The following is a 72089-nucleotide window of genomic DNA, read 5'->3' as shown; positions in this document are numbered from 1 at the left end:
GCACTAAATGCAGCTTCACCTGCAGCTTCAGCCAAGTGCTGAGTCTCCAAGGGACCTCATGTGCACCAAGTGACCTCATGTAGCAACTGTGCAAACAGCCCCAGGGCACAAGGCAGGCCAATGGGATGGCAGAGGAGGTGGGAGCTGCTGCCACCAATCCCTGAAGAGTTCAGTTGGTTGGGGTTTGAATAAGGATTAGAGAGGTTGCTGGGCTGCACCTGTTTGTCTGTCTGCAGGCTGGAGAAGGTGGCAGGGAAGGCTGGGACTTGTGGTTCCTGGATTTCTAGAGAAGATACAGTTTTAAGTCATTGTTGTGACTGTAGCTTTAATATTTTGTCTGATGCATTTATGCCTTTATTTTTATTTTTTTTAGTCTCAATTTAGTAAATTTCTTTGTATAAAGCAGGGAAGTTAGATAAATGGATAGACAGCCTGCTGAGATTAGAACTGATAAATGGCCACAGAATCTGATGTTTTTAAGTAGTTGGAATAGATTTGCACTGATGTGCTGGCAGAACTTCATCAACATCTCTACTAAGGAGCAAGTAATGAATATATGCGATAAGCAAAAAAAAAAAAAAAAAAAAAGCGTGTGTGTGTGTATATATATATATATATATATATATATATATATATTTATATACATATATATATATATTTATATATATATATATATATATATATATATATATATATATATATTTCAATTTATATATAAAATAACATTATGTAAAAAAAATATATATATATAAAAAAGAATATTTATTACAATTTTATATATATATTATAAATAAAAAAATAGAATATTTGCTAATATATATTAGCAAATATTCCATTTCTTTATATATATATATATATATATATATATATATATATATATATATGTATAAAGAAATAGAATATTTGCTAATATATATTAGCAAATATTCTATTTTTTTATTTATAATATATATATAAAATTGTAATAAATATTCTTTTTTATATTATAATTATATAATATTGCAATAAATATTATTTTTTATATTATTATACATTTATAAAAAGAATAAATATATATATATATATATATATATATATATATATATATATATATATTATTTATTTATTTATTTATTTATTTTTTTACATAATGTTATTTTATATATAAATTGATATACAATATAATACATATAATTTAATATCTTTTTTTTTACAAGCAGTTTAAAGAGGAACTGCAGTCTGTTCACATCATTTGTCATAAAAACATCTTTGCCATTCTGAAGCTTCCCTCAACCACTTTGCAAATTATTTTAATATATACTGTGATTCTGTACTTGCCCAATATGCTGCAAAAATTTCCTTCTACTGAGTCTGGCTGCAGCCATTTTAACTGTGGGCAGCTGAAGCTGCTGCCTGTTCACTTCCTGAATTTACACATAGGCACGCCTCCAGCTCTGCAGCTCTCATTGTCCCTCTTATGGCTCCCTTCCTGGCAAACTCACGAGAGTGGGGGAGAGCTGTGCATGAGGTCATAAGCCTAGGCTGATGACCAGACAAGAAACAGGAAGTGGGCTGTATAAGGGATTTACTGGCAGAAAAAAAAAATGTTTTACTATCCAAAGTTAAAACAACAACAACAAGGGCAGAAGATTTAATAGATGGAAAGATGAAAAAATGACTGAAGTTCCGCTTTAAGTATCTGGTATCAGCCTCTTGCAGTCCCTGTACAGCAAGGCTCAGACTGGTGTAGAAGAAGTAACCAATTCGTTGTACTGCATTGCCCATATGCCAACAAGGTACATGCTGATTGGAGGAGAGAGCAGAGTGACAGGGGAATGAGCGCATCAGTCAGCTGCAGGTATCAGCCTCTTGCAGCTTCTGCACAGCAGAGCTAAGCCTGGGGGGGGGGGGGGAACCAAAAGCAACCAATCAGTTGTGCTGCACTGCCCAAATGCTAACAAGGAGCTTGTTGATTGGAGGAGAGAGCAGATTTGCAGGGAGATGCGCTCTTCAGTCAGCTGCTGGTATCAGCCTCTTGCAATTCCTGTACAGCAGAGCTCAGAATGGGGTAGAAGAAGCAACACAAGCAACCGTTCACTTGTACTGCAGTGCTCAAATGTCAACAAGGTACATGCTGATTGTGGGAGAGAGAAGAGTGACAGAGGAATGAGAGCACCAGTCAGCTGCTGGAATCAGCCTCTTGCAGTTTCTGTACAGCAGAGCTCAGACTGGAGTGGAAGAAACTGTGCAAGCATCCAATCAGTTGTACCGCAGTGCCCAAATGCTAACAAGGAACTTGCAGATTGGAGGAGAGAGCAGAGTGACAAAGAGATGCACGTTATCAGTCAGCTGCTGGTATCAGCTTCTTGCAATTCCTGTGCAGCAGAGCTCAGAACAGGTAGAAGAAACAGCACAAGTAATCAATCAGTTGTTACAAGAAGGACAGAAATGGAAGGGCGCGCACACCTAGTGCATTACCAAAGATAATTTAATAATAAAAATGTTTTATATAAAAGTGGGTACTCACAAAATGCAACTGACAAAAGGCCATAAAAACAATGCATGGACATGCACAGAACACGGGGTACAGCTAACGCGTTTCGGGGGCGCACCCCCCTTCCTCAGAGCTAGGCTAGCAAGTAGCAAATGTAGCAAGGCCTCCGGCCTTGTCCAGTCTAATGAGGACCTCCAAGGCCAAAGATAGCTGACATCCTTCAATATGTGGTGGGTTGTGAAGCATAGTGGGTGCAAAGTTGGTGAAAGTCATTGGGCGCCAGACACTTCTTGGATGTAAAAGATGTTTTATTTCTTTTGACAGTCCTTTTTGTATTTTTTGGGGCAAAGAGGGTTAGGGCCAGGACACCCTTAAGTGGTTATAGATTCAATTGGCAGACTGCGAGACTTCAATAGGAGGACAGCCGTGCAGGGAAAGGCCTCGGCAAGGCGCCACTTCTGCACATGCAGGAACGCTGTCTCCTATGGCGATAGTCCTTTAACAGTTCCTAAACTCAAACGTGACAGTTCTTTCAGCTCCACTACAACTGGCTCTTGTAGTTCTTCAACACTGAGCTCCCGGTCTCTCACTAGACCCTCTGATTCCCTGACTCTGAATCCCTGGAGCTCCTCCAGAGTTGGCGGTGGTATCTCCCCCAAGCGTCACCCACGCTTCCCTGCTGGGTCCCTGGCTTGGCACTCCAGGTACTTCTCAAGCTTCACCCCTGGTGACCGGCGAGGTCCCTGGCTTGACTTACAAGGCCTCTCTGTAAGCGTCTCCTCCATGGGTTGGGTCCCTGACTTAATCACCGCCTGAAGTTTCCCGATTCTCCACCGTGCCCGTTCGGTGAGAATATGGTCCCGGTACTTTCTTCAGTTACTCACTGTGGTCCCTGGTAAAGGCGGTCGGCCCCTTCGTGGCGACAGCTTCCCTTCTACCTCCGACCACTGACAGGTTCTCCGGCCGACAGAACCGTCACTTTCGGTGGGACTGCAAGCCGCAATCCTAACCCTGTGCTGCCCTCTTACTTCTGGATAGGCCTTCACACAGCCTGGCAGCCAAATGCCCCCCCCAGGGATAGGCCCAATCTCCGGCCTAGAAGCCCAGGGCATACAAGACACGTCCACCCAGACAGCCGTCCAGGTGGCACAGAACACAGATCACCTGACCTCATCCAAATATATAGGTTCTCCCAGCAGGCCAAGGGATTCAAGAAAACCCCTGCCCATTGGCTGAGATACCCCATATACCCATAACCTGACCTTGGGCTGCCCTTCTCATATCTAGTACCACCAAGTACCTGGCCACCTGGTGGTAGAAGAGAAAAGTGCAACAAGGACTAAGGCTCCATTCACACTAGCGCGTTTTTTGATGCATTTTGCATTTTGCAGAAATGCATGGGAATTTTTTAACATGGGTTCCTATGGAACATGTTCACATCAATGCTTTTTTGTATCTCTGCGTTTTTGGAAAGGGTCGGGGACTTTTTTTCATGCAAAAAGCAGCGTTTTGCATGTAATGGATTTCAATGGACAAGCATCAAAAACGCAAGTGCACCGTTTTTGGTGCGTTTTTGGTGCGTTTTTGCCGTTTTTTTTTTTTTTTTTTTTTTTTTGTAATTTTTTTTAAGACTGTAAAAAAAAAATGAAAAAAAAAAAAAAAAAAACGCAAAACGCAAATTGCGGCAAAAACGCCGCAAAAACGCCGCAAAAACGCTACAAAAACGCTGCTCAAAAACGTGCCAAGCATGAAAAAAAAACCTCCAAAAACGCTCAAAAGCAACATGCATAGGTGTGAATGGAGCCTAAGGCTCCATTCACACTAGCGCGTTTTTTGATGCATTTTGCATTTTGCAGAAATGCATGGGAATTTTTTAACATGGGTTCCTATGGAACATGTTCACATCAATGCCTTTTTGTACCTCTGCATTTTTGGAAAGGGTCAGGGACTTTTTTTCATGCAAAATGCAGCGTTTTGCATGTAATAGAATTCAATGGACCAGCATCAAAAATGCAAGTGCAGAGTTTTTACAGCGTTTTTGCAGCTTTTTTGATGCGTTTTTGGCGTTTTTTTTTAAATTTTTTTTTTAGACTGTATACAGTCTAAAAAAAACTGTAAAAAAAAAAAAAACGCAAAACGCGGCAAAAATGCTACAAAAACGCTTCTCAAAAAGGTGGCAAGCATCACAAAAAAAACTCCAAAAACGCTCAAAAGCAACATGCATAGATGTGAATCGAGCCTTAGGGAGGAATCAATAGATCTCTATCAATCAACCAAGATGACTATTCTTGGCGAGTAAATTTGTGAGGAGTTCCCTGACTAAACCCCGGGGTGCTACATATATATATAAATATAAAATGTTTGGGGGTTATAAGTAATTTTCTAGCAAAAAATACTGATTAAGGCCGAGTTCACACCAGCTGCGTCCGCGGCTCGCAGCAAGGGGACTTGTTGCCTGAATTCGGACCTGAAATGGAGCCAAAGACTCACACGAGACCCTTTTCCAGTGCGGTCCGCAGGCCGCCCCCCCCCCCCCCCTCCCCCGGAGATGTGTGAACCGGCTCCATTGAGAGCCGGTCAGTCTCCTGTCATGCGAATTGAATGCGGAGAAACTCGCATCCAATTCACAATCAGTGTGCACCCAGCCTCAAACTTGTAAACAAGAAGTGTCAGAAAAGACCTCGTCTTCAAGTGGTCATAAGCTTCAGCAAAGCTTGCTGGAAGCTCCGGAAATGCTTTGTGAAAGCTTGCTGTTCACACGGCTCTTCTACAAGATGAAGCCCGTGTGAAACAGACCTACACTGGGCTATTTTTATCTTAACCGCTTTCGGACCGCCGCACGCCGATATACGTTCTAACTTTGAAGAGGAATATCGCTGTTATGGCAGCAGCTAGCTGCCATAACCCCAGTATCCTCTTCTTTGGCTGGCGGTCTGCTTTCCGATAAAGGTGGTCTCTGTGGCGGATTTGCCGTGAGATCACTTTTATCGGCGGCGGGAGAGGGCCACCCCCCCCTCCCGACGTGCTCCGGTACCCTCCGCCGCTTACAGGGGCCGTCGGTAGCAGCGGAGGCGATCGGATCTTCACCCTTGCTGGGTATGGAGATGAGTGAGGGGGAAGATGGCCCCCACCCGTCTCCATGACATTGCAGGGAGGAAGCGACGTCAAAACGTCACTTCCGCCCATAGCTCTTAAAGGGCCATTTTGTTTTTTTGTTTTTTTTATGACAAATTTTTTTTTTTTTTTTATTGCATTTTAGTGTAAATATGAAATCTGAGGTCTTTCTGACCCCAGATCTCATATTTAAGAGGTCCTGTCATGCTATTACAAGGGAAGTTTACATTCCTTGTAATAGGAATAAAAGTGACACAATTTTTTTTTTTTTTTTAAAAACAGTGTAAAACTAAAAGGTAAAATAAATAAGAAAAAAATTTTTTTTTTTAAACACGCCCCGTCTCAACGAGCTCGCGTGCAGAAGCGAACGCATACGTGAGTAGCGCCCGCATATGAAAACTCTGTTCAAACCACACATGTGAGGTTATCGCCGCGATCGGTAGAGCGAGAGCAATAATTCTAGCCCTAGACCTCCTCTGTAACTTAAAACATGCAACCTGTAGAATTTTTTAAACGTCGCCTATGGAGATTTTTAAGGGTAAAAGTTTGTCGCCGTTCCACAAGCGGGCGCTATTTTTGAAGCGTGACATGTTGGGTATCAATTTACTCGGCGTAACATTATCTTTCACAATATAAAAGAGAAACAATTGGGCTAACTTGTCTTATTTTTTAATTCAAAAAAGTGTATTTTTTCCAAAAAAAAAGTGTGCTTGTAAGACGGCTGCGCAAATACGGCGTGACAGAAAGTATTGCAACGACCGCCATTTTATTCTCTAGGGTGTTAGAAAAAAAAATGTATAATGTTTGGGGGTTCTAAGTAATTTTCTAGCAAAAAAAAATGTTTTTAACTTGTAAACAACACATCTAAAAAAAGAGGCTCGGTCCTTATGTGGTTATAATGTTACTCATTGCTACATTGTTTTCATTAAAGTAATAATATTTTTTCTGGAACCCTGGTGTCTCTATAGAAGGTTAATGTGAGTTTTCTGCTATCCTTAACTTTTTTTCTATGCTGGACTAAGCCTGGCAAAAAAGGAGGCTCCACTACATGCAGGATATACTCCAGGTTTTCATGTTATCACTCACTGAGACCCTCAGCTGTTTGTTTTCTATGCCCCTGATGGGCTGAGCCTAATATAGGAGGTCACTGATCATGATGTTATGTCTCACATCGCGTGTCTGAAATGAATTGCACTTCTGTGGTTGGTGTTTACAGCTTTGGAAAGGCCTGGCATGGCAGGACGGCGGCGGCGGGCAGCCTCGGGCCTGAACATAACCGACATATTTTTCTCCTGTACGGTAAACAGTGATTAGCGGTGAGATGGGAAAACTGGTAATTAAGAGACTGGAGTGCTGAGGCTGAATGGGGCAGAGTCGGCGAGGCGGAGAACTGCTGAAAGGAGGATCTACAGGCACCAACCATGTGTGACCGCATTATTATATCCAGGAAAGAGATGAGACCAAAGTACATGTTGGTGCGATGGGGAGGGGGAGGGGGTGGGGGAGGTATGCAAACATCCCCGGGGACGCGGGGAGGGCTTCACCTTTTCTGTGAAAATAATAGCTAGCCTCATCGGCGAATGTAAGCTGAAATCTAGCCGCAGCAAACCAGAGCGAATTTCATGCGTTTCTGCCCCTAAAAACGCCCCAATAACTGCCGCGTTTCGAGAATGGCAACGCAGAAAAATGCTTAACACCGCCTCCATTAAGAACGCATTAAGACGCCTCTGAACGGCTTTGGTGTGAACATTTTTTTTTGTTTCCTGGCGTACCGTCCCAACCCGAGGAGGGTAATGCCACCCACAAAAAAGGCAAAATTTCACTTTAAAAATGACATGTGAATATGAAGCGCATTTTCAAAGCGATAGGTAGTGATGGGAAATATAAAATGTTAGAGTTGTCCCCAGGAACAAGAGGAAGAGGAAGAGGAAGAGGAAATCTACCAATGGGGACACCTGTTCCAGAGATGACTGTCTAAGGGTCACCACACACAGTACAATTTGACTGTACAATCTTTGTGCAGGGGTCAGGAGCGCATAACATACTGAGTGCAGGGGTCAGGAGTATGTAACATAATGGGTACATAGCGCCAGAGTGCAGGGGTCAGGAATGTGTAACATAATGTGTGAAAGGGTCATAAATGTGTAATGTACTAAAGGCAGGAGTCAGGAGTGTGCAACATACTGAGTGCAGGGCTTGGGAGAGTGTAATGTACTGAGTGCAGGGGTCAGGAGTGTGTATTGTACTAGGAGCAGGGGATCAGGAGTGTGTAATGTACTGAGTGCAGGGGTCGCGTGTGTAACATACTGAGTGCAGGGGTCAGGAGTGTGTATTGTACTAGGAGCAGGTATCAGGAGTGTGTAATGTACTGAGTGCAGGGGTCAAGAGCATGTAACATACTGAGTGCAGGGGTCAGAAGCGTGTAACATACTGAGTGCAGGGGTCAGAAGCGTGTAACATACTGAGTGCAGGGGTCAGAAGCGTGTAACATACTGAGTGCAGGGGTCAGGAGCCTGTAACATACTGAGTGCAGGGGTCAGGAGCGTGTAACATACTGAGTGCAGCGGTCAGGAGCGTGAAACATACTGATTGCAGGGGTCAGGAGCGTGAAACATACTGAGTGCAGGGGTCAGGAGCGTGAAACATACTGAGTACAGGGGTCAGGAGTATGTAACGTACTGAGTGCTGGGATCAGGAGTGTGTAACATACTAAGTCCAGGGGTCAGGAGTGGGAAACATACTGAGTGCAGGGGGTCAGCAGTGTGCAACCTACTGAGTGCAGGGGTCAGGAGTGTGCAACTTACTAAGTGCAGGGGTCAGGAGTGTGCAACCTACTGAGTGCAGGGGTCAGGAGTGTGCAACCTACTGAGTGCAGGGGTCGGTAGAGTGTAACATACTGAGTGCAGACTTGGGATAGTTTAACGTACTGACTGCAGGGGTCAGGAGTGTGTAAAAACTGAGTGCAGGGATGAGGACTGTGTAACATACTAAGTGCAGGGGTAGAGAGTGTGTAACCCACTGAGTGCAGGAGTCAAGAATGTGTAATATACTGAGTGCAGGGGTCAGGAGTGGGTAACCTACTGAGCGCAGGAGTCAGGAGTTTGTAACATACTGAGTGCAGGGGTTGGTAGTGTGTAATCTACTGAGTGCAGGGTTTAGGAGTGTGTAACGTACTGAGTGCAGGTGTCAGGATTGTGTAACATACTGAGTGCAGGGGTCGAGCGTGTGTAACCTGCTAAGTGCAGGGGTTGGGAATGTGTAACATACTGAGTGCAAGGGTCAGGAGTGGGTATTGGTTTAGGAGCAGGGGGTCAGGAGTGTGCAACCACATTGCGTGCAGGGGTCATGAGTGTGTAATGTTCTGAGTGCATAGCACCAGAGCGTAGAGATTGGGAGGGTTTAACATACTGAGTGCAGAGGTTAGGATTGTGTAATATACTGAGTACAGGGGGTCAAGAGTGTGTAACGTACAGAGTGCTATAATCATAACTGTGTGCTGGGGTCGGGAGTAGGTAACATACAGAGTGCAGGGGTCAGGAGTGTATTTATATATCTTCCTCCACCACTCATTCAATGTACCCGGCTGATTTTCATGCAAACGTTCTGCTGTCATTGTGGGTTTATGTGGTGGCAGCACAAAACCGAATAAAACTGTCTCTGCACATTTTAGTCTAAATGACCATCTTGTTGTTATAGATGCTCCGCAGGGAATCATTTCAGACGCACAATACACGTCTATATTCCCGTGAAGCAGACATATAATATTGTTTTGCTGTCCTCTAGTTCTGTCGGTGATTCGGTGAAAAGCCCCGGCTCAGCAGAAAGTATCCATTAAAAGTCATGTAAAATATTAGGAAGTATGACATTGGGTGTTATGTGTCAGTAATAAATCAGGACTTTCATTTCCATCCAAACAGTGACAGCAGATTGCTGACAGACAGATCTCACATTAGCCGGAGTTTCCATGAGGTCACCTCCGGTCTGTATTCCATGCCGAAAAAACGTAACATCTATCGGATTTTTAAGGCTGATTGTGAATGTGAATAATTATTAATAATGGATGTTTAACAAAAAATGAATGTTTAATAAAGAATTACAGCCCAAACTTTTCAGTCATCCTAACCTAGTGTATAGACTTAGGTGGTAACCAGTGTCACAGGCTGGGTTGAGACAGGCACAGCGTGGATCGTCTGTTAAGTTGTATTTCCCGGGTATCAGTGACGCTGGGGGCGTGCACGCGTTCGGAGCATGCGTGCTCCTTCATCGGCCCACTAATCTACATGCAGGGCGAAGGACGCATGAATTCCAATAGGTTTTTGAAGCACATGATTAGAGCCAGAGGCTTTAATTGGCTTACTGCACTGCGCTCTGAACCCACACAGTTGTGTGACTCTCCTCCCGGTCAATCAGGAGGCGGGTCCTGAGGCCAGATTGACCAGGGAGTCTTAGGACCCACTTCTTGTTCGACAGGGATGAGAAGCCCTGGCTCTTCCCTCGGCAAGCTCATCTTACATCTCATCTCTTCATCTCACCCCGGATCCCACCTGCCTCCTTACGGTAAGGCCTCCGATCGCCGCCTTTCCGTCTGGCTCCCACGGGGGTGGGGGTGGGGGGGATCGCTGCCTTCCCGTCCGTCTCCCACAGGGGTGGGCGGGAGTGGGGGGGTAGAGGCTTAAGTGCAAGTGAGGGGGGCAAGTTTATTCCCCCCCCAAAACATTGAGCACCAGACAGGCAGTTTGTTTCCATCCGACCATCCCATAGAGAACAGCGGGCTGTGTTCGTGTCCGGACACGGACCTGTCATCCGCCTGCTCAGCGGGGTTCAGAGGAGAGATCCTCCGCTGAGCAGGCGGATCCACTCGACGGAGTTCACCCCGTCTGAAAGGGGCCTTACACTGAGAGTGAAGAACAGTTAAAAAGAGTCCCTGTGTAGCAGTACTGATCATGTAGCAAAGTCTGCACAGGCAGGGCTGGTGCTACCACTAGGCAAACTAGGCAGCCGCTTAAGGTGCACTGCTGCCTAGGGCGCCTGGCCACCGGTGTTCCTACTCGCTTCTCTCTGCGGCAAGCAACTAAGTCTTAGCATCAGCAGGCAGCTCCATTCGCACATAGGGTCAGAGGCGCAGCGGCGGTGGAGGACTGTGTCTGTGTCCTGACTCCCGAATGAATGGAAGCAAGCAAACATTCATTGATGGGCACTGGTAGGCTGCATTGGTGGGCGCTGGTGAGGCTGCATTTGATGGGCGTTGGTGAGACTGCATTGATGGACCTGGTAGGCTGCATTTGATGGGCGTTGGTGAGGCTACATTTGATGGGCGTTGGTGAGGCTGCATTGATGGACCTGGTAGGCTGCATTTGATGGGCGTTGGTGAGGCTGCATTGATGGACCTATTAGGCTGCATTTGATGGGCATTGGTGAGGCTGCATTGATGGACCTGGTAGGCTGCATTGATGGGCGTTGGTGAGGCTGCATTTGATGGGCGCTGGTGAGGCTGCATTGATGGGCCCTGGTGAGGCTGCATTGATGGACCTGGTAGGCTGCATTTGATGGGTGCTGGTGAGGCTCCATTTGATGGGCGTTAATGAGGCTGCATTTGATGGGCGTTGGTGAGGCTGCATTGATGGACATGGTAGGCTGCATTTGATGGGCGCTGGTGAGGCTGCATTGATGGGCCCTGGTGAGGCTGCATTGATGGACCTGGTAGGCTGCATTTGATGGGCGTTGGTGAGGCTGCATTTTATGGGCGTTGGTGAGGCTGCATTTGATGGGCGTTGGTGAGAATGCATTTGATGGGCGTTGGTGAGGCTGCATTTGATGGGCGTTGGTGAGAATGCATTTGATGGGCATTGGTGAGGCTGCATTGATGGGTGCTGGTGAGGCTGCATTTGATGGGCGCTGGTGAGGCTGCATTGATGGACCTGGTAGGCTGCATTTGATGGGCGCTGGTGAGGCTGCATTTGTTGGGCACTTCATTAAAAAGGTAGGGTATACATGGGCAGGGCAAAGGGGGTGGAGTCAGGGGTGGAGCGGCAAAATGATGTCTCGTCTAGGGTGTCAAAAATCCTTGCACCAGACCTGTGCACAGGCAATGAACAAATACGATGCACTAATTGGATTTTTCAAGCCAACAGCGGGAACAGTTATTGGTGCACTGCATCACAAAAAGATAACCAAATCTCTTTTTAGCTTTTGAAACCAGAGCTTGCATCAAATATATTCTTCAGGTTAATTACATCATGTGTCAGTGTAACACTTCCAGGTATTTATTAGAGTTGTCTGCAGCACACCTCCTCCATAGGCCAAATATAAGAAGGTGGCCCAGAGGGTGGCAGAAGGTGGCATATTCCTCAGCCTCCTGGTTTTTACAGGTACCATAAACTTCTACAAAGCACCCAGCAATGCAATCACAGCCTGGGCAGTGATTGATCTTACTACAAATAGGCATTGTATTGGGTGATCTTGCACGGTTCTCCTACAGAGGAGGGAGAGCGAGCACTGCAGGTGCCAGGCTGTCTGAGAGTAACAATAATGAAGTTCCATCTCAACTGATAAACTTTCCCTACAGCAGGCTTGGCCAAGGAACATCAACCAGAATGGAAAGACCTATACAAGTGTCCTCAAATATCTGTATCCTGTTTAATATGGTTCTCTGTTATAGGGGGTCTCTGCAATACTTAATTTGCAAGATATATGGCACCATCTAGTGGCCGTATGTGGAAATACATGGATGGAAAGGGTCAGCTCAATTTAAGGAGAATTGAAAAAGCATTTATGAATGCTGAAATTTTACAGTGTGCATATATACAGTGTGTGTGTGTGTAAAAATGGAGTTCTCCAGAAGCGTATAGTACTTCAGGAGAGGAGAGTTAGATAGGAGGAAGGAGCAGAGTCCTCCAGCAGAGCAGAGTATTTCAGGAAAGGAGAGTTAGATGGAGGAAGGAGCAGAGTTCTTCGGCAGTGCAGAGTATTTTAGGAGAGGAGAGTTAGATAGAGGAAGGAGCAGAGTCCTCCAGCAGTGCAGAGTATTTCAGGAGAGGAGAGTCGGATAGAGGAAGGAGCAGAGTTCTTCGGCAGGGCAGAGTATTTTAGGAGAGGAGAGTTGGGAAGGTGGTCGGTGTCAAGTAATATCCACATGAATGGCAGGATCCAAGGTTTCCCAGCAGAACATTGTCCAAAGCATCACACTGCCTCCGCCGGCTTGCCTTCTTCCCATACTGCATCCTGGTGCCATCTCTTCCCCCGGTAAGTGACATGCACACCCACACACCTGGCCATCCACATCATGTAAAAGAAAACGGGGTACATCAGAAGAGGCCACCTTCTTCCATTGCTCTGTGATCCACTTCTGATGCTCACCTGCCCACTGTAGGCTTTTGGCTATGGACACGGGTCATCATGGGCACCCTGACTGGTCTGCAGCTACACAGCCCCGTACACAACAAACTGCAATGCCCATTTTTCTGCTTTCAATGCATCAACTTCAGGGACAACATGTTCACTTACTGCCTAACATATCCCACCAAACTTTAGATGTCATTGTAACAAGATAATAAATTATTCACTTAAAGTGGTTCTAAAGGTAGTTTATTTTTACCTTCATGCATTCAGTGCATGAAGGTCAAAAAAAACTTCTGGGTGCAGCTCTCTCCCCCTTATACTTACCTAAGCATTATCTTGATCCAGCGATGTGCAGGAGACCAGAGGCTCTCCCAGGTCTCTCTCTCCTCATTGGCTCACACAGCAGCAGGGGGCCATTGTCTCCTGCTGCTTTCAATCACAGCCATTAAGCAAATGAGGAGAGAGCAGAGGGCAGGGCCAAACAGCACCCTGTGTGTGATTGGACACTAAGGAGTGCGTTTCGAGAGGAGGCCTGATTGAGTGCCCCCATAGCAAGAGGCTTGCTATTGGGGGGCACTCACCAGGGGTCCCAAAAAGAAGAGGATTGGGGCGGCTCTGTGCAAAACCATTACACAGAGCAGGCAAGTATAACAGATTTGTTATTTAAAGTAGTACAGCCAAAGCTCGTTTGTCTGTACTTCTGTGGATCATTGGTGTGCACTCCTGTGACCCGTTTTCAGCCAACAGCAGGCTTAAGTTACGTGATGTCACAGAGCCGGTCCAGGCTCAGGCAAGATCCCGACAGGGGAGTCGGGATCCGCCCGCATGCCTGGACCGGCATCAGGCTCAGTCTCCCAGTGAGCCGCTGAGAGCCCTAGCCTGCCACTCACAGCCCAATGCTCCAGTAAGCGAGGAGGGATAGAGAAGAGAGCTGCTGACAGTCACCAGCTTTCTGCTCGGGGAGCTGTGAGAACCAAGCGTTGGGCAGTGTTTGATCGCTCGGTTCTCAGCGTTAGAGGCACTGGGGGACTGATGCTGCATCCACCTAGGTATGATTCTTAAATTAAAAAAAAAACATACTGTCAGGGCCGGGCTCAGCCCTTACTTCTCAAAGCTGGCCGCTCAGCTGTCGGCTAATTGCCAGCTCCTTTCTCTCCACAGTGACAGTAACAGTCACCTGTTGATGATATTCTGCTCGTCAGTCCTGCTTACTTAAGCGGTCCAGCCCAGATGATCTCTGCCTTTGACTTGGTCACATCTCTAGAGACCCTTTCCTGTGTTCCTGTTAAAGACTTTCTTGGATTGACGTTCCTTCTGGCTCCAGATCCTGCTTGCTGTTCTACTACGCTCATCTCTGGCTCCCTGACGTTTTGGCTTGTCTGACTATCCGTTCCGGTTCCTGAACTCTGGCTATGTTTTGGCTACGTTTACTTTGTCTACCTTTTTATTATTATTATTAAACAAGTGTGATTTAACTGTAATTCTGTCTCAGTATGGTTTCTGACACATACTTCTCTTTTACAAAAAAAAAAAAAATAGCAACCTTTACAATCACTTTAACCGTTTGCCGACCAGCCGCCGTCATTATATTGCAGCAGGTTGGCACGGCAGCACAAATTCCTGTAGGTGTACGTCGGCCGCTTTAAAAGCAACTGCAGGCGTGCGCGCACCCGTGGTGCATCACCGGTGCCGATGCATGTGGCCGGCAGCAGCCGCGATTTCCACCGGCCACCGCTCCACAGAGAACCAGGGCAGGGATCTGTCAATGTAAACAAACAGATCCCCGTTCTGACAGGAGTAAAGAGAGATTGTTTCTAAAGATCAGGAACAGCGATCTCTCTCCTCCTCCAGTCAGTCCCCTCCCCCCAGTTAGAAACACCTCCCAGGGAACACTTAACCCCTTGATTGCCCCCTAGCGTTAACCCCTTTCCTGCCAGTGTCATTTATACAGTAATCCATGGCTATTTTTAGCACTGATCGCTGTATAAATGTCACTGGTCCCAAAAAGTGACAAAAGTGTCCGATCTGTCTGCCACAAAGTTGCAGTCCCGCTAAAAATCGCAAATTATAATAAAAAATGCCATAAAACTATCCCCTATTTTGTAGACGCTATAACTTTTGCACAAACCAATCAATATACACTTATTGCGTTTTTTTTAACCAAAATATGAAGAATACATATTGGCCTAAACTGATGAAGAAATTTGTTTTTCTATTTATCTTTTTGGATATTGATTATAGTTTTATAGCGCAAAAAATAAAAACCAAAGAGGTGATCAAATACCACCAAAAGAAAGCTCTATTTGTAGGGAAAAAAAGTACATAAACTTTGTTTGGGTACAGTGTCGCACGACTGCACAATTGTCAGTTAAAGCGACGCAGTGCCGTATCGCAAAAAATGGCCTCGTCATTAAGGGGGTAAATCCTTCCGGGGCTGAAGTGGTTAACCTGTCAGTGGTCATAAAGTAATGGCCGATCGGTGTACGTGGATTCTCATCTCTGGATCCTTCCCCTGTTCCCAAGGGAAGTCCCTATTTTGTGGAGTGCTGTCAAACCAGAGCCAGTGTGCCCAATGACAATTTTAGTGCCACTAAGGGCTCATTTGCAACAAAGGGGCAGTAAAAAAAAAACCAGGAGGATGAGCCATGGTTTTACCACCCTTGGCCACCCACTAGAATTCTGACAAAGCGGCTTTCTGTGGAGGGAATTGGTGGAGGTACCCCAGGCGAGGGACTCGAGAAGAGGAGGTTTGGGGGTGCTCTGTGCAACAAAGAGCAGGCAAGTAGAAACCCGTTTTTTACATTTTTTATTTACAGCCACTTTAAAAGCGGAGTTCCACCCGTTTTTTTAGTTTATTAAAAGTCAGCAGCTACAAAAAGCATAGCTGCTGACTTTTAATAAACCGACACTTACCTGCCCCACGGTCCAGCGATGTGGCCTCCCGGAGGCTATCTCCTCTCCCCCTCCTCTCCTCGGCGCCATCATGGTAACTGTGGGCGCCCGGCCGTGACAGCTTACGTCTTCACGGCCGGGCGCTCACTGCGCTGCGATCTCCTATTGGCCAGCCGATCTTCTGGGACCTGAGTTGTGTCCCAGAAGATTGCTGGCAGGGAGGGGCCGCCTAGGGCAAGAGGAGGAGTCGCCTAAGCGGCCGATAGGAAGCAAGAAGTGGGACAGGAAGTCCCACAAAAAAAGGGTACACACTCCCCCCCCCAAAAAAAAAATGATATGCCAAATGTGGCACATCAGGGGGCAAGGAGTGCTTAAAGTGGAAGTTCCACTTTTGGGTGGAACTCCGCTTTAAGGCTTTAGAACCACTTTAAACTAGGCACCTCCATCTGTTGAATGGTAGGATCTACTGTTGCTGCAGATCTCAAAAACTCCTCAAAACTCCAGGGCACGTAAAGTATGCAGCTTCCTGGTTTCAGCAATGGTAGCTCCAAGGCCTACTTCCATCACATCCCAAACTGCAATGTGGGTCGGTTTTCAGTAGGTTGCTGAGGCTCAGTAATGCATTGTGGGAAACGCCAAGGTTGTTCCTGAGCACCTACTAGAGGATGGACACAAAACCAACGTTCTTCGTTACAGACAACAGAGCACGATACTGTGTACAATCCTTTTTTACATCTCGATTTGAAAAAAAAACTATTTTGTAATTTTCACAATTTTTTTTTTTCTTCTCGCGTCATTCCCTTTTAAGATGAGTATTTATTGTTGCAGTTGTGAAATTGAACAAGGAAGCTGAACAATGAGTGAGGTCCAGAGGAGAGAGAGGAGTGCTTTGTGGACGTGGTATGCACATAGTTTAGCTTTCTCAGCAGGCTCCTAGCAACGCAAACAAGCGCCCGACGGTCATTCATGACTCCAGTAGAGAAAGCAATCACAATGCAGTGACCTGGGGGAAAAAAAATGGCAGCCCTTCAGACCCAGGAAACTACAGATCCCAGCATGCTAAATTGCTGGTTAGATGTACTTCATTTGCAGCAGACATTAATGGGGAACCCCATTCTCCACATCTTCCCCTATGTATTGTTGTGGAAGGACAACATTTTGTTCACACTTTGTAGCGTGGAAGCTCCCTCACACTGGAACTCCAAGTTTAAGGCTGGGTTCACACTATTGCGAATTGGATGCGGCTTTCTCCGCATAGCAGGAGATTGTGACCGGCTCTCTATGGAGCCGGTTCACACATCTCCGCAGCGGCTCCTGTGCATCTTTTGGTCCGTTTCAGGTCCGAATTCCACTAAAAAATTTGGGCTGAAATCTGACCCAATACGGTAAATGGAGATTCACCGGATTTCTGCTGTGAGCCGCTGTGTTCTGTAGTGTGAAGCCAGCCTTAACCACTTCAATACCGGGCATGTTCCTGCCCAGGCCAATTTTCAGCTTTCAGCGCTGTCACTTTTTAAATGACAATTGCGCGGTCATGCTACACTGTACCAAAACTAAATTTTTAGCATTTTCTTTCCACAAATAGAGCTTTCTTTTGGTGGTATTTGATCACCTCTGCGGGTTTTATTTTTTGCTAAACGAATAAAAAAAGACCAAAAATTTTGAAAAATAAAAAAGTTATTCTTTGTTTTTGTTATAAAATTTTGTAAATAAGTAAGTTTTCTCCTTCACTGATAAGCTGCACTGATGGGCACCGATGAGGTGGCACTGACTATGAGCACTGATAAGCGGCACTGAGGGGCGTGGCACTGACTATGAGCACTGATAAGCGGCACTGAGGGGCGCTCATAGGTGCACTGATGGGTACTTATGGGTGGCACTGATAGACGACACTGCTGGGTACTGAAAGGCGGCATTGATGGGCACTGATGGCTGGCACTGGATTTCACTAATAGGCATCACTGGCAGGCATTTTTCAATGGCACCGATTGGCAGCTGCCATACCTGGTGGTCCAGTGTGGTGGCCATCCCTGGTGGTCCTGGCAGCATCCTGGTGGTCCTGGGCGGGGATCCGAGGGGGGGCTGTGCTGATAAACAATCAGCACAGACCCCCCCCCCCCCGTCAGGAGAGCAGCCGATCGGCTCTCCTCTATTCGCGTCTTTCAGACGCGAGTGAGGAAAACCCGATCAACGACTCTTCCTGTTTACATCGTGATCAGCCGTGATTGGACATGGCTGATCACGTGGTAAAGAATCTCTGTCAGAGACTCTTTACCTGGATCGGAGTTGTGGTGTGTCAGACTGACAAACCGCCACAACGATCACCGTGATGCGCACCCCCGGGGGGGGGAGGGGGCATCGATATCCTGGCGACGTCATATGACGTCCGGTCTGGATACTGAAACCACTTTGCTGACGTCATATTGCTATATGGCGGGCGGCAAGTGGTTAAGCTACATAAGACAATCCTATCTCTGGCCAAACAAATACAGCCCTATAGATTTGTATGAGTTTCCCATAAGGCTCCATTCACATCATGGCGTTCCGTTTTGCAGGCAGAATCGCTGCCTGTGCCTACGATTCGGAGACGCAGCAAAAAAAAAAAAAAAAAAAAAAACGCTGTGAGGCTGAGACGGCCGCTCCCCGCCCTTCCACAGCTCAGCGCTCCAGTGATCATGGAGCAGGAGAGTTGCTGATCGACAGGCAGCAGCTCTCTGCTTCAGGAGCTGAGAAAACCGAGCCATCAGCGATGTTCGATGGCTCGGTTCTCAGTGCAGAGACACCGGGGGACAGATGCTGTATCCACCTAGGCAAGTATGATTATGGGAAAAACCAGATTCCCATACTTCTCTTTTAATGCTGGTATATCTCTATGCTGAGATACAGTGCATCCAGAAAGTATTCACAGCGCTTCACTTTTTTCACATTTTATGTTATGTTACAGCCTTATTCCAAAATTGATTAAATTCATTATTTTCCTTAAAATTCTACAAATAATACCCCATAATGACAACGTGAAGGAAGTTGGTTTGAAATCTTTGAAAATGTATTAAAAATAAAAAACAAAAAAAATCCCATGTACATAGGTGTTCACAGCCTTTGCCATGACATTTAAAATTGAGCTCAGGTGCTTTCTGTTTCCACTGATCATCCTTGAGATGTTTCTACAACTTGATTGGAGACCACCAGTGGCAAATCCAGTTGATTTGACATGATTTGGAAAGGCACACACCTGTCTATATAAGGTCCCACAGTTAACAGTGCATGTCAGAGCACAAACCAAGCCATGAAGTCTAAAAGGAATTGTCTGTAGACCTCCAAGACAGGATTGTATGGAGGCACGGATCTGGCGAAGTGTACAGAAAAATGTCTGCATCATCTGCAACTCATCATCCATAAATGGTAGACGTTTGGAACCACCAGGACTCTTCCAAGAGCGGGCCACCCAGCCAAACTGAGCGATCGGGAGAGAAGGGCCTTAGTCAGGGAGGTGACCAAGAACCCAATGGTCACTCTGGCAGAGCTCCAGCATTTCTCTATGGAGAGAAGAGAACCTTTCAGAAGAACAACCATCTCTGCAGCACTCCACTCATCTGGCCTGTATGGTAGAGTGGCCAGACAGAAGCCACTCCTTAGTAAAAGGTACATGACAGCCACCTGGAGTTTGCCAAAAGGACTCTGACCATGAGAAACAAAATCCTCTGGTCTGATGAAACTGAGATTGGACTCTTTGGCCTGAATGGCAAGCGTCATGTCTGGGGAGAAATCAGGCACTGTTCATCACCTGACCAATACCATCCCTACGGTGAAGCATGGTGGTGGCAGCATCATGCTGTGGGGATGTTTTTCAGCGGCAGGAACTGGGAGACTAGTCAGGATCGAGGGAAAGGTGAATGCAGCAATGTAAGACTTTCTTGATGAAAACCTGCTCCAGAGTGCTCTGGACCTCAGATTGGGACGAAGGTTCATCTTCCAACAGGACAAGAACCCTAAGCACACAGCCAAGATAACAAAGGAGTGGATACGGGACAACTCTGTGAATGTCCTTTAGTAGCCCAGCCAGAGCCCAGACTTGAACCTGATTAAAAATCTCTAGAGATCTGAAAATGACCGTGCACTGACGCTCCCCATCCAACCTGATGGAGCTTGAGAGGTCCTGCAAAGAAGAATGGGAGAAACTGCCCAAAAATAGGTGAGCCAAGTTTATAGCATCATACTCAAAAAGATTTGAGACTGTAATTGGTGCCAAAGGTGCTTGAACAAAGTGTTGAGCAAAGGCTGTGAATACTTATGTACATGGGATTTTTTTTCATTTTTTATTTTTAATAAAGTAGCAAATATTTCAAACAAACTTCTTTCATGTTGTCGTTTGTAGAATTTTGAGGAAAATAATGAATTTAATCCAATTTGGAATAAGGCTGCAACATAAAAAAATGTGGAAAAAGTGGAGCGCTGTGAATACTTTTGATGGAGAACATCGGCTCTTGTGAAGCGGTCAGATTGGATGTTAGGAACTGAGGAGAGGCAAAGATGGAAAATCTCTTTTGTAGACCCTGTAAACAACAGATTGGACCTAGATGTTTGGGAGGTCACTGATCCATACTGGTGCAGCAAATGCCAACAGACCTCTCCCCACTCCGGAGAGTGTGGGCACCTCTTGATTGTTAAGAGGGCTTCTAGGTAAGCTAGGAAGGTTTTGTCTTGCGACAAAATGATTAACAATGCTTTTGACTTAGAGGGGGATGCCTGGGTGAAATGGAAGGCCCACTTTTGGTCGAAAGAGGTAGTAGTCGGTTTTTTGTGTGGTAGAAGCATCTATACTGGATAAGGCTACCCAGCTCTGACACTTGCCTCACAGAGGTAATAGCAAGGAGGAATGCAACCTTGTGAGCGTGAGTATACAGAACATCTCTGATTTGTTCAAGCAGTTTATAGGTGCCCCATCTCTCTGAGAACCTGGGTTCCAAGAGCCACGCCATTAAAGTCTGCTCCTGTGAAGCAGGGTGGCAAACTGATCCTTGAACCAGACAATCTGCAAGAGCCTGAGCATCCACCAGGAGTCAGATCAGGTTGGACATCAACCTGAGCCTCTCCAGAGCTATGAGGATGACTTTAATGCCTTCCATCTTGATCCTGAAAAGCAGGCGAGGAAGGAGTTTTACGGGGAGGAAAGATGTAGATAAGATTTTCCCAGGGAACCATCAGAGTATCCACTGCTTCCACCAGAGGATCCTTGTACCTGGAGACAAACCCGTCCAATTTATTGTTGAATCTGGAGGCCACGAGATCTACATCTGGCATCCCCCACCTATGACACAGGTCCTGGGAACAGCTCCAGGTGTAGAGACCATTCCCTCTGGTCCAGGCACACCGGTTGAGGGTGTCGGTCTACAAAATTGTCCACACCTAAAAAGCATATGGAGGACAAGGTTACAAAGTGAAGTTCTGCTCAAGACAGGATCCTTTCTAGCTCATTCGCCATGGTGAGACTTCTGGTTCCTCCTTGATTGATGCACGCCACTGTTGTGGTGTTGTCCGTCAGAATCCTGCTCAGAAGACCAGTGTTCAGCATTGTAGGGACAGCCAGATTGCTAGAGTTGAAGATTTCTCATACTCTGAAATCTCTTGCACTGACAAGGTATCCAGGACTCCTCCCCAGCTTGTCAGGCTGGCATTTGTCATGGGGATCTTCCAAAAGATCAGAAGGGTTCACGACCCAGCCACACATCTACAAGGTCCGGATGGTCTGGGTTACATCAGAACCTGTGCCAAATGTCATCTATGTATCACACAATGGGGTTGCCCTGGAAACTCAGGCCGAATGGCAGGGCCACAAACTGGAAGTGCAAGGGACCCACAGCAAAAGAAAGGAATCAATGTGCTACAAAATTTGACATGCGGGTACAAGTCCTTAACGTCCACAGACGCCAGAAAGTCTCCCCAAAAAAGGGAGGCTATGACCAGCCTGGTGTGATGTATATGAAATTTCTGAGCCCAAACAAAGACATTCAAAGAGGAAGTAAACCCTGACTGAGCATGCCGCAGTTAGCAGCGGCATGCTCAGTGCGCCGCTGTCTACGGCGCCTGTCTTTTTGCAAATATCTCCTAAACTGTGTAGGTTTAGGAAATATTTCTTGGACCTACAGTACAGGTAAGCCTTAATCTAGGCTTGCCTGTAGGTAAAAGTGGTCTGTAAGGGTTTACAACCCCTTTAAGGCCGTAAAGTACACCTCCCCATTGTTTTTGGCCCTGCTTACCTGAAGGTGGGATGTGCACATTTCAGATCCTCACCCATCCAGTGAATCCAGCATTGTCCTGCTGAGATTCCCTCATGCCCTGCCATCGCTTTGTCCCACACCATGTTCTTTGACATCGAGGGGCCTGCCAGCTCTTCCAGGTTCAGCAGGTGGGCCTCTCGATGACGCACCAATAGGCCCACCCCCCCCTCTTCCTTTCCTTGAATGAAAAGGCAATGCCAGTGCATATCCTGGGTGGCACAGCAGGAAGTGTGCATGACATTCGCCTAAGGCAAGTGACGTGCATGAGGTGGCGGGGCCAGGCATTTTTGCACAACCGCGCAATAGTTCTGTAGGATGGGTGGAATTGAAGGAACGTGTGGAAGAGGGTGACGGTCTGCTTTAAGATCCAAAATAGGGCAGAACCTGCTGGTTTGGAAACTGAACAGGTTAGACTAGAAACCCCTGGAACTGTTCCACCCATAGGGACTGGGGCAAAGACATCCTACTCTAGATCAGTTAAGGCCATAAGGAGATCTGCTAGTCTGTGCTAATCAGTGCAGTGAAATATGGGGCTGGTTGCAAAAATTCCAGGTTGTAGCCCTTGTTAACTATCTCTGCACCCAAGCATCAAGTACCTGCAAAGTACTGTGTATAAAATGTGATGTGCTAATGTTTTTATACACAATATTACACACACTTAGCCTCGGTTCACACCAGAGGCGGCACGACTTGCAGGTCGCCTCACTGAGGCGACCTGCACACGACTGCCCGGGCGACTTGCAAAACGACTTCTGTATAGAAGTCTATGCAAGTCGCCCCCAAAGTCGTACAGGAACCTTTTTCTAAGTCGGAGCGACTTGCGTCGCTCCGATTAGAACGGTTCCATTGTACTGAACGGGACGCTACTTGTCAGGCGACCTAGGTCGCCTGACAAGTCGTCCCTATGTGAACCGAGCCTAAGTGTGCTTGGAGCTTATTATTCTTGATGTGCAAACGTTTCATTTATGTAAGTGTCACCAAAGGCTAACAGACACCTCTATTCAAAAAGTGGGAGCACCACCTCATGTAGAAGTTGATGCATCTGAAGGTTTGAGGGACTTGGAAGTCCAGGGTTTGTGGGTGAACTGGGAGCTGGACTTGGGTTTGGCTTTAAAAAAATTATGCCTGGGAGTAATGAAAAGGACCCGTTTGGGCCTCTTATGAGTAGTAAGTCTTCCCAGAATGAGCCTTAGGCTTTTTCGGTTATGGAAGATGTGTACTCTTGCCCCCAGGAATATACTTGAAGGTATCCAGGGAATCACCAAAGAGATGTCCCTCTAAAAAGGTATGCAACGTGCTTTTTGAATGCAGGTTCTACAGCCCAGTTTCATTTTTTTACAGATAGGAGGCCCATCTGGGAAATGAGACCGGAGACTGCCAACAACCCATCCACACTGCACTTCAAGGCTGTGGGCATAAACTGATGCATTATGATTGAGGGATCAAGTTGGGTATTCTGGGTGCAGGAGGGGGTATACGGGGCTGGCCCACACATTTGCTATAGAAAAATAAATATTGATAAAGCCCCCCCCCCCCCCAATGACAGCAAACAATAAAAGCTGACCCAGATAAAAGTGGACACTTTTTCATCTTTTAGAGCCCCATTGGAGCCAGGATATCTAGCTGATTATTGTTGGCCTCACCAATGCTCTCCATAGAATGAGCTAAGCTTCTTCAAACAGCAGAATTAATAGCATGGCAATTCAGAACTAGAGAAAAATATTTATTGAGCGCCTTAGGTTTAACAGGCTCTGTGGGCACTCCATTGTATGAATGAAGGTATAGGTGCAGGAACCTCCTGATGTCTTCAGTATTAATGAATCCCAGGAATTCAACCACTTTGTAAAAGTGAAGGCACACTATGAATAAGTCCAAGGAGGTGCATTACATCTCCTGAACGTATCTATTATTTCAATGTCTGTTTTATGGCTCTTTCGGAGCATACACTGACACTCAGGGCTGAGAGAGAGGAGAGAGAGGCACACAGAGCAGTTTATGCCTACCCATTCAGAGAAGCCTTTGCATTTTGTTAATGAGTTCATATAATATAAAGGCTTCTGTGATTGGACAGGAGGGGGGAAGCGGCAGGCACAGCAGCTGCATCGACTCAAATGTTGAGGATTCTTAGACCTGAAGCATCAGCTTCAGGCTCCCGGAAATACGATAGCTGTCTTCCAGGAGTGCAATAAAACTGCCAGATGTAAACTACATGCACCTCCTTGGACTTAAAGCGGGGGTCCACCTACATCAACCTAAAAAAAAAAATATTAAAAGCCAGCAGCTACAAATACTGCAGCTGCTGACTTTTAATACATGGCCACTTACCTGTCCCAGGGTCCAGCGATGTCGGCAGGCGCTCGGTTCTCGGCAGCTGCCGCCGCCATCCTAGGTGAGGGAATCAGGAAGTGAAGCGTTGCGGCTTCACTTCCCGGTTCCCTACTGCGCATGCGCGAGTCGCGCTGCGCATCTTAACTGGTCCCCGCTCTCTCCTGGGACCTGTGTGTTTCCCAGGAGACAGTGCGGAGGGACAGGAAGAGGCATAGACTCCCATGGGAATCTATGCCGGAAGTGGGTGCAAATACCTGTCTTAGACAGGTATCTGCACCCCCCTCCCCCCTGAAAGGTGCCAAATGTGACACCGGAGGGGGGGAGGGTTCCGAAAAGCGGAAGTTCCATTTTTGTGTGGAACTCCGCTTTAACTCATAGTGAGCATTCACTTTTTACCAAGAAGCCGAATTCCTGGAATTAAGCTTTAACCGCAGTTTTTTTTTTCCGAGCCACCCCCAAATAACAGTTTTATTACCGGTTGATCCTACCAGTAGCTACGTTATTTATTTTTTTTTGCTTTTATGTAAGAGGGTAGACTAAGGCCCCTTTCACACTGGCAAATCTGTCTGCTTAGAAGGGAATCTCTCCGCTGATCCCCCGCTGAGCAGACGGATGACAGATCCGCGTTTGCTACGCTGATGCAGAGCGGACACGGCCCGCTGTCCTCTATGGGCTGTCAGATGGAAACGGACCACATGTCCGTTTTCATCCAACCCAATCTGCCAGACGGATGGGGAACAGATCTCCATCCATCTGTTTTTAGCAGATAGAATCACAAGTCGGCGGGTGTCAGCGGACACGTCTGTTGACATCCGCTGCTCCATAGAGAGCAATGAATGGGTCAGATCGGGTTCACCTAAGAAACTGACAGGTGGACCCGATTGGAATGTCTGCGTAAAAGGGGCCTTAGATGACATATAGTTTTAAATAAGGATTGAAGTAAGACAAACTGAAGTCCAGTGTTTAAGGGGGGGGGAGAAAAAAAAAAAAAGTTTAACCACTTCAGCCCCAGAAGATTTTACCCCCTTCCTGACCAGAGCATTTTTTTTACAATTTGGCACTGCGTCGTTTTAACTGACAACTGCACGGTCATGCGACGTTGTACCCAAACAAAATTTGCGTCCTTTTTTTCCCACGAATAGAGCTTTCATTTAGTTGTATTTGATCACTCTTGTGGTTTAAATTTTTTGCGCTATAAACAAAAAAAGAGCGACAAATTTGAAAAAAAAATAAAAATATTATTTTTGTCAGCGCCGGTCTTGGGGAGCTGCAGACAGGAGTTTTAAGGCGAGGCCGTGGCTTCGGCCTAGTCCGCGGCGTCCGGCTTCGCGGACTAGGCCAAAGCCGCGGCCTCACCTAAAAACTAATGCCCACAGCTCCTCAGGACCGGCGCGTTGAAAAACACAAAAAATTTAAAAAAAATCGATTTGCTTAAACTTTGAATCGATTTGACCTCTTAACTCGATTCAAGATTAAAATCGATTTTTTCCCCCAGCCCTACTGACTAGGGGAGGAGACACATTGTTGTTCCTACTTTGGAACAAACGACATGTCTCCTCCTCTCCCCTGACAGAACAGGGATTTGTGTTTACACACACAAATCCCCATGCTGGCTCCCGTGCACGCAATCGCGTGTGGCCGGTGGCAATAGCCAACGCCGGCCTCATGCATCAGGTCCCCCAACCGTACAGTGGGCGCGTGCCTCTGGCGTCGCTCGCGCATCCTCTGGCGGCTCTTAAAGGGTACCCCGTACAGGGTTTCACGCATCGGTGCCATTGTGCCGCAGTATATGTGCGTGAGACGGTCGGGACCTAGTTAAGCTATATAAACAAAAGCCGACTGTTCTAAGTACCCACATCAGTGTTGTCTTGTCTCATCCCCTGTAACTGTCACTGCTGAACAGCTGGGCTTGTTATAGGAAGAAGTGGAAAAAACTGATCTACTGGCAGGATCAACACATAAAAACAGAATCAACACATAAAAACCAAAACTGCTGTGGTAATGCTACTAGTAGGATACATAAGTGGCTGATTTACTAAAGCTGGATAATGCAAAATCTGATGCAGCTGCGCATCAGCTTCTAACTTCACTTTAATTGAACAAACTGGTTCGAAAGGCTCAAGGTTTTTTACCCTCACGCATTCTATGCATGAAGGCAAAAAAAAAAAAACCTTCTCTGTGCAGCAGCCCCCCAAATACTTACCTGAACCTCAGCTCTCCGGGGACTCTCCCTCCTTATTGGCTGAGACAGCAGCAGAAGCCATTGGCTACCGCTGCTGTCAATCACAGCCAGTGAGCCAATGAGGAGAGAGAGGGGCGGGGCCGAGCAGTGGCTGTGTGTGTGAATGGACACTGTGAGTGAGCCTACCTGGGTCCCTCCATACCAAGCTGCATGCTGTGGGGGCACTCGGCAGGAGGGAGGGGCCAGGAGCACCGGTGGGGGAGCTGAGAAGAAGAGGATTGGGGCTGCTCTATGCAAAACCATTACGCAGGTAAGTATAACATGTTTATTATTTTAATGTAAAAAAAATCCGAAGCTTTACTATCACTTTAAAGTGGTTGTACAGGCAAAAGTTTTTTTATCTTAACCACTTAAGGATAAAGCCAAGTTTTGAGACTTGGTGTTCAAATCAGTTTTGTTTGCTAGAAAACTACTTAAAACCCCCAAACATTATATTTTTTTTTTCAGACACCCTAGAGAATAAAATGGCGGTCGTTGCAATACTTTATATCACACCGTATTTACGCAGCGGTCTCACAAGCGCAATTTTTTTGGGGAAAAAATACACATTTTTAATTTAAAATTAGGACAACAGTGAAGTTAGCCCAATTTCTTTTCTTATATTGTGAAAGATAATATTACGCAGAGTAAATTGATACCCAACATGTCAAGCTTCAAAATTTCGCCCACCCCTGGAATGACAACAAAACCTTGACCCCTAAAAATCTCCAACGGCGACGTTTAAAAATGTCTACAGGTTACCAGTTTTGAGTTACAGAGGAGGTCTAGTGCTAGAATTATTGCTCTCGCTCTAACGATCGCGGTGATACCTCACATGTGTGGTTTGAACGCAGTTTTCATATGCGGGTGCAATTACGTATGCGCTCACTACTGCGCTCAAGCTTGGCGGGACAGGGCACTTTCAATTTTTTTTTTTCTTATTTATTTTACTTTTTATTTTTACACTGTCTTTTAAAAAAAATAAAGTTTTGGGTCACTTAATGTTAACATCTCTTGTTATAGAAAAAAAGCATGACAGGACCTCTTTAATGTGAGATTTGGGGTCAAAAAGACTACACTAAAATGCAATAAAAAAAATTTTATAAAAAATGTCCCCTTTAAGAGCATTGGGTCGGAAGTGACGTTTGATGTCCCTTCTGCCATCCAATGCTATTGAGCTGAGCTGGGGCCATCTTCCCCTCCCTCGGCATCCAGCCTGTGAGGAAAGAGGACCCCGATCGTCTCTGCTGCTACCGACAGCGCCGGTAAGCAGTGGATCTGCCGCTGAGACCACTTTTATCTGAAAGCCGACCGCCCGCTGAAGAAGAGGATACCGGGGGTTATGGCAGCTAGCAGCTGCCATAACAACGGTATTCCTCTTCAAACGGCCGACTTATAATGACGGTGGCCGGACGGCAAGTGGTTAATACATTCTATGCATCAAGATTAAAAAAAAAAAAAAACCTTCTGTATGCAGCAGCCCCCCTAATACTTACCCGAGCCCCATCTCAATCCAGCGATATGCTGAGTGTTTCGGCTATCTGGGACTCTCCCTCCCGATTGGCTGAGACACGCTCGGGAGTCCCCATAGCAAGATGCTTGCTGTGGGGGCACACGACAGGAGGGAGGGGCCAAGGGACCTGAAAAGAAGAGGATGGGGGCTGCTCTGTACAAGACAACTGCACACAGCACGCAAGTATGACTTTTTTTTTTTTTTTTTAAATAACAAACAAGACTTTACTATCACTTTAAGCTTTGACCAAAAAAAAAAAAAATTGGAAGCCGATTGATACTCCATGCAGAGCTGCACTCTCCAGTTTTAGTAAATCAACCCTGTGTAATTTTTTGCTTTGGTTATAATTTAAAATTCCACTGAGTTTTTTCAGGATAGGAACACATTAAATAAGCAACACAAAAAGAACATTTCCTTAATGAGGTGTTCCGGGGCTGCGAAAATCGGTAAAGCAGGTAACCATCACAACAGAATCATATACAATGAAAAAATTTAATGGTCCCAAATAGAGATTGAACAATTCGGCAGAAGCCCAGGGTGGAGAAATAAGAATATAAAAATGATTCAAAACAGGACACAAAGTGAACACATCTAGAATTCCACTCAAATTTTTAATCAAGAAGGTTGGAGAGGTTTCCCCTACACCTCCAAATGAAAGCTGCAGTTTCCAGGGCAATGGGAAGAAGGGGGGCGGGGACTCAGATGTAAAAGAAAAATAAAATTAGAAAAAAAAAAAAAAAAAAAGACAAATGTAATCGGCTCACCCCACCGAGGGTTTTAAAACCTGTTGTGGCAATGAGAAAATGTTCAGGATGTGGGAATCCTATACAGGCAGAAACATTCCACCCAAATCTGAAGTGCTGGCATCCGTTGTATAGCTGCAGACTTTACGGAAACGGCGTGTTTTTTTCGGAACCTCTCTCCATAAACTTTGGAGCAACTGACCAGCCAATCAAGAGTTCAACAATAAACCCCTGCCCTGTTGGCTTTTTTATTTTACGTTTTTTTTTTTTTGTTTGTTTTTTTTTTTTTTCCTTCCCTGAGAAAAGGGCAATGTGTGGTCTACACGGGAGAGTACAAGGCTAAGTCGTCTCTTTCCAACGGTCGTCTTCCCACTCCTGGCGCTCCGGGGGAATTGGCACTTGATGAGCAGAAGTCTACGTGTTGTTTTGTGTCGGACCCACCCCACAGTGCTGCTTCTGGCTGTGGTGGATTCTCGGTTCTTTGCGGGAGATCAGTTATTTCAAGGGGAGTTGTCCAAAGAAACGCTGGTATTAAGAGCCAAGCCTTGCTTTTTTGGAGATCGGTAGAGACTCTTCCTTGTCCTCTTCATCTTCTTCGTCGTCCTCCTCATCGTCATCCGGATAATCTACCAGTCCTACTAGGCCTCCCTGAGAAGAATAAAAATAGGAAATAAAATATTTTTGCCATTACAAGTGATGTTAAAAACTAGGTTTTAAATGTTTGGTACAAACTCCTAGTGGGCAATTGTGGGATGTATGAACGGCAATTTCAATCTCTGAGGAAGAGAGCACAGACAAGTCAGTTCACTAACAGATCTTCAATAAAATATTCTAAGTGAATAAGGAGGCTTGTTTTTTGCAATCTCTTATGTTCTTTGGATATGAACTTTGCCCCTCCAAACAGAGCCTCTCAGGGTTCCATCTCACCAACGCCAGAGGTCCCTAGACCCCAAAATCTTTTAATGAGACACCCATTATTTGACCCCCCCCCCCAAAAAAAGCCTCCATCACTATACATTTTTTCCAAATTTCAATACCTGACATTCTGCATCCAAGCTGCCATTTTTCTGTCCTATGCATGTTTTCATGCCTAGGACGTGGAAAAAAAGGCTAAGCGACTCAACTTTGCAGGAAAGCATAGGAACTGGGGTGCACAAAAAATGGCAGCGGGTGCTCAGGACTGTGGAGTCACAATGTGAAATATTTGGCTGCAGCAGGAGGCAGTTTGTTGGTGAACGGCTGGAGAGCGGTACAATAATGAGTGTCTGTGAAGTGAAGCATGGTGGAGGTTCCGTGCAAGTTTGGGGCTGCATTTCTGCAAATGGAATTTTGGTCAGGTTCAATGGTGTCCTCAATGCTGAGAAGTACAGGCATATACCGTATATACTCGATAAGCCGACTTTTTAAGCACATTTATGCTGAAAAAGCCCCACTCGGCTTATACTCGAGTGAGGGTCTTCCGCTGTGTCATGCAGTCTTAACTGTTCGCCGGCTGACCACTGTAACAAAGCCCCGCCTCCTCCTCGGCCGTGATAGAAAGAACACTGACACAATGCTAGGAAACTGAATCAGTGTTCCGTCTATCACGGACTAGGAAGAGGCGGGGCTTTGTTAGAGTGGACGGCCGCCGAACAGTTAAGACTGCAGTTGCATGACACAGCAGGAGGCACCCATTGTTTGTAATCAAAGGTACAAGTGGGCACATGAGGCTGCAGATGGGCATTGTTTACCAGTAGCTGCTGCATTTCCCACCCTAGGCTTATACTCGAGTCCACACGGTTTCACATTTTTTTTGTGGTAAAATTAGGTGCCTCGGCTTATATTCGGGTCGGCTTATACTCGAGTATATATGGTACTTCTCCATCAGGGAGGCGTGCGATTGTCACAAATTTATTCTGCAGCAGAACAACCACCCCAAACATACAGCCAATGTCATTAAGAACCATCCTCAGTGTAAAGAAGAACAAGGAGTCCTGGAAGTGATGGATTGGCCCCCACAGAGCCCTGATCTCACAATCACGGAGTCTGTCTGGGACGACATGAAGAGACAGAAGGCTGCGAGGCAGCCGACATCCACAGAAGATCTGTGCTTAGTTCTCCAAGATGTTTGGAACAACCTACCTGCCTTCAAAAACTATGTGTAAGTCTACTAGAAGAATTGATCCTGGTTTGAAGGCGGGGGGGGGGGGGGGGGGGGGGGTGGTCCACACCAAATATTGATTGGATTTACTTTCCATTTTGTTAATTGATAAAATAAACTATACAGTAAATGATGTGTAAACTGTTGGCGCTATATAAATTCTGTATAATAATAAATCAACACTTCTATTTTTCTCTATTTCCATTTTTTACAGCATTATTTACACCTGACTAAAACTTTTGCACAGTACTGTACATATAAGAAGGCAGTCCCTTTCCCTGATTTCATGTACTCTGTAAGCTCTGATGAGTAGTGCTGCACAGCTGTGGTGCTGGTAACTGGTTTTCTTCACACCGGTGCAAGGCAGTCTCTGCTGAGACTTGGGTAGGCCATAGACGGTGCAAATGTCTTTCCTGTCTACAGCCGCTAGCGATAATCACGTTTCCTCCCCCGGTGGGGGGCTGGTCACCCCCCCCCCCCTTCCCACTGGGAGAAGAGTAATTATCGCTAGCGGACGATTAGCGCAAGCAAATCCAGCAGGCTGGTTGTACTAAAGCTGATCGATCAACTTGGTACATTCAGCCTGCCCATTAACCACTTGGCCGACCGTATACAGTACATAAACAGCATCAAGGCGGCTCTCCTGCGCAGGATCAAGCTCATATAATGTGATGAGCAGCTTCACTGACCAATAGGGAGGCTCAAGAGACTGGAAGGAAAAGGCATAGCTTTTACTTGCCTTCCCTATTGCTCTGCTACAGCGCTTTTGCTCCGGCAGTAAAATCCTGTGTAAGCTCTGTGTTGGAGATAACACAGGTTTCGGAACCACCCTCCTCCCCTGTTAATAGCCTGACAACTGGCTGATCAGCCCTGTGCACCCATGGGAGGAGGAATCTCACTGCATCATGTGAAGCAGCAAGTACTTGCAAAGGCACTGCTGGAGCAATGGAGAAAGCAGGGGAGTACAGAGATGAGATAGAAACTCAGTCCAGAATTAACAGTTTACAAAGCTGGCCATAGATGGAGCAAAATTTGTCTGGTTCAGCAGGGACCAGACAATTGTCAATCCATGTGTGTCCATGCGTGCTCGACAGAAGTCGATTGTTAACTGTTGTTGATTAACTTCTGTCCAACAGGCTTGCTGTAAAAAATTTCTTGATCAGCAACTGATCAGTGTATTCTGATTGCATATTGTCTAGAATCCAGAATACAATATCTCAGCGGGAAGGATTCCACTATCCACCTCACTTGTGTGGAAGGAAGAATCCATTGGCTGATGGAAAAAAAAAAAAGGAATAATCTTTGGGCAGCCTAGCTTTATAAAAACTTCTGGAATTCATGGACTACTTCAGGATGATATTAATACAAGAAATCATGGATTTAGCTCATATACTTTATACCGGTGGAAACTGTTTGAAGCTGCAGCATTTTCAAAACGTCAAAAAAAAAAAGTGGTTTGTGTGTTTACACAGGGAGAAAACATCAGTGACACGCCATGCTACAGTCCTATTTATTATTTACCTTTGTAGTAATAGCTGCCGTCTGAGGTGTGCTTTTGGAAACGGACCCTGGAGAACCGGGTGAGCCGGGAGATCCAGGTGAGGTGGGGGATCCCGGTAAACTGCTTGCTGTTGATTGGCTGGTGAGGGTGGTCTTTGTCCCTCCAGAAAAGGAAAGTTTAAAACCTGGACTCTGTCGGCCAGTGAGGCTGGTCTTCAGAAGAACCTCCTTCTCTTCACTCTCCTTCACTGGAAATCAGAACATATCGGGATCCATGTTTTAATAGAACATATCGGGGTTCATGTACTAACCACCATTGCTTAACACCCCACATTTCCCTTATATAATGATATAATTACCGTATTTATCGGCGTATAACACGCATTCCAATTTAAGAGGGAAATTTCAGGAGAAAAAACATTTTTTAAAAAAAATAAACCACTTTGAAGCAAAATAATGGTAAGTGAGCCTCAATGCAGCCTGATCTGTGCCCATCTGCAGCCTGATCGGCGCCCATCTGCAGCCTCAGTGCAGCCTGATCGGCGCCCATCTGCAGCCTCAGTGCAGCCTGATCGGCGCCCATCTGCAGCCTCAGTGCAGCCTGATCGGCGCCCATCTGCAGCCTCAGTGCAGCCTGATCGGCGCCCATCTGCAGCCTCAGTGCAGCCTGATCGGCGCCCATCTGCAGCCTCAGTGCAGCCTGATCGGCGCCCATCTGCAGCCTCAGTGCAGCCTGATCGGCGTCCATCTGCAGCCTCAGTGCAGCCTGATCGGCGTCCATCTGCAGCCTCAGTGCAGCCTGATCGGCGCCCATCTGCAGCCTCAGTGCAGCCTGATCTGCGCCCATCTGCAGCCTCAGTGCAGCCTGATCTGCGCCCATCTGCAGTTTCATTGCAGCCCGATCTGCGCCCATCTGCAGTTTCATTGCAGCCCGATCTGCGCCCATCTGCAGCTTCAGTAAAGCCCGATCTGCAGCTTCAGTAAAGCCCGATCTGCGCCCATCTGCAGCTTCAGTAAAGCCCGATCTGCGCCCATCTGCAGCCTCAATGCAGCCCGATCTGCGCCCATCTGCAGCCTCAATGCAGCCCGATCTGCGCCCATCTGCAGCCTCAATGCAGCCCGATCTGCGCCCATCTGCAGCCTCAATGCAGCCCGATCTGCGCCCATCTGCAGCCTCAATGCAGCCCGATCTGCGCCCATCTGCAGCCTCAATGCAGCCCGATCTGCGCCCATCTGCAGCCTCAATGCAGCCCGATCTGCGCCCATCTGCAGCCTCAATGCAGCCCGATCTGCGCCCATCTGCAGCCTCAATGCAGCCCGATCTGCGCCCATCTGCAGCCCGATCTGCGCCCATCTGCAGCCTCAATGCAGCCCGATCTGCGCCCATCTGCAGCCCGATCTGCGCCCATCTGCAGCCTCAATGCAGCCCGATCTTCGCCCATCTGCAGCCTCAATGCAGCCTGATCTGCACCCATCTGCAGCCTGATCTGCGCCCATCTGCAGCTGCCTGATTAAGCCTCACCAACTCTCAATGCAGGAAATCACAGAGCTGTCATCTCCTGTTTACTTGGCTCTCAGTCGGCAGTCACATAACACAGTCCAGCCTCCACCATCGGACCAGCTCCTGTGATAGACAGAACACTGGTCCAATGCCGGTGGCGGGACTGTGTGTGTGACGTGAGTCGAGTTGGGAGGAGATGGCGGCTTGTGAATTCCGGCGGCGCTCGTCCTCCTCCTTCCCCCTCCAAGGTACGCTGTCCCTGATTTGCCCCCTATTTTCAGGGGAAAAAAAAAGATAAATACGGTAGTTATACACTGTGTATTCAAAATAAATACTTTCACAGGGGTCTAAACCTTTGAACAGGATCTGTCAGGAAGCTAAATCTTCTTATAAATGCGATAGTTAGTGAAGCTTAGCCCTAAGAAGCGTCAACACAAATAACCTCAACACCCCAAATTCCACTCAGCAGTCAGATAGGCAGCTTCTACCTGAGGAGTTCAAGACCGTAAACTTGCTGCATACCAATCCCCATTTGAAACCTAAAAATCCTCTCCTATAAAAAGGGCCTGTATAGGAGCAGGGTGCAGTAGTATCCCACATATTAGTTAGGCCCTATTCACATGGTCAAACCAATCGGGTCCACCTGTCAGTTTTTACAGGTGGATCCGATCGGACCATTCATAGGTCTCTATGGAGAGGCGGATGTCAATGGACACGAGTCCACTGACATCTGATCCGGTCTGCTAAAAACAGACGGATGGGGGATCCGTTCTCCATCCATCTAGCAGATCAGATGACAATCAATCAGATGGAAATGGACAGGCGGTCCATTTCCATCCGACCGCCCATAGAGGACAGCGGGCAGAGTCCACCCTCCTGCTCAGCAGGGAACAGTGGAGAGACCCTCCTCTAAGCAGGCGGGTCAGCTGGCAGACTCTGCCAGTGTGAAAGGGGCCTTAAAATGCACTGACCTTTGTTCAAGTCAATGAAACATAAACCTTTAATAATTGCAACAAGAATTATAAGACATACATTTAACAAATTAGGTCTCCAATACACATCCAAATCCACCATTAGCCCAATTTTACAGACTTTACTGCCAAAGAAGGGTTAAGCATATGAAAAAGCAAAATTGATTGTGTTGTTATTTGAATAGAGAAGGGAAGGATAAAAACCCCAGTCCGTATCATGTCAACGCTGGAGTTCCACCCCAACACCCATGGCCCCACTGGTAGCCTACCTGTGCCCCTAATCTTTTGAAATTGTCTTATTGTTTTATTTTGGTACCCTTTCTCTTAAAAAAATTTCCACCACTTTGGGCCCTAGAAGCAGCGGCGATGTCATATATCTCATCTCCCATTGACTCCTGGAATAAAAATTCCTGCGTTTCCCACCCACTTTCCATCTTTCATGTCAATGGGGACCAGACCTAGCACTGTTTGGGTGAACCTACCCAACGGAGGGCACAGAGTGCAATAAAAAATTGCAAAAGAGGGGCCGGAGACAAGACCAGTCACCTTTCACAAGTAGAGAGAGCAGCAGTGAGCGGTCTTTATTACAGGAAGTCTCACACTGGATTAATGCACAGATCTGGAATACACAAAGCTCACCGAGATTCAAGAATACACATGAGGAATGCACTGAGACAATATATGCTCATCCTGGAGTTCAGCTTTAATCACTTCCTCCACTTATTAACTAAAAATACACATAGCCAAGTTCCTCAAAAGCATAAATCAGAGAACACTCACACTTCTTTCTTTCCATGAACTTGCTGATGGGATCCATTAGATCCTCGCTGTTCTTTATTTTGTCGGAAGGAAGCACGATCGGATCTCCGTCCTCCAGGTCGTCGTCGTCCGTGTTGAACCACATTTCTTCCTCATCCTCTAAGGATCGTGCATCCCGCCGGTACCGATGATTCCGGAGGATAGATCGCATGCTGTGGGGGGTGGAGAAAGTGGATGAAGCAAATCAGACAAGGCCAACAAACGTGCCACACCCTAACACAGTGGTCATCGACTCCTGTCCTCAGGGCCCGCTAACAGGCCAGGTTTGCAAGATAACTGAAATACATCACAGATGATATCATTTGCTGCTCAGTGATTGCAGTATTCTAGTCTGCATCTCCCCAAGGTAATACATAAAACCTGGCCTGTTAGTGGGCCCTGAGGACAGGAGTTGATGACCACTGCCCTAAAGAGTACATATGGAAATACATCTAGCATTTATATGCACATTAGGTTAGAACTCCAACAGAACTTAAATAAATCAGAAAAATAATCCAGTCTGCTAAATTTATGCAAATAAAATCCAAGAAAAAAAGTTTACATGGTGCAACTAAACTAGTCCTCAGATGATGTGGCTGCATTTTTTTTCTCAATTATTTTCACCTTGTGATCCTGCCAGTAACACACCTACTGAAACAGGGTGGAATAGCGCACCCCCTGTATTGTGTTTACGAAGGAATAGCGTTGTCACCCTTGGAGAGGGCTAGAGAATACTTTCACCTCTCTTTTCTCAATAACATAAAAGGGGTCCACCGAGCTCACAGTTACTCCTGTTAGTGACGGTGCTTCTTGGAGTGAGGGACTCTACTCTCCAAAAGTATGGCATATCTTCTCACGTAGGCCCACTCTCCCTAATCCTTGGGAACCCGGAGTTTCCCCCAGGATTGAACTGTCACTACTTCCTCTGTTGGAAGGTCCCGCTTCCCTCTCCTGTTCAAAAAGACGTTAAGCCCTTCAGGAGTAAAGACTCTGAAGTGTGTTGCTCCCTCCCGATACTCCTCGTCAGGGCCGATGGCTTCATTACCTACAACTCAGGCACTTCCTGTCCAAAATCTCTACCTCAGGGGGGAACTCCGGAGGGACCTCAAACCATTTGAGTCAGAACGCTTGCCTACATTCTCAAAACAGTATAAAGGTTCTTTTTATCAGCAGCCTTCCCAAGTTGCCCATATGATCTCCGGGACAGGGAGAGATATATAGGTCGTGCCATTTGGAGAAGGGTTGGGACAAATCTTTACATTCAAAAAACAGCATATCCTATCCTCTCAAGCTCAAAAGTGTAATTTCAAACTCTTGACCAGGTAGTACAGGAATCCGATTCTTCCACACCAAATGCAACCCTCAATTCTGATGTGGCTTAACGAGAGCCAGAGAGATATGAGGTGTGACAGTTGGAAGAGGCTTATGACCTTCTCCAACAATACCCATTATACCACGATAGGTTTTTATGTAATGTTGATATACTTTTGGATGTACACGTCTTGAAAATTTCAATAAAGATTGGAAAAGAAAATGCAACCCTCATACTCAGACCAGTGCTGCCGATGCGGAGAACTCGGAGGTTGTCTCCTTCATTTGTGGTGAAATTGCTCCCTAATTAGGGCCTTTCAGCGCTCCATTTTTCAGCTCTGCCAGCATATCACAGGCAGATCCTGACAAGAAACTCCAGGAGGTCGCCTTTTCTTTCTATATTTCCTGGATCTATTATAAAAATTAACCACTTCTTGACCGCGCTATAAGCGAATGACAGCTACAGTGAGGTCGTCCAGTTCTGGGAGGACGTCTATTGATAAGGCGCGCTCTGAGATCACTGTGTCCTTCGGGCAGAGCTAATCACAGATCAGCGTAAAGGCCCAATCACAGTGGCCCTTTACCATGTGATCAGCTGTGTCCAATCACAGCTGATCACATGTAATTAAGCTTGCCGGTTATCGGCATTCCTTTCCTCATGCGCTGTCACAGTGTGAGGAGAGCCGGTAACTGGCAAGTGTGCCAGGAGCCATCTACACTGATAATTAGGGCACCGATTATCAGTGCGACAGGCTGCTCCATCCGTCCCACCTGTCAGTGCCACCACATTGGTGCAGGAGAAAAATTATTTATATGCAAATTTTTAGAACAAAGAAAGAAAATCATTTTTGTTTTTTCGTCAAAATTTAAGGTCTTTTTTTCATTTTGTGTTTGTTTAGCAAAAAATAAAAAAGGCCAGTGGTGATTAAATACCACCAAAATCAAGAATTATGTGTGAAAAAAAATAAAAATTTCATATGGGTACAGCATTGCATGACCTCTCAATTGTCAGTGCAACAGCTGAAAGCTGAAAATTGGTCTGGGCAGGAAGAGGGTAAAAATGCCCAGCAGGCAAGTGGTTAAGAAATCAATTCTTCAGTATCTGCTTATAACTGCCCAAGTGATGATCCCTAGGCACTGGAACTCCCCCCCCACTATTAGGGAATGGGTGGCGGAGCTAAATTACATCAAGAGAAAGGAGGAGATGATCACCACTATACAGGAACGTGATCAGAAATCTTGGTTTGCACGAATGAATTTTGCAGCTTCCCCCAAGTTGCAAAGCTTCTTGTGACGGAATTTTGAGGTTGTAGTCCTGTGTAGCTTGACAATCTAGAGCACCCTACCAGCTGTGGCTGTCTTTCCTCTCTCTTCCTTGAATCCTCTTTTCCTTCTTTTTCTCTTCTATTCCTTTTACCTGATGCGTTTCCTTGGGCTCTCTGCCTCCCCACCTTTCCCCGTTCCCACATTACAAAGGTCAAAATACAGATCAATGACAGTATCATCACAGAGTTGATGCATCCATGCGAACATGTAGGATGTTTGCAAGGTTAAAAACTGCTCTATGTGCACAGTAAAATACAAGAATAAAGTGTTACTAAACCCACAACATTAAAATCAGTCTGTATATGCAGTAAAGCATGTTTGTTATACTCACTGTGGATCCTAAGGGGTTAATCCTCCGCATTGGGCAAAACTGCTGTTTGATCTGGCTTTCTCTGATCCTCCTGTTCTTCCACTAACTCCAGAACAGGTCCTGATAGTATGGAGCCTTTGGAGTCAGGCTGCACATGCTCAGTTTGGTGTGTATTGCTAGAGAGTTTTTTTTTTCTTTTTCTTGGGAGAGTGCATGTGATCAGCACAGAGCCAATCAGCACTGTCCAGACAGAGGGTCAGGGGTCCTGGATGCTGATAGGCCAGCTCTGCGCAGTATGAAAACTCCTCCTACAAGCTATAACCAGACACTGATAGAAGTCACAAGACTGCTAAATACTGCTGATGAGAAAAAAGGTATTTAGCAGTTTCTATTTACCAAAACGATTGCATTTCCATGTGCTGTGTACTGGGAGAGATATAGTGAATGCAGGGTCCTGGGTTTAGTAACACTTTAACTGCTCTATGTGTACAGTAACATGGAAGGATGTTGCATTATTACACAAAACGATCAGCAAGTCGATGGCTGAAGCATCAGCTAAACACACGTGGGACTTACATTTAACTTACAAACACCTCCCGATGTAGGGACAACTCCCCCAGGTCCAGGCATGATTGGCTGAGGAAATCTGCCTGGCAATTGTCTACATCTGGGATTTTAAACAGCAGACAAGGCTAGAATGTGAGGTTCTTCCCATGACAGGGATCCATTCTACCTCTCTTGTCAAGGCGAGGCTTCTGGTTTCTTTCTGATGGTTGATGTGCGCTACTGCCATGATGTTGTCCAACTGAATCTGGATTGGATGACCCTCCAAGTAGCAAAATCCAAAGCTGCATAGAGGGCGAAACTACCCAAAGTTCCGGGATATTGATTGGGGGAAAGGGACCCCCCTCCTGTAACTAAGCACCATCAGAGCAGCCAGGAATCCTCTTTAGCCAACAGGCTAGGCTCCTCAGGAGGATCTTTCAAAAAAACAGAAAGGAAGGACTTCCCTGATTCCACAGCCTGAATCCTGGATCTGCCAAGACAGGGTCAACCTGGTCATTGGTGCCACAGCAACAGAATATTGTGCTGTAACATGCATATAGATGTTGCAATAATAAGATCAGCAAGTCGCAGGCCAAAATATCAGCTGAACACGCGTCGGATTTGTATACACAGCTGTCAAACAGACAAACATTTTATGTTATCCCTAACATGGATGGATGCTGAATGGTGACAAACCTGTCAAGCTTGGGGTTGTCCTGTCTCTCTCGCTGCTGGTCATATCTCAGTTTGAGTCCTTTAAACGTCTGTACATAATCAACATCTTCCAAAGCTTTCCAGTAATTTTCAATGACATGAGCCGTTAACGACTTAATATCCTCCTGTAAAGAAGAAGACTTTCATCAAATCACTGAAGAAAGATCCCGGCATTACAATTTTATGGGGCTGGAATAGCAGGACATGTAAAGCTAAAAAAAACGGGCAAAAAAAAAAAAAAAAAATCAAATTATGTTTTGTATCAATTAACCACCTTCGCCCACCATATAGTAAAAGGTCCTCTTGTTCTGAGACAACGTCATATGACGTCACCCCAGTGTCACCGTTCTCCCATGCCCCGCTGGGGGGGGGGGGGCAATCACGCCGTGACCTCGCTCTCGGTAAAGAGCCGATGACGTGGCTCTTTACCCATGTGATCTGCTGTGTTCAATCACAGCTGATCACATGTAAACACGGAAGTGCCGTAGGTCTGGGTAATTTTCTTAAAAAAAAAAAAAAAAAAAAAAAAAAAAAAAAAACTTGATTCACGATTCGAATCGAGTTATTTTTTTGGACACCACGCCGGTCCTAAGGAGCTGCGGGCAGGAGTTTTTAGGCGATGCCGCGGCGCCCGGCCTCGCGAACGAGGCAGAAGCTGCGGCCCTCACCTAAAAACTCCTGCCCGCAGCTCCTCAGGACCAGTGCAGTGCAAAAAAAACAAAACAAAAAAAAAAAACTAAAATAATCAATTTGCTTAAATTTTGAATCAATTTGACCACTCAACTCGATTCAAGATTTAAATCTATTTTGTCCCCAGCCCTAAAGTGCAGTTTATCGTCTCTCCTCTCCTCACACTCTGTCATTGTGAGGAGAGGAGAGCCGATCAGTGGCATCTCCTCACAGGGGAGACCTGTACAGGTAAACAGGGCACTGATCATCAGCCCCCCGATTATCAGTGCAGCCCCAGCAGTGTCCATCAGTGATGCCAGTCAGTGCAGCCTCATCAGTGCCCATCGGTGAAGGAGAAAAATTACTTACAAAATTTACTGACAGAAAGAAAAACGTATTTCAAAATTTTCGGTCTTTTTTCGTTTTTTTTTTTTTTTTGAAAAAAATAAAAAACCCAGCGGTGATCAAATACCACCAAAAGAAAGCTATTTGTGTGGGAAAAACAATTATAAAAATTTCATTTGGGTACAGCATTGCATGAACGTGCAATGGTCATTCAAAGTGTGTCAGCACTTAAAGATGGCCTGGGCAGGAAGAGGGTGAAAGTGCCCTGTATTGAAGCAGGAAAAGTGTATCTTTTTAAAATGGAGAAGGGTTAGAACTTCTGTCCAGTTCTTGTTGCCCTATGCCAGCGGTTCTCAACTCCAGTCCTCAGGACCCACTAACAGGCCAGATTAAGTATTACCTTGGGGAGATGCAGACAAGAATACTGCAATCACCGAGCAGCAGATGACATCACCTGTGATGTATTTCAGTCATCTTGCAAACCTGGCCTGTTAGTGGGCCCTGAGGACAGGTGTCGAGAACCACTGCCCTATGTGATTTACCCCATTTGTCCTAGTAACCATTGCCACCGTGACCGAATTAGACATCTAAAATTTACGGTGCTCACTAGAGAAGGATGTTAGTGACAGCTGTCAAAGAGGACATTTTTCCTAAGTTAACTACTACTTCCCAGTCCGCCCTATAGCAGTTTTACTGCTACAGGGCGGCACTTGTGCGCCGGACCACGTATATATACACGTGATCTGACTCTTCAATGTAGAGATCGCGCACGTGCGCGCTGCAGGCAGCTGGCTCCCACTGTGATCACAGACAGCGTGAGCCCAGCGGCGGGTACTGCGGTCTCGATGTCCGCCGGCACCCGCTGACGATCGAGTAGAGAGAGGCAGAACGGCAGTCCGCCTATGTAAACAAGGCAGATCGCCGTTCTGACAGGAGGCATGTGTTCCTGCAAAGCAGGGACTAGGATTCATGTCTTCCCCTATTAAAAGCACCTCTCAGTTTAGAAAAGCACTGCCTAGCCCAGTGATGGCGAACCTTGGCACCCCTGATGCTTTGCAACTACATTTCCCATGATGCTCACCTACACTACAGAGTGCATGAGCATCAAGGGAAATGTAGTTCCAAAACATCTGGGGTGCCAAGGTTCGCCATCACTGGGCTAGGCAGTGAAAACCTTTGACCTGCCCTGATGTTAACCCCTTCCCAGCCAGTGTCATTAGTACAGTGACAGTGCAAATTGTTTTTTTTTTTTTTTTTTAGCACTGATCACTGTATTTGTGTCACTGGTCCCCAAAAAGTGTCAGTTTGTGTCAGAATGTCCGCCGCAATATCGCAGTCCCGCTATAAAAAGACGCTAATCGCCACCATTACTAGTAAAAAAAAAAACAAAAACAAAATATCCCATAATTTGTAGACGTGATAACTTTTGCGCAAACCAACCAATATACACTTATTGGGATTTTTATTACCAAAAATATGTAGCAGAATACATATTGGCCTAAATTGATGAAGAACTTTGATTTTTTTTCCATTTTTCTATCGGATATGTTTTAAATAGAAAATAAAAACGTTTTTTTTTTCAAAATGGTCAGTCTTTTTTGTATATAGCAAAAAAAAATTAAAGAAATGCAGTAGTGATCAAATACCACCAAAAGAAAGCTATTTGTGGGGGGGGGGGACGGGACGGGACGGGACGGGACGGGACATGAATTTTATTTTGGTACAGTGTCGCACAACCGCGCAATTGTCAGTTATACAGTAACGCAGTGCCATATTGCAAAAAATGGCCTGGTTATGAAAGGGGAGGGGGGTAAATCTTCCGGAGGTCAAGTGGGTAAACATACTTAAACATTATTGTACTTTAATGCAAGAAATGAAAAAAAGGTTAAAAGAAAAAAAAAAAAGGTTTATAACCCCTCTACAAAGCCAACCAAGCTGTGCTGCAGAGCACATGTGCTGACAGAAGCTCCATCACTGAAAAAACAAACTGAAAACATGCGACACTCACCACGCGAACATATTCAAAGATCTCAATAATGGCGGAGTTCAGGAGATTATACCGTGCTCCGTTATTGAGAAATGTTTTCACTACAGGTTCAAACAGGAAACTTTTCACTATGTATCGGTTGTAGAATTCATCCTTTAGACCAACAATCTTCCGCATAAACCGCAGCGCACCTGTCGGAACATCAGAAGGCATGGCGTGAACGTGTGCTTTGTAATCACAACTTAAAGTGATATCAAAGTCTTTCGTTTTGTTTTTTTTTAAAATAACAAACATGTCATATTTACCTGCTCTGGGTAATAGTTTTGCATTTAGCAGCCCCGATCCTCCTTCTCGGCTTCCTCGCTGGCGCTCTTGGCTCCTCCTCCCTCCTGCCAAGCGCACCCCCAGAGCAAGTAGCTTGCAGTGGGGGGGCACCCAAGCAGGCTGGTTCCGGAGCTGGGGCTATGCATGTCCATTTACACACAGCGCCGTGGCTTGGACCTGCCTCCTCTCTCTCCTCATTGGCTCACTCGCTGTGACAGACAGCAGCGAGAGCCATTGCGGTCTCAGTCAAAGAGTAAGGAGAGGCTTTCGTGCATATCGCTGGATCAAGATGGGGCTCAGGTAAGTATTAGGGGGCTGGGGGACTGCTGCATATAGAAGGTTTTTTACCTTCATGGAAGGGAATAAGGAAGAAAGCATAAAAAGTAACATCAACTCTTCCACTTTTTGTGAAACAATCCAACAGGTTTTATTTCAGAACTAGGATGGCTGGGTCACTACAAGTGTCCAATTTTGTTAAAGGAGAAGTACGGGGAAAGCTCGTCTGGCTGAACTTCTCCTGCGGATCACAGGAGTGCAGTTCGTTCTGCACTCCTGTGACCCGTTTTCAGACAGCATGCTGAAGTCCGCTGTCTGGTGACTTTACAGCGCAGGTCCAGGCTCAGGAAAGATTGCGACAATTGAGTCAGAATTCGTCCACGTGCCTGGACCGGCACCCGGCTCATCCTCTCAGCGAGCCGCCGAGAGCCTGAGTCAGCTGCTCCTGCCCCCTGCACAGCCCAGCACTCCAGTGAGCACTGGGGGAGAGCTGTGAGAACGGAGTGATCGGGTTTGATCGCTCGGTTCTCAGTGTTAGGGGCGTCGGGGGGACAGATGCAGCATCAGACTGATACTGCATCTACCAAAGTATGACTCTTAAAAAACAAAAAAAAAATACATCTCTTAAATGTACAATACAATTAGTTTTCAAATAAGACTTTAGAGTAAATTGAAAACATTTCAATATCACACGACGGTTCCACATTTAAAGCTGCATTCCACCGAATAAAACAGTAATATATGCAAGGAATAACCTTTTTTCCAAAAAAAAAAGCTCTCCTTTCTGTAAGGTGAAGTCCAAGAATTCAGCCACTTTGTATAATGTGCTGGCTTACTATGAGTCAAGTCCAACAAGATGCATGCCACCTCATGGACTTATCTTTTACAACTGACACCATCTCTACAATCCTGGCACACGTTGCCAAGCACCCCGACCCTCTACCCCTTAATCAGTGCACTCGTAGTTCTTCGACACTGAAAAAGCTGGAGGAAGTGTCTGCAGGAGCCTGATATTGCACCCGTGATCCACCGATCGCAGGTACAATGCACTGCAGACTTGCGTGGGTAAAAAATAAATAAATTCACATTTTTTTTCTGCAAAGATATATTATTTTTTTTCTTAATGATGAATTTATAGCCTTTAAATATTGATGGTTTTAGTTTATAATAGGGAGTTTGTCATATTTTAGGTTGTCAGTAAAAATGTGCTCAGTCAGTTTTTCAGGTTTTGTCAAAAGAAAAAAAAAAAAAGTAGTCGGGGGGGGGGGGGGGGGGGGGGGGGGGGTAAGGCAACACTGACACAAATGTCTAAAACTCACACAGGGACAGAAAAGAATGTGCAGAAGACATGAGGACCAACACTCTACGCAGGATGTCCTTGTTGATGATGTAATTCTTTATGTGATACGTGTGATGTTCAACGCAGAATGTCAGCAGCTCCAAGATCAGCGCCAGCAGCTGTGCCGTCTGGAAGTCATCTGAGAAAAAAGCAGAATGTGTGACACCTTGCAGATCCGACACTGTGAAATACCAGTACAGAAGTAAACATTACAAGATTTGTATTAAAAAAAAAAAAAAACATGAAGTTGCCAAACATATCTGAACGCTGTACATGAGTGATGGTCAACTCATTTGATATAGGGGGCATCAAGTATGGCCCCTCAATATGACCTAAGGGCTGCACATAATATTCAGTGAATGTGACTTTATGGAAAGCTATTAGTGACTACAAACATACTACAGGAGTTGTTGGGACTGGGAAAAGATTTGTTGCAAACACATAAGGGGACAAAGCCCCCTTGTAGACGGGGTAGACTCCGCCAAGCAGATCCGCCTGCTCAGAGAGGAATCTGTCCGCTGATCCCGCCAAGCAGGTGGATGACAGGTCGCGGTCCGATCTTCTCTATGAGGCGGTCAGATGGAAACTGATTGCCTGTCCATTTCCATCCGACTGTCATCCGATCTGCCATATGGATGGGGAACGGATCCTCATCGGTCTGTTTTTTTATGTTGCAGCTAGCTACTGACATGCGTTCCCACGCTTCATAAAATATAATAATAAATAATTATAAAATAAAATGATAATTAAATAAACCTCCAAAGTACAGCGCAATAAGTAATAAATTTGTAAAATGACGCATGTGATATCACAATAAGAAAGCGTCATTTATAAAGAAGATTGTGCACGGTGTTTTCTAAGATTTGGATTTCATTCTGATTACTTGTACTGTAATGAATCTAGTGATTATTCACATTTTATGTATTGTTGATGTTGCACACATGGGAAATTTTGAGGAATATTGTATTTTTGGTAATTTGGCACAGCAGGAACAAAATTATTAGTATTTACTTCTTGCGCTGTACTTTGGAGGTTAATATAAGCTCAACCATTTGCTGACCGCAGAACAAAAAACATCCTTTGTTCCAAGTGATAACAAGCTCATGGCTGTATCTATGAACTTGATATAATTTTTTTTGATAGCCAGTGATTGGCTGTTCACTAAAAGCGATCTGGGCAGGTCTACAGCCACCTGATAAAATGTATTCTAGTGAGAAGTGCCGCCCTAGGTCTATGTGCTTCCCTATGCGCTGCAGACAGATCATGGCTGGTGGGAGGGGCTGACAGGGTGCTGTACAGAGCGTCCTGAAAGCAGGAAGGTCTGGTAATACCCACATGTGATGCTGAGACTCCTTTATTGAAAGCACTGAAATAAAATTAATGAAAAAGGTGTGGGCCAGGAAATGAGGCAGGTTTTGACAGCAGCTTCTAATGCACATTGTGAGATGTTTACAGTGTGCAGGGAAATTGGAGTAAGCAATTTCAGTACAGGAGGGGAGCTGGTACCAACTGTGAAAAAGGGAAGGCAAGGCTTGGAGTTCAGCTTACGGACATTCTAAAGATTATGATTCTTCATTCACATGCTACTGTCTGCAAGGGCTTCAGGGAAAACAGGTTGGACAATGGGGCTACACATCATCTTTATAAAACAACTGAGTAAAATTAATTCTAGCAGCTAAAGCCCCAATACAGCCAGAATAGGAAAGGTAGAAGGAAAGAAAAAAGAATAATAAAAATTGCTTGATTTCTCCATCAAACACAATCAGTATTGATGGGGGAATGCCTCCTCGCAGTGCTACTGTGTTCTGCCGGTGGGAGAGTGCGGGGAGCCTTCCCAGCTGGCAAAACACAATTACCACTAGAAGCTTTAGCCATTGACAGTAATCGCTTGTAAAAAATACGACATACGGTAGCTACGATTAAGCACTGACTACAGTGTGAAACGCGTGAGCTTTCCTGCTTTGTGATGCCGTGGCATGTATTTTTATGATTATACTTAAATAAAGATCGAAGATTACTTTTGAGTGCAGCTGTTCAGGATTTCTCGTTTACCTCTCAAAAAATGCGACAGGCTGGCTGTACCCAAATCGATCGATGTATCGACTTGGGTACAATCAACCAGCCCATTGATGGATCAAATCTCGGCTGGTCTCTGTTGAATCAGTCAAATAATCGAGTCATGTATAACCGACTTTACCTTTCAGCCACATTGTGGTCAAGATTTATTGACCTGCTGAGAATCTCAATGGACATATATTAAAATATGAGATAAGAGGCAGAGATCCTCAGTGTGACAATACAACCCCCCATCCACCCCCCCCCCCCCCGTGCGTGTTCCCCTAGGTGACCTCTAACCTTTGCTGGGCTTTTCCTCTGTAGTGTTGGCCAGTAAGGGGGCAGTGAGGACATGCATGCAGTGCTTGTAGAAGAATCCCAAAAATTCTGTCTTCTCTGTTTTCTAAGGGAAAAAAAAAAAAAATGTATTCAGCATAAAAACTGTAAACGCTTGGCACAGTAAGATTAGCTGACTTGGGTGACCTTGCTCTGATTTTGTAACAGTTGGAGATGCTGGAGGGAAGAGTGCTGGTAGAACGGGTTAGCTTTAGTTTAGATAAACCTGAACTTGTCCTTTAAAAATCCTGTTTCTAACATTTCAATTAAAAAAAAATAGTTTTAAAGCTCTGACCAGGACCCCTCCCCTCTTCACAAAGCACCTACAATTAGTAGGCGTAAAACGTACCTGTAAATGGAAGAAAAAAAAAAAAAAAAAAGTTATAACATTCTGTCCCCTGTTTGGGTCATTAGGGGTGTATCCCAAGGTTCAGTGTTGGGACTCTTACTTTTTTATACATTTAAAAATGATATAGGCTGCAGTGATGGCGAACCTTGGCACCCCAGATGTTTTGGAACTACATTTCCCCATGATGCTCAAACACTCTGCAGAGTGGATGGGCATCATGGGAAATGTAGTTCCAAAAACATCTGGGGTGCCAAGGTTCGCTATCACTGATATAGGGTCTGCAATTAAAAGTACCATTTTAGTCTTTGCAGATGACATCAAGCAATAGTGGGGGGGGGGGGGGGGGGGGGCAAGTATTTGATCCCCTGCTGATTTTGTACTTTTGCCCCACTGACAAAGAAATGATCAGCCTATAATTTTAATGGTCGGTTTATTTTAACAGTTAGACACAGAACAACAAAAAATATCCAGAAAAACGCATTTCAAAAAAGGTATAAATTGATTTGCATTTTAACCACTTCCGAACCGGCTCACGCCGATATATGTCGGCACTGTGAAGAGGGATATGGTTATGGCAGCAGCTATCTGCCCTAACCCCCGTTATCCTCTTCTTCAGTGAGCAGTCCGGTTTCAGATAAAATTGGTCTCTGCTGCGGATTGGCCCCCACCCAGCTCCATACTATTGCAGGGCGAAAGCAACGTCAAAACGTCACTTACGCCCATAGCTCTTAAAGGGACATTTTTTATTTTTTTCTAATGCCAATATATATATATATTTCTTTCTCTATTTACATTCCTTGTAATAGGAATAAAAGTGACTTTTTTTTTTTTTTAAAGAACAGTGTAAAAATAAAAAAAATAAAAAGTTAAATAAATAAGAAAAAAAAAATAAAAATTTTTTAACGCGCCCCGTCCCGCTGAGCTCGCGTGCAGAAATGAACACATACGTGAGTAGCGCCCGCATATGAAAACGGTGTTCAAACCACACATGTGAGGTATCACCGCAATCGATAGAGCAAGAGCAATAATTTTTAACACTAGACCTCCTCTATCTCAAAACATGCAACCTGTAGAATTTTTCAAACATAGCCTATGGAGATTAAGGGTAAAAATTTGTCGCCATTCCACAAGCGGGTGCAATTTTTGAAGCGTGACATGTTGGGTATCAATTTACTTGGTGTAACATCATCTTTCACAATATAAAAAAAAAAATTGGGCTAACTTTACTGTTGTCTTCTTTTTTAATTCAAAAATGTGTATTTCTTCCTAAAAAAGTGTGCTTGTAACACCACTGCGCAAATACGGTGTGATAGAAAGTACTGCAACGACCGCCAATAAAAAACAATATATAATGTTTGGGGGTTCCAAGTCATTTTCTAGCAAAAAAAAAACCAACCTGATTTTAACTTGTAAACACCAATCTCAGAAAGAGGCTCGGTATTTGAGTGGTTAATGAGTAAAATAAGTATTTGATCCCCTATCAATCAGCGAGATTTCTGGCTCCCAGGGGTCTTCTATACAGGTAACAAGCTGAGATAAGGGAGTGCTCCTAATCTCAGCTCGTTACCTGTATAAAAAAAGACACCTGTCCACAGAAGCAATCAATCAGATTATAATCTTTCCACCATGGCCAAGACCAAAGAGCTGTCCAAGGATGTCGGGGACAAGATTTTAGACCTACACAAGGTTGGCGAGAGGGTGACAACAGTTGGTGCGGATTATTCGCAAATGAAAGAAACACTAAATAGCTGTCAATCTCCCTCGGTCTGGGGCTCTATGCAAGATCTCACCTCGTGGAGTTTCAATGATCATGAGAACGGTGAGGAATCAGCCCAGAATTACATGGGGGAATCTTGTTAATGATCTTTAGGGCAGCTGAGACCATAGTCACCGAGAACACAATTGATAACACTACGTCGTGAAGGACTGAAATCCTGCAGCACTTACAAGGTCCCCCTGCTCAAAAATGCCCATGTATAGGCCCGTCTGAAGTTTGTCAGGCCTATCAATGTGGAAGGTGAAGGTAAGACCAGTATAAATCTAATTTGGTTTTCTTTCCAGGTGCATTTACTCCTAAAAGTAGGCGATTTGTGAAGAAGGGGTCTTGAGCAACTTCAATAGAGCATTCATTTTACAGCAAAGTCTGTTTGAAACAGTGCAGATAAGAGAGCAGGAAAGAAAAAAAAATAGTGTTTGAAACCCAGGGAACAGAATAGTAAAGCACTGAAAAAAAATTTCAGAAGAGGAAGAAAGAATTATTAAATGTAAACCGTGTTGAAGCAGATTTGTTTCTTACACTGGTAGTTGCAAGCATGTTATTTGGATCTACTAACCACTTGCTGACTGGGCCTTTTCTGGAACTTTTTATTTACAAGTTTTAATTAGTATTTTTTTTGCTAGAAAAGGACTTGGAACTTCCAAATAGTATATATATATATATATATATATATATATATATATTTTTTTTTAGAATAGACCCTAGAGAATAAAAATGGTGATCGTTGTAATATTTTGTCACACTGTATTTGCGCAGTGGTCTTTCAAACGCAATTTTTTTGGGGGAAAAAAAACACTTTAATGAATTAAAAGAAAAAAAAAAAAAAAAAGAAAAAAAAAAACCCATAATAGTCGCCCCAATTTTTTTGGATAATGTGAAAGATGAGGTTACGCTGAGTACATAGATAACCAACATGTCCTGCTTTAAAATTGCGCATGCACGTGGAATGGCAATAAACTACGGTACTTAAAAATCTCCATAGGCAACACTTAATTTATTTTTTCACAGTTTAAATGTTTAGAGTAATATAAAGAAGCAGGACAGGCCCTCTTTATTGAGAGTCTTTTTGACCCCAGATCTTTCATTTACCTTTAAAGACAATGAAATAAAAATGTTTGAGAATTTGACTTAAAAAACAAAAAACAAATCTTTATGCCCGAGAATCGGAGGTGACGTCAGAGATTGCTCCGGTCCTCCAAGGGCATAGAGCATAGAGCTGAGTTGCGGGGCCCATCTTGCACTCACTCCACTTCCTGCCTAGCCATCAGCCACACCAGAACGCTTCCGGGTTCAGCGACTGCTCTGGTAAGCCCAGAACCGAGCAGTAAAAAGTGGCGGGGGGGGGGTTGGGGGAACGGACCTCTCCTGCCACCTCTAAAAGCAATCCCGCGGGACCACTTTTATCAGGCGCCGAATCGCCACAGTAAAAAAAAAAAAATAAAAAAAAATCATACCGGGGTTATGGCAGTTAACTGCTGCCATAACCCCGGTATTGACGTATATTTACTGTGGGCGGTCGGCAAGTGCCAAGGAATAGAATAGCAAAGCACTGGAAATTTTCAGAAGAGGAAGAATTAAAATTATTATATGTAAACCGCGTTAAGCAGATTTGTTTCTTACACTGGTAGTTGCAAGCATGTTATCTGGATCTACTAATGTCCGTAGCAGTCCCGTAAGTTGTACAGCGCCCCCTAGCTCAGGATCTGTGTCGCATATCATATGTTCAATGATGAGGTTGATCAGAAGGATGTCCTAAAAAGAGAAAAATTATACATTTAGGTTAAAAATGTATATATTTAATAAAAAAAAAAAAAAAAAGGAGACATGTTATACCAAGAGCATAGAGCGGTAACCCTTAGCAACAAGTTTGCAGTACTGCAAAATACTGGCAAATAGATAAAGCTACCTATACTTACAAGATTGTACCCTTTAAATTTGATAAGGTATGGGGGGGGGGCTGGGTCAACTTCACATCCAGTGTGTCAGATTGACGTCCCCACGGCACTTAGCTTTGATTTTTGTCTCCATCACTTCCTGTAAGCTTCTGTGATGGTAAACAGGACAAGAGAGAGGGTGAAAGTCCCTAGCGGGGGCACAGACAGCATTAACAACTGCCAGGTGTTCTAATCCTTCTCCACTTCATCCAAAACAAAAAAAAAAAAAAAAAAAAAAAGTTTTCCCTTTTAGTTATACTTTAATTTAAGAGGCATAGAGCAACTCTTATGTGACAGATTTAACTACTTGCCGACCGCCCACCACAGATATAATGCGGCAAGGCGGCTCGGTTGCGCAAACGGACGTATCAGTACAATCACTCCTTGTATGTGATCATGCACACGCCCGACGGACTCGATGTCCGCCGGTCACCGACGATCGCTCTTCACAGAGGCAGAACTGGGATCAGCTAATGTAAACAAGGCGGATCCCCGTTCTGACAGGGGAGGAGAGTGAGATCTGCTGTTCCTAGTGACCCGGGCCAGCGATCTCTCTGTATTCCGTTAGTCCACACCCCCCCACAGTAAGAAAGCACCTCCCTAGGAAACACTTAACCCCTTGATCGCCCCCTAGTGTTAACCTCTTCCCTGCCTGTGTCATTAGTACAGTAATCAGTGCATTTTTAAAGCACTGATCACTGTACTGGTGTCACTGGTCACCAAAAAGTGTCACTTGGGGTCAGATTTGTCCACCGCAATCCTGCTAAAAATTGCAGATCGCCGCCATAACCAGTAAAAAAAAAAATAACAAAAACAAAAAGTCCCTAAATTGATCCCCTATTTTGTAGACTCAATAAATTTTGCGCAAACTAATCAATTTACGCTTATTGGGATTTTTTTAACCAAAAATATGTAGCAGAATACATATTGGCCTAAACTGGTGAATACATTTAGTTTTTTTTTATTTTTTTTGGGGGGGATTTGCATTATAGCAGAAAGTGAAAAAAAAAGTTTTTTTTTTTCCAAAAACAGTCAGTTTTTTTTGTTTATAGCGCAAAAAATAAACCGCAGAGGTGATCAAATACCACCAAAAGAAAGCTCTATTTGTGGGGAAAAAAGACGTCAATTTTGTTTGGGTACAGCATTGCACAACCACGCAATTGTCAGTTAAAGCGACGCAGTGCCGTATCGTAAAAAATTGCCTGGTTATTAAGGGGGTAAATCCTTCTGGGGCTGAATGGTTAAAACATTACTACAAAAAAAAAAAAATATATGTATTTTTGAACAAATACACAACAAAAATAAAGGGGATTTTTTTTTTGTATTTGCCAGAAGTTCTGTTTCAGAGCATATTAGGCCCCCCTTTCACACGGATGTTCTGATTGGGTCCACCTGTCCGGAACCCCATCAGAACCGTCAATCTTCTCTATGGAGCAGCAGGTGTAAATGGACATGTGCCCATTTGCACCCGCCAAATCCAAACAGATGTAATAAAAAGGGGATCCGCTCTCGTTCCGTCCAGCGGATCAGATAGCAGTCGAGTGTAAATGGACAAGTGGTTTGTTTACATCCGACTGCCCATAGAAGTACAGCGTGCTGTGTCTGTGTCCATTCTGCATAAACAGAGTGGAAACAGACCGGTCATCCGTATGCTCAGCAGGGATCAGCAGACAGATTCCCTTCTGAGCAAGTGGATCGCAGCTGCAGTCCGCAGTGTGAAAGGGGCCATAAGCAAATACATGAAACACATTTAAAGTGGTTGTAAAGTCAGATGTCTTTTTTATTCTAATGCATTTTATGTATGCAGCAGCCCCCCTCATACTCACCTGAGCCCAATCTCTGTCCAGCAATGTCCACAAGTGTCTTGGTATTCCGAGACTCTCCCTCCTGATTGGCTGAGACACAGCAGAGGCGTCATTGGCTCCCCCTGCTATCAAAGCCAGCTAGCCAATCGAGAGAGAGAGGGGGCGGGGTCACGGCTCCGTGTCTGAATGGACATAGGGAACTGTGACTCGGCTCAGGTGCCCAAAATGGCAAGCTGCTTGCTGTGGGGGCACTCAACAGGAGGGAGGGGCCCGGAGCACAGAAGAGGGACCCGAGAAGAGGAGGATGGGGGCTGCTCTGTGAAAATCCATTACACAGAGCAGGCAAGAATACGTTTTTTTTTTTGTTTTTTTTTTTCATATAAAAAAAAATAACAAAGAGGCTTTACAATCACTTTAAAGACAATAGAAAGACTTACATCATCATTTTGCTGAGCTTCCTGCATTACAAACTCACGGACCATAGATGGGTTATATTCCACCAGATATGAGAATATATCAGTGGCTGCACTTCGAACCTGTGCGTCGTCCATACCCTGCAAAGAGCAGACAGCACATGAAGAATGTAAGATGACATCAGAAAACAAACTCAATGGCAAAGTAGATTTTGAAAAGGTTGAGTGCACTTTAACAATTTTGAGACCAGGCCTTTTCTGGTACTTCTTGTTTACAAGTTTAAATTAGTATTTTTTTTTTTTTTTGCTAGAAAATTAACTATAACCCCCAAACATGTTTTTTTTTTTTTTTAGCAGAGACTCTAGGGAATATTATCACGGCATATGTATTTTTGATACAGTTTTTACTTACTAATGCTTATGGATAATTTATTATATGTGATTGTTTTATTGTGCACTGCGAATATTAATTTTAGGTTTTAGCGCACAATTACCAATATCATTTAATTATATGTGGTGTCAGAGCACTTTAGAATAGCTCCAGCTGAAATCATTTATTGTTATATTCATATTAGCGCTTGAGTTTCCCATTTTTGATATGAAGAAAAAGATACCGGTAAAATCTTCAGCCATAATCCCGGTAAACCACTTGGAAACCGCAACGTATATATACATATTGTGGTTGATAAGTGGTCAAAACAAAGTCTTTATCCCCCTTTGCCCTAACTTAACCTACCTTTTCACCACAGAGATGTAAATTTACCTTGATCTGATGGCCACGGCCTAAGGTGTTAATCTCCTAGCTGCGAGAGGTTGTCTTTTGTCCATTAGACCCTTATATCTCACCTGCCCTCCATTGAAGGTAATGAAGCGCAGGTTACACTCCATTAGCTTCTTCACCAGCCAGGGAATTTGACAGCTGCACCCAGATGTAATGTAATGCACATTATTTCTGGGCTCTTACTAGGTAGGAGAGATCAGTGAATGGACGTTTGCTGGTCTCCCAACCCAGCACTTTGCTTGTCCTGGGTCTGCAAGTGGGACAGTGGAGCCTAGAAAAACATGGAAGGGGGTGAATGTACTGCTTCTGCCAGCATAGGACATAGGTCAGTGGTAGCAAAAGGGTTTGAATACGCTTCAATACACTGATGAAAGGACTGTACTTCGAACTGCATATAACAGTAAAACATAGTTCTTAGTCAGATTCCTTTTTCTCAAACAGCTGCAAACAAATCTGGCTAGAAGGAAATAAAATAACCAAAACTTCAAGCAATGCTAATGTACCAAAAATGCATGATGGACACTTATTCGTGAATTACAACATTTCAGCCAATTTCTATTTTAGTACAATATAATGAACTGCGCTACTTGCCAGAATCACTTCCAGGGCGGGCAGTATACCCATATTGGACAGGGTCTTGAAGAAAGCGTCTCTATTCTGAGGTTGTAATGTTTGAGAGAAAGCACAAAACTCTTTCAGGAAATTTACCTGTAGCACAAAAAAAAAAAAATTAAACAGGATGGACTGACTAAAAATGACTAAACCACTTATAGAAAGAATATAGCAACTATTATACAAACTCAAATTCCAAAAAAGTTGAGACCCTGTGTAAAATCTACATTGAAAACAGAATGCAAATGCTCTGCAAGTCTCATAAACCCGTATTTTATTCACAATAAAAAAAACAAAAAAAAATATCAAAATGTTTAAATTGAGAAAATGTTCCCACTTTAAGAAAGAAAATGAAAAAAAATAAAAAACAGGTCATTTTGAAATTGATGGCAGCAACAAGTCTCAAAAAAGTTGGGATAGGGCAATACAAAGCTGGCAAAGTAAGGGGTAGTAACAAAGAAGAGCTGGAAGAAAATTTTGCAACTAATTAAGTTAATTGGCAACAGGTCAGTAACAAGAATGGGTATAAAAAAAAAGAAAAAAAAAAAAAAAGTATCTTAGAGAGTCAGAATGTCTCACAAGTAAAGATAGGCAGAGGTTCACTAATCTGTGAAAAAGTTGCATCTAAAAGTTGTCGATTTCAGAATAATGTTCTCCAACATAAATTTGTAAAGATTTTCAATGTATTATCATCTACAGTGCATATCATAAAGGATTCTGAAAATCTGGAGAAATCTCTGTGTGGAAAGGGACAAGGGTGAAATGTAATATTGGATGGTGGTGACCTTCGGGTCCTCAGACGGCACTGCATTATAAAAATAGGCATGATTGTGTGATGGAGATCACTGCATGGGCTCAGGAATACTTCCAGAAATCACTGTCTGAACACAGCTTGCCCAGCCATCCAAATACAAGGTAAAGCTCCACCATGGAAAGAAAAAGCCATATCTGAACATAATCCAGAAACGCCACTGTCTTCTCTGAGCCAAAGCTCATTTAAAATGGTCCGTTGCAAAGTGGAAAACTGCTCTGTGGTCAGACGAATCCAAAATTTGAAAGTCTTTTTGGCAAGCATGGGCACCACATCCTCCGGACTAAAAGAGAAGAGGGACCTACCGGTATGTTATCAGCTCTCAGTTCAGAAGCCGCCTGTGTTGGGTGGGGGGGGTCTGGGGGGGGGGGCGCAATTTAGGGAAGACCTTTTATATTTCAGCAGAACAATGCTAAACCGCATACTGCATCTATGACAACAGCATGGTTTCCAAGTAGGAGTAGGACTTAACTCTGCCTGCAGTCCAGACCTTTCACCAATTGAAAATTTTAAGCACATCGCGAAACAAAAAATACGACAAAGACCACCCAGGACTGTTGAGCAGTTATATCGGGCAAGAATGGGACAACATTCCTCTTCCAAAACTCCAGCAACTGGTCACCTCAGTTCCCAGACATTTAGAGTGTTGGTCAAAGAAGAGGGGATGCTACACCATACTAAACATGGCCCTGTCCTGACTACTCTAAACCGTGCTAAACATTGGCCTTGCCCTGACTTCTCTACACCGTGCTAAACATTGGCATTGTCCGGACTTCTTCACACCGTTCTAAACATTGGCCTTGTCCTGACTTCTCTACACCATGCTAAACATGACCTGTCCTGACTTCTCTACACCGTGCTAAACATGACCTGTCCTGACTTCTCTACACCGTGCTAAACATGACCTGTCCTGACTTCTCTACACCGTGATAAACATTGGCATTGTTCTGACATCTCTACACCATGCTAAACCTGGCCCTGTCCTAACTTCTCTACACCGCGCCAAACATGACCCTGTCCTGACTTCTCTACACCGTGCTAAAAATGACCCTGTCCAGACTTCTCTACACCATGCTAAGCATGATCCTGTCCTAACTTCTTTACACCATGCTAAACATGACCCTGTCCTAACTTCTCTACACCGTGCTAAAAATGACCCTGTCCAGACTTCTCTAAACCATGCTAAGCATGATCCTGTCCTAACTTCTTTACACCATGCTAAACATGACCCTGTCCTAACTTCTCTACACTGTGCTAAACATTGGCCTTGTCCTAACTTCTCTACACCGTGCTAAACATGACCCTGTCCTGACTTCTCTACACCGTGCTAAACATGACCCTGTCCTGACTTCTCTACACCGTGCTAAACATGGCCTTTTCCTGACTTCTCGACACAGTGCTAAACATAGCCTTGTCCTGACTTTGGGACGTGTTGCTGCCATCAATTTCAAAATGTCCTCATTTTCTTAAAATGGTCCAATTTCTGTTTAAACATTTTAAGTTTTCTATTGTGAATAAAATATGGGTTGATGATATTTGCAAACTCATTGCAATCTATTTTTATGTTGATTTTACACAGCATCTCAACTTTTCTGAAATTGGGGTTGTAAAAAACGATATTGTTAGAGGGAAACAGTAAGAAATAGGGTTCAACAGTTAAAAGGGTCAGTCCTTCCAAAACTGAGACATAACTTTTTGGTAAAAGCTGGGGATATAAATCACCTAACGGTTTTGGTGAGATCAAACAAATATCTTAAGTCTTTATTATTACAATCACAATGACATTAATACATAAAAAAATTGAGCGAAGGTTAAAAAGTGCAGTTATAATAAGCATCTAATACCAACTGTGCCTAAGCAACACCCATTAAAAAAAAAAAAAAAAATAATCTACCTGTTGTCTTCAAGTAATCCTGCAAAACTGAAGTGCACTTCCTGGGCCTTCAGCCTCATAGTTGTATACCTGCAGTGCAAGATCATGAGTGCATTCTCGGACCGCTAGTCCCACCAGATTTAGAGTGAGATTTGGTGATGTCATTTGTGTTCTAATCACTGTTCTCCTTGCTGGGGAGAAAGCTGTATCCGAGCACCTGCAGTGCAAAGATCTCTCTGCTTCTGCTTAGAGTGGTTGTAAACTCTTACACACCACTTTTACCTACAGGTAAGCCCATAATAAGGCTTACCTGTAGGTACTGGAAATATCTCCTAAACCTGCACGGTTTAGGAGATATTTACCATATTACTTTGCTTTGACCAAATGAGTTTAGCTCTGCAACACAATCAATTAGATTATATATGTAGGAGTTAAACTACATATATAAGTGACCATAAATATTAATAAAAGGTAATGTCACAGTAGAAGTGGTAAATACTGCCCATTTTAGTCATTTCTTGTTCAGATTGTGACTGGGTAACTACCGCAGCAGTCCGGAGTAGGGGGGTATGAAGGTCTATCGCAATTGCGGCTGTAATGGTACACACAAATGGGGTTGAACTAGAAAATTTAGAAGAGATCTTTATATATGACACTTCCGTGGTCCACGGGAAGTGGGCGTGTCTGTATAGACTCCAGACTACTGGGGTAAAGCCCGGGAGGTTACTATGGTAACGCTGAGCTATTTAAGGGCTCGGGTGAGGAGGCCCTACCCATCTATTGAGAAAGCCCAACCAGAGGGCGATACGTGCATTGAGGGGAGGAGCCGAGCACGTGACATTATGCAGCCACAGGGGGTGAGCAAGCGGACGCTGTCGTATTGCTTAGAGACGATTTTAACTGAATATCTTGAGTGTAATTTTATTGGGACATTTTAATAAATGTTACATACAGAGAGCACTATGTATCCTCTACTTATTATTACATGAATTGCGGAAACATATCCCATAGGGAACACTGTTTCGTTGGTGTGGAGGAAGGAGAGAAGCAGTGGGTTATTTTATATGAGAGCCCCTACTGTGATCCATGCGATCCCCCTTGAAAGCTATTGATTGGAAAGTAGCATGCAGGATGTGGAACAAAGGGATTCATAGCTTAAGGAAAGCAAAGGAATTGTTTCTGAGTCGATCTGACTCATATATGAGGTGAGCAGGTATAACAGCTGGTGGAGGTGTTCACATTGTATCAATATCTGGAGAAAATATGTTTATCTCAGTGGTGGATAATAATTGAGAAGTCACAAAAATTGAGGAGCACTTTAATGCGACAAAAGAGTTGTTTTATGAACTTTGATATAATTTATGAATTCATTTTCAAATTTAATGTTCACAGATTGTTTTATAGACTTACGCATTTCTGTTGAATTGGAGTCACTATATATTGTCTTTTTACACAAAATAGCACTGCACTTCTATTTGATTGATATTTACCATATACACTTGTGCCGTCATCGGCGCATGCGCACTAAAGAAAGGGCACGCTCGTGCCCTTTCTTTAGGGCTCGTGCCGTGACCGTCGGCTCCCGTGTATGCGTGGGAGTGACGTCGCACGACTCCGGCCAGTCACAGAGCCGGAGTCCACAGCCCCGGAAGGAAAAGGGGTGAAGATTGACGCGGCCACCAGCGGGGACATTGCGGGCTTCGTTTGCAGGTAAGTGCAACATAATGGGCTAGCATTCATTATGCTTTTACTTTGCAGGGGAATAAAGAGGAAGTAAAACCCATCGGGGTTTTACTTCCTCTTTAATTCATTCAGTTGTGCTTCCTCCACCTCTTCCACTGCTTCTTAAATATTCCCCACCAATTAACAAATCACCAGTCATCAGGGGGGCAGCTATGATAGGAGGAAGTAAAAGCCTGCCACTTTTACACAGAACAAGGCAAGGTAGGTCAGTAGTAAGAAAAAAAAAAAAATCAACTGACTGTAGCTTATTGAGAATACTGGTGACTAGTCCTTATTCCTGGCCTATTGACTTTTTGGGCACAACTTTCCACCATTCAGGTATTTGTTTAAATTTCTAAACTTAAAATTCCAAAAAAAAAAAAAAAAAAAAAAGAAAGAGAGTCACCAAGAAGTACGAGAAGACCCCAAATGTCTCAGCCCATAACTGCTAGGAGGACCAACTCTTTAAACAATGAAATATACCATTCACATGACTAGACTTACTAGCTCTTGCCTCTTCTCATCATCTGTTGCTTCATCTGTGAGGTGCGCAAATAATTCTGTAAGAAACTTTTCATCTTCCTAAAAGGTGGGCAACAAAATCAAAAAGTAAGTAATGTGTACACGGATATCCTATTCAATAGTCAGGTACCACTCTGGCATTGGCTTCTTCAATGAACGTTACAAGGATGCATTAAAATTACGGCTGTACAGTATTCAGACTAATGGCACAAGCAGATTTCTGAATAAATTGGAAACGCTGCAAAATTGCACACAATGCACATTCAATACACTTGAGAAAGCTTTTGCAAACACCCTCTGTAGATTTCAGCGAAAAATTAACGACAGTCACAATACAAGGACCAATAAACACAGACATCAACCCTGCTCATAAGAGCTTACAATCTAGCAAAAGCAAACTTAAGAGGTAAATACTTGATACAAGAAAAAGTCATCACCAAATCTAAGAGAACACAGGAAAATCTGGAATAAAAAAAAATGTACTTCAGGATCTTTGTTTTTTTTTTGTCAATTATGGAGGACTCAACACAGATTGTTTTCAGGGTACCACATTCTGAGATCACGGTCTTGCCGAGTCGGCAAACCTCCCTGCAGCCCTTTTTGTAGAATATAACAAATGCTACAGTAAGGCCGGCCATACATGGGCCGAATTCCGAAAGCATTATCTTTTTTCGAAAATCTTTTCTAAGAATTTTCGTTGGGACTTTGCACCATTAGTGGGCCGCAACAATGGCCGATTTCCGAGTGACCATCGAATTTCAGTGATTGGGCATGTTGGAAGTTTTTATTAAAAAACTAGCGCTTTTCAAATCAATGATGGGAGAATCGTGTGAGAAATATAAAATCGAAAAAGAAAAGAGCACGAGTACAAGAAAAGAATATTCACGGCCGCAAAAATTATTTTCTGTAGCAACATGAGGTGAAATAGAAGGCTTGGTTGGTTGAATTTCAAAATAAAAAACGGTGGTATCATCAGATCCCAAAATGCACAAAATTTCTGATTTTCAAAAGAAAATTAGTTGGGAATTCGATCCATGTATGGTCTTGCATAAGAGTGGGATCATTCCAGGGGGTATGTGTGTGTATGTGTGTGACCAATCTAGGATCAGTGATGGGGCGATATCCCCAACTAAAGTGCCCAAAAGATAAAAGGAAGCTAGCGACTCCGACAACCACAATGATATATCACATTTGGGTGGACCCTTAAAAATTTGAATGCATTTAATTCCGTCCCTCAAGTCACTTTATGAAGCCAGACTGAAATGAGGCTTTTAGCACAAAAAAAAAAAATGAATTACACAAATGCTTTCATTAGTACCTACAAAAGAATAAAAAAGGTAAAATCCTGGAGTGCCACAGATACAACTTAAAATATTAAAACCAATTTTAATTTTTTTTAACAAACCCGTTATACTCACCTGCTCTGTGTAATGGTTAGGCGCAGAGCAGGCCCGATCCTTCTCTTCTCGGGTCCCTCACCAGCGCTCCTGGCCCCCTCCCTCCTGCCCCCACAGCAAGCTGCTTGCTATAACCCTCCGAGTTTTCGGTAAAAAAACCTTATTCATAGCCATGGCTATTTATTTGGTTTCTTACCGAAACATGTAAGTTGCTGTAACTTGTACACTGTACCCTTTATCAATAAAGTACTTTTATCGGGAGGAAGAGTTGCCGGCTCTTCACCTTATACTCTCTCTGAGGAGGGAGAGACCTGCTGCTCTGGTGCACATCACTGGATCGGGCAAGTATTGGAGGGGGCTGGGGGGGAGCAGCACCCTGAAAAGGTTTTTTTACCTTCACGCATTGAAGGTAAAAAAAAACCCTTCAGCCTTTACAACCACTTTAATTTACTGTGAATGACAGCGTTTGCCCCAGGAACCAAGTGTGGAAGACAAGCGCCCTGCCCTCACTAGGTGTGCAGGAGGAGGCATTTCAGTTACCCTGTTCCACCCAGTCTATTTTTACTGGTTGTGTTACATAGTGTGACAGGCCAGCTGCATCCTAGCAACTAAGAAAGGCATCCTTGGTTGCTAGGATGCAGGGGGCCTGTCACTATATAAAAAATAAAAACAAAAAACAACGAATTTCTTCCAGGCTGATGGATCAAAACTCCACAGCAGGACCTTACCTGTAACATCCCAACTATCTCCACCTTGTTAAAAAATATGAAAGAGTGAAGCGTGGACAGCATGTTTTCTTCAAAGACAGAAGGGGTGGGCAATACCACGTCTTGTATATACTGCACTCTGTAGGTCTGGTGGATTTTCTGTTTCAGTTCAAGGTCTGATATGGGAATCACCTCTTTAAACTTAGCAGTTTGTGTTAGAAACTCGCGGTGTTTGCGCTGCACGGACAAAGACGGGTCGTACTCTAAGCAGCCAATGATGTCCATAATGCAGTCTTCTGAAAACATGACCTCAAAGAGTGCAGTTCGGTTTAAAAGGAAGATCCCCTTGATTATTTCATACAATTGGTGCAATCCTTCAACGTTCTCCAGGTCTTCACACACGTGGAAAAGTTCCAGGAGTTTTTTGATATATCCCTCATTCTCCAGGGCCAGGGCGAGTTTCTCGCGACGTAGCGGAGACGGTAACGACGATGCCACGACTTCGGCGATCTCCTCTAGCCGGCTAAGTTCACAGCTTGGCAGCTCCAGGCCCGGGGAGGACATGTCCTCGAAGCGCTCCTCTTCTGATTCGTCCACAAGGTCCTGAGTGATGTCCACCGAGGGGTCTTTCCCTTGAACCTGGAAGAAAACCAAGAAGAAGGGGGCTTCAGAGTGACTCTGCCTGGTTAAACTTTTCACCTGAGTGTGGCAACTTATCTGTTCTGCCAGAAAAATCACACCTGACCACATTCACGTACTTCAGCCATGATAGCAATGGTTATTTATTTATCTAAGTGTTTGACAAAAAACCTTGTGCCTGCATAGCACCTGGCTGGAAGCCTATAAGGAGGACTGTGGTGACAAACGCTCTACCTCTGCACAGTACTGGCTCTGTTTCAAATCAAGAAGGTTTAGATCAGGGGTCTTCAAACTGCGGCCCTACAGTTGTTCAGGAACTTCAATTCCCATCATGCCAAGCCATGTCTGTGAATGTCAGAGTTTTACAATGCCTCATGGGAAGTGTAGTTCTGCAACAGCTGGAGGGCCGTAGTTTGAGGATCCCTGGTGTAGATGTTTCTGTAAATCAGCATATCAGCCGTACAAATGTAAAGTGTAACCTTTAAACTTTTGGAGGGAGGTGGGTTCTTTCATTTCCTCGGCCCTAGGACTCCCCAATATTATTCACCCGAAGAATGGCTTACTGGGGGTCTTTGGTGATCTACATATACCTAAACAAGCCAGGAGACTATTTTGTATCCTTTATTTCTATGTTAGAAAGTCTATACTACTATCCTGGAAAGGTATACAAACACCTTTGAAATCCCTATGGCTAAAATTAATTAATGATGTTATACCGTTATATAAACTTACCTTTGAACTTAGGAAACGAAAAAAAATGTTCCACAAAATATGGGACAGGTGGCTGGCTAGCCCCATGACCCTCTCTATATAGTGTGTGCTTGATCTATGCCATTCTCATGCCGTGCCAGAATGAACACCATATGTATGTGAACTACTATAACTCATATTTGTTAATACCTAGTTATATATAAACTGTGTAATCAATCTCAGATCGAATTACCACCAACCAGCTGTTTGGTCCCCCCCCCCCCCCCCCCATAAGTAGACAATATACTTGACAAGGTATACCAATGTTTAACTGTGATTTATTTAGTGATAAGTTGTTGTTGTGTTTTTTTTTTTTGTACAACTGGTTTGTATTGAAACAAAAAAGTCAATAAAAAATATCTTTAAAAAAAAAAAAAAAAAAAAACCTTTAAATATGTATGGCCAAAGATTTCTTTTTGACTGTACTTTTATGGGTCACAGGGGTACATTTAGTTTCGTTCTCCTGTGACCCAAAGTCAGATGATGGTGAGTTATTGCCGTCATCAGCTGATGGGGCAAGAGCTACACTGGGCTTGGACGAATATAGGCTGGATCCACCTTGCTGCCTGATTGACAGTTGGCTCTGCCTTTCAGCACACAGCTAAGAGCTGAAGACAGATGTGTCCGCCCCCCTCTCCAGCCTGATGCTCCAGTGAATGCTGGAGGAGCAGAGTGCAAAGGCATTGATAGACAGTCACCACTCTCTGTTCGGAGCAGACCAAGAACTGAGGGATCAGCGGCTGTGATTGCTCAGTTCTCGGTCTTAGAGCAGATGTGCCAGGGGAGTATGTGTTTTTGAATCCTTTAATTCTTTTCTTTTCTTTAATTCGTTTCTCAGTCTTTGAGCCAGCGAGGGGCACTGAGGCTGTATCCACCTAGGTAAGTACGATTCTAAAATAAGAAGAAAAAAAAAAACAACATACTTCTCTTTTAAGTGTAGCTAAAGTAGGGCATACTCATACCTAAAAAAAAAAAATGCCAGTTCAGCAGGAACTGGACAACTTTTGGTATATGGGTACATATATTGCAAATAAAAACCCAGTAATGATCAAGTATCATCAAATAAAAGCTCTATTTGTGCAAGATAAAACTTATAAATTTAATTTGGGTACAGCATTTCATGACTGCGCAATAACCGGTTAAAGTAGCGCAATGCTAAATAGCAAAAAAATGGCCTGGTCATGAAGGGGGTAAAACCTTCTAGAGCTTAAATGGTTAAAGTGGTTGTAAACCTCAGACATGAAATATGAACAAAGCAATATCCCACTATAGCAGTAATGGTGAACCTTGGCACCCCAGATGTTTTGGAACTAAATTTCCCATGATGCTCCACTACACTGCAGAGTGCATGAGGATCATGGGAAAGATAGTTACAAAACATCTGGGGTGCCAAGGTTTGCCATCAGTGCTCTATAGTGTCTCAATTCAGAGCACTAAGCGTCATTTCTCTCTGCTGCCTCCTTCCTCGGCTATCTGCAGGAGTCACTTCTGACAAGTTTTCCTGACACCAAGAGAAAAAAAAAAAAAAGGAAAGGGGAGGGAGCTTCAGAACACATCCTGTGATTGACATCCTCAGCTCTGTTTCTGTGTGTAGGGGATGTGTGTCTCCCCTTCCCTCCAATCAGCTTTTAAAGCTCTCCTCACTGAGCCCTGCAGCATGTAATTTAAAGCGGGGTTCCCACTTAAAAAAAAAAAAAAAAAAAAAGTCAGCATCTACAAATACTGCAGCTGCTGACTAACAACCTGTCCCAGGGTCCAGCGATGCGGGGGATCGAAGCCCCGCTTGTCCCCCCCCCCCCCCGGCTCGGCAGCGCCGGCATCTTAACTGTGGGCGCCCGGCTGTGGCTTCACAGCCGGGCACCCACCGGGCATGCACGAGCTGCGTGCCGTCACTGGCCGCGCAATCTGGGACCTGTCACGTGTCCCAGAAGATTGACAAGAGGGGGGGGGGGGAGAGAGGCGATCTCCCTTCCTGCGCCGAGGGAAGTGATGTCAGAAGCCCAGGCGCCGAAGGAGGCAGACTATGAGGGACCCCCTAGCAACAGGCATTTAGAGGTGAGTAAACATAAATTTTTTTTTTTTTTTTGGGGGGAGGGGGGTTGGGGGGGGTTTCTGGGACACTCCACTTTAAGCTCTGTGGCCCATTTTCTGAAAGCTCAGACAAGCTTTATAAAATTCTTGTCTTTTAATGGCTCAAAAAAATACCCAAAAAAAAAAAAAAAATGAAATTATATATATATATATATATATATATATATATATATATATATATATATATATATATATATATTTATATTTAAAAGGACAAAATCTGTGTGTTGCCGCTAATCTTATACTCTGAACAGATGTAGAGAAGACTGCAGATAAACAGGTACAGCTTATGTAGGTGAATTTGTTTCACCTACATGGCAGTCACTTCTTCACTGGCTATATGGAGGGGTTTACATCCACTTTAAGTGTGCTAAACTACAAAAGATGGATGAAAATATGACGCCAGCTGTCATTTTGTTCTCTCCCCGCAGCCTCCATGGCACCTGGGATTTGTCCAGGAATGGTTACGCTAATACTTTCCATGTGTTACTCAATACACTGAGCATGGCACAAATAGAATCTGCTCTTGCATCACATCTAAGATACAGAAACACAAGAGAGGAAAAGGAGAGAGAGGACACACCTGACATATTTTCTCCCAGATCTCGTCACATCCAGCTTTCTCCTGGAAACTCAGAGCCAGGTCATAGTTTTCGGCCTCCGACCACACGATTAACGTGTCCTGCAAACAAAACACAACAATATTAAAATCCGCATTCACACAAGGAAGGGAAGGAGCAGATGTGGATATGACAAACAAGTATAAATCAGCACACATTCCAAAGACAGCTGGATCATTTAATTAATTAAAATGGATCTTCACTGCATCTTTACACCACAAACCGAAAACGCCATTTAAAATGGTATCAAAAACGCAGATTTTTTCTTTTCTTTTAAATCTTAATACATTCTATGCATTAAGATACAAAACCTTCTGTGTGCAGCAGCCCCCCCCCCCAATACTTACCTGAGCTCCATCTCAATCGAGCGATGTTCCACGAGAGTCTCAGCTGTCCGAGACTCTCCCTCCTCATTGGCTGAAGACAGCAGCGGGCTGTCTGTCCAACAAAGCCTGCTGCTGTCAAACAAAGTTAGTGAGCCAATCAGGAGAGAGAGAAGGTGGGACCGAGCCGCGGCTCTGTGTCTGAGTGGACACACAGAGCAGCGGCTCGGCTCGGGTGCCCCTGTAGCGTCACATATGGCAACCCATCACATTTGGCTACCCGCTGGACTGCGCATGCGCCATATGCATTCCAACACTGTGGCGATCTGAGCTTGCGCAGAATTTTGTGCCCACGCCCCTGAGTCCAGGTTCAAGCCCCACCATCCAAGCGAACATAGAGTTAGATTATAATTATGCAGAGTAAAGCGAGGCCGTGCCCGAAGCACGGCGAGCGAAGCAAGCCCGCGAGGGGCCCTGCGGCAAACAGTGTTGGAACGCATATGGCAGTCCAGCAGGTAGCGGAATGTGATGGGTCGCCATATGTGACGCTACACCCCCATAGCAAGCTGCTTGCTGTGGAGGCACTCAGCAAGACGGAGGGGCCAGGAGCGCTGGCGAGGGACCCGTGAAGAGGAGGATCCGTGCACAGAGCAGGTAAATCTAACATGTTTTTAAATAAAAAAAAGGAAACACAAGACCATCACTAATATCACTTTAATTCATTTTTAATATTCAAATTAAACTCCTCCATCCATCCATGTCTCCATGCTTTATTTTGTTCAGAAATCACTTAGAAAAATACCCCCCCCCAACCCTAGCATTTCTGGCTGTGGCCATCTTGAGTAAGGGCAGTTGATTCATGAAGCATTTACTTCCTGGAATCCATCTGCCCTTAGCACAGTGTGCTTAGCTGAGACAACCCCTACTCCTCGCCTCCCCTCCTGGAGACTCCAGGGATGTAGGATATCATTTGCCTAGGCAAGAAACCAGGAAGTAATTGAAAAAAAAAAAAAAAAAAAGTACTTTCCTATCTATTTACCAATGCTAGCAGCATGAGGATTAAAAATAATGTTTATTGGGAGAGTGAAGTTGCACTTTAACCCTTCAGTGGCATGCCAGTAAACATTCTGAGGCGCAACTCTCATATCCCTGTTCTCCAGCAGTCTCCTGACATTATATGAAACTCTTCTTTATTTTACATGCCTTTTGTGTAGATGAATCTACAGTTAAATATTAAACTATTAATTTATGGTACATTCAGATTAAATGTTTCAGTTAAAGTTGAAAAAGGATAAAAGTTCACCTTTTTATTAAATAAAAAAAAATTTAAAAAAGGAATAAATGCACATCTTTTTGCAGGTAAAAAAAATGGGCATTTATTATTTTGTGCATTCTATGCATTAAGGTAAAAAAAAAAAACCTGCCATCGATCACAGCCAGCGAGCGAATGAGGAGAGAGCGTCGGACGGAGCTGAGCCACGCTGTGAGTGCGAATAGACCACGTTCATTAACAGGAGTGCGGCTCGAGAGCGAGCCCGCTTGAGTGCCCCCATAGCAAGAGGCTTGCCGACGGTGGCACTGGGCAGGGAAAAGGAACCAGGAGCACCAGCAGGGGACCCAGAAGGATCAGGGGCTGCTCTTTGCAAAACCATTGCACAGAGCAGGTAAGTATAACAGGTTTGTTACCTTTAAAACACCTTTAAGATAAAAAAAAAAAAAAAAAAAAAAAAAAAAAAAAACAACTTTCCGTGTTCAGCACCAAACTGATTTTAGCTTCTCGGAGTATAAAACATACCTGCTGTTTCTGGTAAGCAGTGTTGGGATTGATTTTTGATTCCAGAAGAAGTGAACCTGGTAACAAAAAATAACAACAGATTAACAAACCTTGGACGGCATTCTATTCAAAATACTGCAATAGAGAAAAAAACATCAAATTTACTGTGCCTTGATAAAGTATTCATACCCCTTGACATTTTCCACATTTTGTCATGTTACAACCAGAAACCTAAAATGTATTTTATTGGAAATTTTTGTGATAGACCAATACAAAGTGGCACATAATTGTGAAGTGGAAGGAAAATGATAAATGGTTTTCCAAATTGTTTACAAATAAATATATGAAAAGTGTGGGGGGTACATTTGTATGGCGCCCCCCGGAGTCAATACTTTGTAGAACCTCCTTTCTCTCCAATTACAGCTGCAAGTCTTTTTGGGGATGTCTCTACCAGCTTTGCACATCTAGAGAGGGGCATTTTTGCTCATTCTTCTTTGCAAAATATCTCAAGCTCTGTCAGATTGGATGGAGAGCGTCTGTGAACAGCAAATTTTCAAGTCTTGCCACAGATTCTCGATTGGATATTTACAATAAAAATCCAGACGCCATGACAGTTACACTTCCTGATTGACACTCTACATCAGGGATCCTCAAACTACGGCCCTACAGCTGTTGTGGAACTACACATCCCATGAGGCATTGTAAAACTCTGACAATCACAGACATGACTAGGCATGATGGGAATTGTAGTTCCTGAACACCTGGAGGGCCGCAGTTTGAAGACCCCTGATCTACATGGTAATGCTTTACATTTGTGTGCAGATTCCTAGAAAGGTTTCATTGGATGCTTTATCGCTAATAAATATAATATTATATATATATATATATATATATATATATATATATATATATATATATGTGTGTGTGTGTGTGTGTGTGTGTGTGTGTGTGTGTGTGTGTATATATATATATGTGTGGATAGATAGATAGATATATATATATATATATATATATATATATATATACACACACACACACATATTATATATATATATATATATATATATATATATATATATACACATACATACACACACATACATACACACGCAATGACCGGGTTTAGACTCTTACCCCAGATGATGTCTTAGCAGACGAAACACGTCGGGTCAAGTCTTTTCCTTGTCATTGTGCTCTGGAATTCCTTGGATACCATGTCCTGGTGATATTTTAAGTTTGACGATATGTCTGTTACGTCATCTTTGATGCAAGTGTCCTAATTTTTAAATAAATTTCTCAGTGATGGTTTTGCACTATGTGGAGGCATTTTATGTGAGTTTTGGACTTCATGACCAAGTGAGAGGACCTGCCTTTTGGGAGAACATGGTGTTAGATCCTTAAAGTTACTGCATAGATCACTAGCCTGGAGACATTCCACTTCATATGCTCGTTTGCTGCTGGCATTTGAGCTCCTTAATTCCGGTAAGCGTGTTCAATCTCTCCTCTGGCTGGTGGATGTACATACCATGGTTACTCCTTTAGTGGAGATTGGTGGTCTCTCATAGCAACCATTGGAACTTAACATCTGTAGCTTTCCTCCTTTTGGACTTCTTGGCACATTTGCTCGGACTTTTTCTTTTTACACATATTCATTTATTTGCACTTGCCACTAGGGGTGCAACGGATCAAAAAACTCACAGATCGGATGGATCCTCGGATCAGAGTCTTCGGATCGGATCATTTTCGGATCAGCAAAAAAAAAAAAAAAAAAGACAAATCTTGTTACACCCACCAGAGTTTTAGATTTCACAGTTATTTTCAACACACAAAACGGAGCTTATATGCTTAAATACAGTATTTGTAAATCCGACGGACTGTTTAGATGTTGCATTTTAAACGCAGCAGCAAACCTGCTGACCTTACATGGTTGATAATGTGACAGAACACCTCTGATTTTCACATTTAACATTTAGTTAAATGTGAAAATCAGGTGTTCTGTCACATTATCAACCATGTAAGGTCAGCAGGTTTGCTGCTGCTTTTAAAATGCAACATCTAAACAGTCCGTCGGATTTACAAATACTGTATTTAAGCATATAAGCTCTGTTTTGTGTTGAAAATAACTGTGAAATCTAAAACTCCGGTGGGTGTAACAAGATGTCCACTCGCCCCCTTCTCACTCTATCATTACTGTGCAGGAGTGTGGGGTGTAGCAAGATGGCGACAACGAAACGTCACTGCCTGACGAGACAGCGGCTGCCGCCGGGTGTTCCAAGATGGCCGCAGCTCCGGAGCTAGGCCGAAGCCGCGGCCTTTCCTATGGCCGAGGCCTCGGAATGCTCTGTGGATCGCGTGGTGTGCCGATCCGCAGAGGTTGACCCGTTCGGATCACGGATCGGTGACGACCCGTTGACCCCTACTTGCCACTTTATTGAGCGTTTACATGTAATTATGTGATAATTTGCACTTTGCATTTCTATGCATTTATTTTGCACATTTTCATTAGTTAGTTCACTCAGCGCAGCACTGGTTTTAGATTTACAGATTTTCAATTGGATTTAAGTCTGCACTTTGACTGGGCCATTCTAACACATGAATATGCTTTAAACTAAACCATTCCATTGTAGCTCTGGCTGTATGTTTAGGGTCGTTGTCCTGCTGGAAGGTGAACCTCCACCCCAGTCTCAAGTCTTTTGCAGACTAACAGGTTTTCTTCTAAGATTGCCCTGTATTTGGCACCATCCATCTTCCCATCAACTCTGACCAGCTTCCCTGTCCCTGCTGAAGAAAAGCATCCCCACAACATGATGCTGCCACCACCATGTTTCACAGTGGGGATGGTGCGTTCAGGGTGATGTGCAGTGTTAGTTTTCCCCCACACATAGCTACATAGTTACATAGTTACATAGTTACATAGTTAGTAAGGTTGAATAAAGACACCAGTCCATCCAGTTCAACCTGAGTGAGTGTGTGTCTACAACCCTGACCCTTGTCCCTAACCCTGTACATCGCACACTCACATCAGTCCCTACCCTCAATCCAAGGTCCCCATTCATATACTAGGGCCAATTTTGGACGGAAGCCGATTAACCTACCAGCATGTCTTTGGAGTGTGGGAGGAAACCGGAGTACCCGGAGGAAACCCACGCAGGCACAGGGAGAACATGCAAACTCCAGGCAGGTAGTGTCGTGGTTGGGATTCGAACCAGCGACCCTTTTTTACTGCTAGGTGAGAGTGCTAACCACTGCACCACTGTGCCGCCCTAACCACTGCACCACTGTGCCGCCCATAGCGTTTTGCTTTTAGGCCAAAAAGTTCAATTTTGGTCTCATCTGACCAGAGCACCTTCTTCCACATGTTTGCTGTGTCCCCCACATGGCTTCTCACAAACTACAAACAGGACTTCTTATGATTTTCTTCCAACAATGGTTTTCTTCTTGTCAGTCTTCCATAAAAGTCAGATTTGTGGAGAACACGACTAATAGTTGTCCTGTGGACAGATTCTCCCACCTGAGCTGTGGATCTCTGCAGCTCCTCCAGTTACCATGGACCTCTTGGCTCTTCTCTGATGAATGCTCTCCTTGCCCGGCCGGTCAGTTTAGGTGGACGGCCATGTCTTGGTAGGTTTGCAGTTGTGCCATACTCTTTCCATTTTCAGATGATGGATTGAACAGAGCTCTGTGAGATGTTCAAAGCTTGGGAGATTTATTTATAACCTAACCCTGCTTTAAACTTCTCCACAACTTTATCCCTGACCTGTCTGGTGTGTTCCTTGGCCTTTGTGATGCTGTTTGTTCACTAAGGTTCTCTAACAAATCTCTGAGGGCTTCACAGAACAGC

The 72089-nt window shown here is 44.4% G+C and overlaps 2 protein-coding genes across 2 annotated transcripts in view; both read right to left on the bottom strand.

The window, feature by feature from the left end:
• CCDC88C (coiled-coil domain containing 88C) overlaps positions 1 to 82 on the bottom strand; it is a gene marked incomplete in the record, with an annotated part of 152870 nt that extends 152788 nt beyond the window's left edge. Inside the window, 1 exon segment of the mRNA XM_073610749.1 lies at positions 1 to 82. This exon segment is cut by the window's left edge and continues 304 nt beyond it.
• Positions 83 to 28630: 28548 nt separating this feature from the next.
• Positions 28631 to 68325, bottom strand: PPP4R3A (protein phosphatase 4 regulatory subunit 3A; the record flags this gene model as incomplete). Its single annotated transcript, XM_073609701.1, is given in 14 exon segments — positions 28631 to 29548; positions 32562 to 32788; positions 35793 to 35983; positions 40000 to 40142; positions 43040 to 43209; positions 44938 to 45096; positions 47313 to 47415; positions 51095 to 51226; positions 53651 to 53767; positions 54999 to 55115; positions 59930 to 60007; positions 62073 to 62690; positions 66115 to 66213; positions 68270 to 68325. Coding segments are annotated over 14 exon segments (2327 nt in total), but the record flags the coding sequence as incomplete, so codon positions are not given.
• Between the last annotated feature and the right edge of the window lie 3764 nt (positions 68326 to 72089).

Source organism: Aquarana catesbeiana, linkage group LG13 (genome assembly GCF_042186555.1).
Source record: "Aquarana catesbeiana isolate 2022-GZ linkage group LG13, ASM4218655v1, whole genome shotgun sequence".
Lineage (NCBI taxonomy): Eukaryota > Metazoa > Chordata > Amphibia > Anura > Ranidae > Aquarana > Aquarana catesbeiana.
Note: the sequence above shows the minus strand (reverse complement) of the source record. Positions and strands in the feature narration are given on the sequence as shown.